General features: G+C 45.7%; 3 protein-coding genes and 1 pseudogene across 3 annotated transcripts; 2 read left to right on the forward strand and 2 right to left on the reverse strand.

Annotated features, from left to right (window-relative positions):
• Positions 1 to 9,316: 9,316 nt before the first annotated feature.
• Positions 9,317 to 13,320, forward strand: LOC121541173 (endothelial differentiation-related factor 1 homolog). The gene is made up of 5 exons (XM_041850153.2): positions 9,317 to 9,622; positions 10,071 to 10,122; positions 10,268 to 10,428; positions 12,506 to 12,599; positions 12,751 to 13,320. Exons 1-5 carry the CDS (start codon positions 9,545 to 9,547, stop codon positions 12,810 to 12,812), a joined length of 447 nt encoding a protein of 148 aa, XP_041706087.1. The 5' UTR covers positions 9,317 to 9,544; the 3' UTR covers positions 12,813 to 13,320.
• A 4,119-nt stretch (positions 13,321 to 17,439) lies between these two features.
• On the reverse strand, positions 17,440 to 31,202 carry LOC121541700 (ATP-dependent RNA helicase DQX1). Its single transcript, XM_041850949.1, has 12 exons — positions 30,861 to 31,202; positions 26,413 to 26,806; positions 25,916 to 26,109; positions 25,182 to 25,623; positions 23,424 to 23,732; positions 23,137 to 23,236; positions 22,829 to 22,987; positions 22,012 to 22,203; positions 19,509 to 19,634; positions 19,196 to 19,386; positions 18,705 to 18,895; positions 17,440 to 18,341 (listed from the first exon to the last, which is right to left on the reverse strand). The coding sequence occupies exons 2-12, from the start codon at positions 26,728 to 26,730 to the stop codon at positions 18,125 to 18,127; spliced, it is 2,439 nt and encodes an 812-aa protein (XP_041706883.1). The 5' UTR covers positions 26,731 to 26,806; positions 30,861 to 31,202; the 3' UTR covers positions 17,440 to 18,124.
• Positions 31,203 to 40,996: 9,794 nt separating this feature from the next.
• On the forward strand, positions 40,997 to 43,102 carry LOC121541175 (isotocin-neurophysin IT 1). Its single transcript, XM_041850154.1, has 4 exons — positions 40,997 to 41,242; positions 41,439 to 41,566; positions 42,187 to 42,391; positions 42,775 to 43,102. The coding sequence occupies exons 1-4, from the start codon at positions 41,140 to 41,142 to the stop codon at positions 42,918 to 42,920; spliced, it is 582 nt and encodes a 193-aa protein (XP_041706088.1). The 5' UTR covers positions 40,997 to 41,139; the 3' UTR covers positions 42,921 to 43,102.
• A 4,004-nt stretch (positions 43,103 to 47,106) lies between these two features.
• LOC121541176 lies at positions 47,107 to 53,641 on the reverse strand (annotated as a pseudogene).
• Between the last annotated feature and the right edge of the window lie 67 nt (positions 53,642 to 53,708).

The following is a 53,708-nucleotide window of genomic DNA, read 5'->3' on the forward strand; positions in this document are numbered from 1 at the left end:
CAGAGCGACTTACAGGAGCAATCAGGGTTAAGTGCCTTGCTCAAGGGCACATTGACAGATTTTTCACCTAGTCGATGCAGGCCATTCAAGAACTAGGACATTTTCAGCTTCCAGGAATTGTGTATATATCCTTGCGACAACGGGCGTGCATTATCATGCTGAAACATGAGGTGATGGCGGCGGATGAATCTCATGACAATGGGCCTCAGGATCTCGTCACGGTATTGCTGTGCATTGAAATTGCCATTGATAAAATGCAATTGTGTTCGTTGTCCGTCGCTTATGCCTGCCCATACCATAACCCCACCACCACCATGGGGCACTGTTCACAACGTTGACATCGGCAAACCGCTCGCCCGCACAACACCATACACCGGGATTCATCCGTGAAGAGCACACTTTTCCAGCGTACCAATGGCCATTGGAGGTGAGCATTTTCCGACTGAAGTCGGTTACGACGCCAAACTGCAGTCAGGTCAAGACCCTGGTGAGGACGACAGTTTGTGCAGAAATTCTTTGGTTGTGCAAACCCACAGTTTCATCAGCTGTCCGGATGGCTGGTCTCAGACAATCCTGCAGGGGAAGAAGCCAGATGTGGAGGTCTTGGGCTGGCGTGGTTACACATAGGCTGAGGACGGTTGGACGTAAAGCCAAAATTCTCTAAAACAATGTTGGAGGCGGCTTATGGTAGAGAAGAGCGTCTGCTAAATGACTAAAATGTAAATGTAAATTAACATTAAATTATCTGCCTACAGCTCTGGTGGACATTCCTACAGTCAGCATGCCAATTGCATGCTCCCTCAAAGCTTGAGACATCTGTGGCATTGTGTTGTGACAAAACTGCACATTTTAGAGTGGCCTTTTATTGCCCCCAGCACAAGGTGCACCTGTGTAATGATCATGCTGTTTAATCAGCTTCTTGATATTTCACACCTGTCAGATGGATGGGTAACCTTAGTAAAGGAGAAAAGCTCACTAACAGGGATGTAAACTAATTTGTGCACAACATTTGAGAGAAATAAGCTTTTGTGCTTATGGACAATTTCTGGGATCTTTCATTTCAGCTCATGAAACATGAGACCAACATGTTACGTTTATATTTTTGTTCAGTGTAAAATAATGTAATTTTGTCCTTGAATCATTTAATTGAAATACTGTAGAATTCCATTCATTCTGCTGCTACTGGGGAGTGGCAATATGGCCGAATGGTGGCTTCAAAGTCTCTCTCTTAAGGGCCAATACATAGCATCAGCAATCCAGGGTTTATATACATCATTGGCTAAACTTACCTAAAAAAGTGTACACCTTGTTATGTAGTTATCTGTGTATCTTTTCTATTAAATAATACAAATACCCTCCACACAATCTGCATATTGAACCATTTTTAAACCTGTTCCACAACAATAAAAGGCAAATACAAAATTAAATCAGGAGTTAAAGGCTACAGAGAAAAAGAACTAAGTTCATTCCAGTGTGTATTTGTAACATTGTTGATTACCTGTTTTATAGTCACTGTTGAACTGGAGCCAGAGCAATCAGAGCCAGGCTCCTGCACATTGGGTCAAAGGGGGAGCTGAGCTCCAGCATTGTATGTGTCCAAAGAGAAAAGTATGATAAACTCTTAGGGTTATTATGGCTCAAGTTTGAACCAAGGTGTGGACATGAAGCTCGGGTTATGGTTAGGGTAAGGGTTAAGCCAGGGTGTGGACAAGAAGTTAGGATTACAATGTATTACAAGTCTAGGGTTGGGGTTGGTGCTACAGCTGTAAGTACAATATTACCAGTCTAGGGTTAAATGTAGTTATGGTTGGCTCTACAGCTGTACATGTATTAGCAGCCTAGGGTTAGGGTTAACCTATAGCGTTAGGGTTATGGTTTGGTTGTTTCTATATCAAATCAAATGTTATTTGCCACATGCACCGAATACAACAGGTGTAGACCTTACAGTGAAATGCTTACTTACAAGCCCTTAACCAACAATGCCGTTTTAAGAAAAAAAGTGTAAAGTAAAACATTTATAAATAAAAAATCATTAAAGAGCAGCAGTAAAATAAAATAACAGTAGGGAGGCTATATACAGGGGGTACCGGTACAGAGTCAATCTGCGGGGGCACCGGTTAGTCGAGGTAATTGAGGTAATACAGTTGAAGTCGGAGGTTTACATACACTTAGGTTGGAGTAATTAAAACTCTTTTTTCAACCACTCCACAAATTTCTTGTTAACAAACTATAGTTTTGGCAAGTCGGCTTTGAGCATGACACAAGTCATTTTTCCAACAATTGTTTACAGACAGATTATTTAACTTATAATTCACTGTATCACAATTCCAGTGGGTCAGAAGTTTACATACACTAAGTTGACTGTACCTTTAAACAGCTTGGAAAATTCCAGAAAATGATGTCATGGCTTTAGAAGCTTCTGATAGGCTAATTGACATCATTTGAGTCAATTGGAGGTGTACCTGTGGATGTATTTCAAGGCCTACCTTCAGTTCCTCTTTGCTTGACATCATGGGAAAATCAAAAGAGATCAGCCAAGACCTCTGAAAAAAAGTCTGGTTCATCCTTGAGAGCAATTTCCAAACACCTGAAGGTACCACATTCATCTGTACAAACAATAGTACGCAAGTATAAACACCATGGGACCACGCAGCCGACCATACCGCTCAGGAAGGAGACGCGTTCTGTCTCCTAGAGATGAACGTACTTTGGTGCGAAAAGTGCAAATCAATCCCAGAACAACAGCAAAGGACCTTGTGATCTATATCCACAGTAAAACGAGTCCTATATCGACATAACCTGAAAGGCTGCTCAGCAAGGAAGAAGCCACTGCTCCAAAACCGCAATAAAAAAGCCAGACTATGGTTTGCAACTGCACATGGGGACAAAGATCGTACTTTTTGGAGAAATGTCCTCTGGTCTGATGAAACAAAAATAGAACTGTTTGGCCATAATGACCATCGTTATGTTTGGAGGAAAAAGGGGGTTGCTTGCAAGCCGAAGAACACCATCCCAACCGTGAAGCACGGGCGTGGCAGCATCATGCTGTGGGGGTGTTTTGCTGCAGGAGGGACTGGTGCACTTCACAAAATAGATGGCATCATGATGAAGGAAAATGATGTGGATATATTGAAGCAACATCTCAAGACATCAGTCAGGAAGTTAAAGCTTGGTCGCAAATGGGTCTTTCAAATGGACAATGACCCCAAGCATACTTCCAAAGTTGTGGCAAAATGGCTTAAGGACAACAAAGTCAAGGTATTGGAGTGGCCATCACAAAGCCCAGACCTCAATCCTATAGAAAATGTGTGAGCAGAACTGAAAAGGCGTGTGCGAGCAAGGAGGCCTACAAACCTGACTCAGTTACACCAGCTCTGTCAGGAGGAATGGGCCAAAAAAACAGCTGATGCTACCCGAAACATTTGACCCAAGTTAAACAATTTAAAGGCAATGCTACCAAATACTAATTGAGTGTATGTAAACTTCTGACCCACTGGGAATGTGATGAAATAAATAAATGCAAATAGTCTGGGTAGCCATGATTAGCTGTTCAGGAATCTTATGGCTTGGGGGTAGAAGCTGTTAAGAAGCCTTTTGGACCTAGACTTGGCGCTCCGGTACCGCTTGCCGTGTGGTAGCAGAGAGAACAGTCTATAATTAGGGTGGCTGGAGTCTTTCACCATTTTTAGGGCCTTCCTCTGACACCGCCTGGTATAGAGGTCCTGGATGGCAGGAAGCTTGGCCCCAGTGATGTACTGAGCCGTATGCACTACCATTTGTAGTGCCTTGCGGTCGGAGGCCGAGCAGTTGCCATACCAGGTGGTGATGCAACCAGTCAGGATGCTCTCGATGGTGCAGCTGTAGAACTTTTTGAGGATCTGAGGACCCATGCCAAATCTTTTCAGTCTCCTGAGGGGGGATAGGCTTTGTCGTGCCCTTTTCATGACTGTCTTGGTGTGTTTGGACCATGATAGTTTGTTGGTGATGTGGACACCAAGGAACTTGAAGCTCTCAACCTGTTCCACTACAGTCCCATAGATGACAATGGGGGCGTGCTCAGTCCTCTTTTTTATCCTGTAGTCCACAATCATCTCCTTTGTTTTGATCACGTTGAGGGAGAGGTTATCATCCTGGCACCACACGGCCAGGTCTCTGACCTCCTACCTATAGGCTGTCTCATCGTTGTCGGTGATCAGGCCTACCACTGTTGTGTCATCTGCAAACTTAATGATGGTGTTGGAGTCGTGCTTGGCCATGCAGTCATGGGTGAACAGGGAGTACAGGAGGGGACTGAGCACGCACCCCTGAGGGGCCCCTGTGTTGAGGATCAGCGTGGCAGATGTGTTGTTGCCTACCCTTACCACCTGGGGGCGGCCTGTCAGGAAGTCCAGGATCAAGTTGCAGAGTGAGGTGTTTAGTCCCAGGGTCCTTAGCTTAGTGATGAGCTTTAAGGGCACTATGGTGAGGAACGCTGAGCTGTAGTCAATGAATAGCATTCTCACGTAGGTGTTCCTCTTGTCCAGCTGGGAAAGGGCAGTGTGGAGTGCAATAGAGATTGCATCATCTGTGGATCTGTTGGGGAGGTATGCAAATTGGAGTGGGTCTAGGGTTTCTGGGATAATGGTGTTGATGTGAGCCATGACCAGCCTTTCAAAGCACTTCATGGCTACAGATGTGAGTGCTACAGGTCGGTAGTCATTTAGGCAGGTTATCTTAGTGTTCTTGGGCACAGGGACTATGGTGGTCTGCTTGAAACATGTTGGTATTACAGACTCAGTCAGGGACATGTTGAAAATGTCAGTGAAGACACTTGCCAGTTAGTCAGCGCATGCTCGGAGTACACTTCCTGGTAATCCGTCTGGCGCTGTGGCCTTGTGAATGTTGACCTGCTTAAAAGTCTTACTCACATCGGCTACGGAGAGCATGATCACATATTCATCCGGAACAGCTGATGCTCTCATGCATGCTTCAGTGTTGCTTGCATCGAAGCGAGCATAGAAGTGATTTAGCTCTTCTGGTAGGCTCATGTCACTGGGCAGCTTGTGGCTGTGCTTCCCTTTGTAGTCTGTAATAGTTTGCAAGCCCTGCCACATCTGACGAGCGTCAGAGCCGGTGTAGTACGATTCAATCTTAGTCCTGTATTGACTCTGCCTGTTTGATGGTTCGTCCGGGTTAGAGTCCCGCTCCTTGAAAGCGGCAGCTCTACCGTTTAGCTCAGTGCGGATGTTGCCTGTAATCCATGGCTTCTGTTTGGGGTACGTATGGTCAATGTGGAGACGACGTCATCGATGTGCTTATTGATGAAGCCAGTGACTGATCTGGTGTACTCCTCAATGCCATCGGAAGAATCCCGGAACATATTCCAGTCTGTGCTAGCAAAACAGTCCTGTAGCTTAGCATCTGCGTCATCTGACCACTTCCTTATTAACTGAGACACTGGTGCTTCCTGCTTTAGTTTTTGCTAATAAGCAGGAATCAGGAGGATATAATTATGGTCAGATTTGCCAAATGGAGGGCGAGGGAGAGCTTTGTACGCGTCTCTGTGTGTGGAGTAAAGGTGATCTAGAGTTTTTTCCCCCTCTGATTGCACATTTATTTAACATGCTAGTAGAAACATGCTGGTAGCTGTAAGTATAATGTATTACTAGGGTTATGGTTTTGGTTTGTGCTACAGCTCTATGTACAATGTATTACCAGTCTACGGTTAGGGTTGAGGCATGGGTTAGGGTTGAACCGGGGTGTGCACATGAAGTTAGGGTTAGGATGGACATTAGCCTGGCTGATGCGATCCATGTGGTACACAGCAGACTTGGAGGAGGACTTTGAGTTTGTGTCAGCCAGACTAGGTGGACATGGGACAAGAGGAAAGTTTGGAGAGATGGCAGATGAGAGGGCATGGCTCAACCCTAATCCTAACTCTACACCTTCAAATAGAGGCTCCTCCACTCCACCTCTGAATTACCAATACAATGGAGGCTGCTGATGGGAGGATGACTCATAATAATGGCTGGAATGGAGTCAATGGAATGGTATCAAACACGTGGTTTACATGTGGTTGATACCATTCCATTGACTCCATTCCAACCATTATTATGAGCCGTCCTCCCCTCAGCAGCCTCTAGCCCTGTTTATATGTCTAGAGTACATTGTATGGATACTTAACATCAACCACTATTCCATTATGAATGCGGGATATTTGTAACATCAACCTATTAATACTGGTTATCACAATTACCAAAGCCACACAGTCAAAATGTGCTATATCTGAAAAATTTATAAAAGCAAAAATGTGCTTTTAGTTCTTAATTTAAAGTTAGGCATAAAGTAAGCAGTGTGGTTAGGGTTATTCGGATATGCTTAACACCCCGGCCATCCTACAATCCAAACTAGATGCCCTCAATCTCACACAAATTATCAACGAACCTACCAGGTACAACCCTAAATCCGTAAACATGGGTACCCTCATAGATATCATCTTGACTAACTTATCCTCTAAATACACCTCCGCTGTCTTCAACCAGGATCTCAGCGATCACTGCCTTATTGCCTGCATCCGTAACGGGTCCGCGGTCAAACGACCACCCCTCATCACTGTCAAACGCTCCCTAAAACACTTCAGCGAGCAGGCCTTCCTAATTGACCTGGCCCAGGTATCCTGGATGGATATCAATCTCATTCCGTCAGTAGAGGATGCCTGGTTGTTCTTTAAAAGTGCTTTCCTCTCAATCTTAAATAAGCATGCCCCATTCAAAAAATACAGAACTAAGAACAGATATAGCCCCTGGTTCTCCTCTGACTTGACTGCCCTTGACCAGCACAAAAACATCCTGTGGCGTACTGCATTAGCATCAAATAGCCCCCGCGATATGCAACTTTTCAGGGAAGTTAGGAACCAACATACACAAGCAGTTAGGAAAGCAAAGGCTAACTTTTTCAAACAGAAATTTGCATCCTGTAGCACTAACTCCAAAACGTTTTGGGACACTGTAAAGTCCATGGAGAATAAGAGCACTTCCTCCCAGCTGCCCACTGCACTGAGGCTAGGAAACACTATCACCACCGATAAATCTACAATAATCGAGAATTTCAACAAGCATTTTGCTACGGCTGGCCATGCTTTCCATCTGGCTACCACTACCCTAGCCACCAGCTCTGCACCCTCCGCTGCAACTTGCCCATGCCCCCCCCGCTTCTCCTTCACACAAATTCAGACAGCTGATGTTCTGAAAGAGCTGCAAAATCTGGACCCCTACAAATCATCTGGGCTAGACAATCTGGACCCTTTCTTTGTAAAACTTGCCGCCGAATTTGTCGCAACCCCTATTACTAGCCTGTTCAACCTCTCTTTCGTAACGTCTGAGATCCCCAGAGATTGGAAAGCTGCCGCGGTCATCCCCCTCTTCAAAGGGGGTGACACTCTAGATCCAAACTGTTACAGACCTATATCCATCCTGCCCTGCCTTTCGAAAGTTTTTGAAAGCCAAGTTAACAAACAGATCATCGACCATTTCGAATCCCACCGTACCTTCTCCGCTATGCAATCCGGTTTCCGAGCTGGTCATGGGTGCACTTCAGCCACGCTCAAGGTCCTAAATGATATTATAACCGCGATCGATAATAGACAGTACTGTGCAGCCGTCTTCATCGACCTGGCCAAGGCTTTCGACTCTGTCAACCACCGCATTCTTATTGGCAGACTAAATAGCCTTGGTTTCTCAAATGACTGCCTCGCCTGGTTCACCAACTACTTCTCAGATAGAGTTCAATGTGTCAAATCGGAGGGCCTGTTGTCTGGACCTATGGCAGTCTCTATGGGGGTGCCACAGGGTTCAATTCTTGAGCTGACTCTTTTCTCTGTGTATATCAATGATGTCGCTCTTGCTGCTGGTGACTCTCAGATCCACCTCTACGCAGACGACACCATTTTGTATACATTTGGCCCTTCATTGGACACTGTGTTAACAAACCTCCAAATGAGCTTCAATGCCATACAACACTCCTTCAGTAGCCTCCAACTGCTCTTAAACACTAGTAAAACTAAATGCATGCTCTTCAATCGAACGCTGCTGGCACCCGCCCACCCGACTAGAATCACTGCTCTCGACGGGTCTGACCTAGAGTATGTGGACAACTACAAATACCTAGGTGTCTGGTAAGTAAGCATTTCACTGTAATGTCTGCACCTGTTGTATTCGGCGCATGTGACCAATAAAATTTGATTTGATTTGAGACTGTAAACTCTCCTTCCAGACTCACATTAAGAATCTCCAATCCAAAATTAAATCTAGAATCGGTTTCCTATTTCGCAACAAAGCCTCCTTCACTCATGCTGCCAAACATGCCCTCGTAGAACTGACTATCCTACCGATCCTTGACTTCGGCGATGTCATTTACAAAATAGCCTCCAACACTCTACTCAGCAAATTGGATGTAGTCTATCACAGTGCCATCCGTTTTGTCTCCAAAGCCCCATATACTACCCACCACTGTGACCTGTACGCTCTTGTTGGCTGGTCCTCACTACATATTCGTCGCCAAACCCACTGGCTCCAGGCCATCTATAAATCACTGCTAGGCAAATCCCCGCCTTATTTTAGCTCATTGGTCACCATAGCAACACCCACCCGTAGTATGCGCTCCAGCAGGTATATCTCACTGGTCATCCCCAAAGCCAACACCTCCTTTGGCCGCCATTCCTTCCAGTTCTCTGCTGCCAATGACTGGAACAAATTGCAAAAATCTCTGAAGCTGGAGACTCTTATCTCCCTCACTAACTTTAAGCATCAGTTGTCAGAGCACCTTACCGATCACTGCACCTGTACACAGCCCATCTGAAATTAGCCCACCCAACTACCTCATCCCTATATTGTTATTTATTTTGCTCATTTGCACCCCAGTATCTCTATTTGCACATCATCTCTTGCACATCTATCATTCCAGTGTTAATACTATTTGTAATTATTTTGCACTATAGCCTATTTATTGCCTTACCTCCATAACTTGCTACATTTGCACACACTGTATATATATTTTCTGTTGTATTTTTGACTTTATGTTTTGTTTTACCCCATATGTAACTCTGTGTTGTTGTTTATATCGCACTGCTTTGCTTTATCTTGGCCAGGTCGCAGTTGTAAATGAGAACTTGTTCTCAACTGGCTTACCTGGTTAAATAAAGGTGAAATATATAAAAATCAAAAATGGCTTTGTTGCTATGGTAACTAGTGACGGTCATGTAACGTCAACCTGTGAATGCTAGAAAACGGACATTTCCTTTGTTCTAAAGCACTTCATTTCTAACAGCAGAGGTCACTGTAGCTCCAGGTTAACATGTATATGTTAATGAGGTTATTTTGAATAAAGCTTTGGATTTGAAAGACGCGTGGGTGTTTGTTATTAGTTCGTCGTTTGTTGTTGTCAGAGCAAGCGTAGAAAAGAAGTAGCCTTACGTCGCCAGATATTGTTTTGATACCCAGGCATCTAACGTTAGCTTAATTTTTGTATAATTATTGTCGTTACGGGTATCGAATAATCCCTGGATACAATGGCAGAAAGCGACTGGGACACCGTTACTGTCTTGAGGAAGAAGGGTCCGACTGCTGCGCAGGCCAAATCTAAGCAGGTAGCTAGCTGCTAGCTAGAGCAGCTAGCATTAGCCACTTAGCATGTGAACCTGAGAAACAACTCGTGATATATTGTAAAGAAATATGCGGTTTAATCCAACCACTGAGCCCATGTAGGCTGCACACTGTCACTGGCAGGGAAGCTTGCTAATAAATCCCGGGGATTTGATTGAGACCTCGCCTCTCCCTGGCGTTTCCTGCTCGGTAAAACGGTCGACGTGGACAGAAATAGCGACTATGTGGGTTGGCGTCTAATCATTTGACTGACGTCGATGAATTTGACTTTTATCAAACATTTTCAGCGTTTTCGTAGCCTGTGTTTGGATTCTGTGTTGGATCAGCCCCCCTGGCCTGGTCTACTCGTCAGCTATACAATTTAGCTAAATATATCCCTGTGTTATGGAACGATGTAGAGTAAATTTGAATAATGTGGCATGTTTTGTCTAGGCTATCACAGCTGCACAGAGACGTGGAGAAGACCTCGAGACTACTAAGAAATGTGAGCCTTATTCTATATAGCAATAAATGCAAGGTGCAATCCACCAACTCCCCTACTGGGACGTCTGGGACATGATGGATTTATTTATATATTAAATTATGTTATGGCATGTTTATACTAACCATGCCAATTAATGTCTCCACAGGGTCTGCAGGGCAGAACAAGCAGCACCTGATGACCAAGAACACAGCCAAGCTGGACCGTGAGACGGAGGAGCTGCAGCACCAGCGGGTCTCCCTGGAGGTGGGCAAGGTCATCCAGCAGGGCCGCCAGAACAAGGGCCTCACCCAGAAAGACCTGGCCACTGTGAGTAATGCTGCCGCAAACCCATATGACTCATTAAGACATTGGTGCATTTCTGTGGCTTCCTCGTCTCCTCTGCACCTGCACTCATCTGAACACAGGGTAGGTGAAAATGATGTCCAATACTTTCACATAAGTACATGAGGATGCGAGGAGAGAAGGACGCTTTCGAGAGGCCTCCAATGTATGCATGTATGTTTGCTCCCGAGTGGCGCAGCGGTCTAAGGCACTGCATCTCAGTGCTAGAGGCGTCATTACAGACCCTGGTTAGATTCCAGGCTGTATCACAATCCGTCCGTGATTGGGAGTCCCATAGGGCGGCGCACAATTTGGCCCAGCGTCGTCCGGGTTTGGCCGGGGTAGGCCGCCATTGTAAATAAGAATTTGTTCTTAACTGACTTGCCTAGTTAAATAAATAAATGTATAGCATAAAAGAGATGGCCTCAGTGATGATTGACATTTTAACAGTTTGACTTTCGCATTCAGAAAGTATTCAGACCCCTTCCCTTTTTCACATTTTGTTACATTACAGCCTTATTCTAAAATGGATTAAATATTTTTTTCCCCTGATCAATCTACACACAATACCCCATACTGACACAGTGAAAGCAGGTTTTGAGAAATGTTTGCAAATTTATTAAAAGTAAAAAACGGGTACCTTATTTACATAAGTATTCAAACCCTTTGCAATGAGACTTGAAATTGAGCTCAGGTGCATCCTGTTTCCGTTGATCATCCTTGAGATGTCTCTACAACTTGATTGGAGTCCACTTGTGGTAAATTCAATTGATTCGATATGATTTGGAAAGGCACACACCTGTCTATAGAAGGTCCCACAGTTGACAGTGCATGTCAGAGCAAAAACCAAGCCATGAGGTCGAAGGAATTGTCTGTAGAGCTCCGAGACAGGATTGTGTCGAGGCACAGGTCTGGGGAAGGGTACCACTTTTTTTTTTGCAGCATTGAAGGTCCCCAAAAACACATTGGCCTTCATCATGCTTAAATGGAAGAAGTAAGGAACCACCAAAACTCTTCCTAGAGCTGGCAAACTGAGTAATCGGGGGAGAGGGGCCTTGGTCAGGGAGGTGACCAAGAACCCGATGGTCACTCTGACAGAGCTCTGGAGTTCCTCTGTGGAGATGGGAGAACCTTCCAGAAGGATGACCATCTCTGTAGCACTCTACCAATCAGGCCTTTATGGTAGAGTGGCCAGACAGAAGCCACTCTTCAGTAAAAGGCACATGACAGCCTGCTTGGAGTTTGCCAAAAGGCACCTAAAGAACTCTCAGACCATGAGAACAAGGTTCTCTGGTCTGATGAAGCCAAGGTTGAACTCTTTGGAAAAGGAAACCTGGCACCATCCCTACGGCGAAGCAAGGTGGTGGTGGCAGCAGCATGCTGTGGGGATATTTTTCAGCGGCAGGGACTGGGAGACTTGTCAGGATCGAGGGAAAGATAAACGAAGCAAAGTACAGAGATCCTGTACGCTCCAGAGCACTCAGGACTTCAGACTGGGGCGAAGGTTCACCTTCCAACAGGACAATGACCCTAAGCACACAGCCGCAGGAGTCTCTGAATGTCCTTGAGTGTCCCAGCCAGAGCCCAGACTTGAACCCGATCGAACGTCTCTGAAGAGACCTGAAAATTGCTGTGCAGCGACGCTCCCCATCCAACCTGACAGAGCTTGAGAGGATCTGCAGAGAAGAATGGGAGAAACTCCCCAAATACAGGTGCGCCAAGCTTGTAGCGTCCTACCGAAGAAGACTTGAGGCTGTAATCGCTGCCAAAGGTGCTTCAACAAAGCACTGAGTAAAGGGTCTGAATACTTATGTAAATGTGATATTTTGTTTTTTATACATTTGCAAAAATGTCTAAACCTGTTTTTGCTTTGTCATTATGGGGTATTGTGTGTAGATTGAGGGGGGGGGCAACAATTTGAATCAATTTGAGAATAAGGCTGTAACAAAATGTGGAAAAAGTCAATTGGTCTGAATACTTTCCGAATGCACTGTAGGTCTAAATAGCATCACATTTTCAGGCCACAGATTTTTACTGACATCTCTTTGGCTTTCACTTTCAGAAAATCAATGAGAAGCCTCAGGTCATTGCAGATTATGAGTGTGGGAAAGCAATTCCCAACAATCAGGTCATGGGCAAGATTGAGAGAGCAATCGGTGAGTGGAATCTGGGACAGACTGTCACACTGACATTTTTCATAATCAACCCCAATGTTTAATCAGGTCTGAGTAGTAGGCCACCTTATTAATCTAGACTTGACCATTGGTCTTTTTTTTTGTGTCTGACATCACAACTTTTTGTTCTCAGGTTTGAAACTGCGCGGGAAAGATATTGGACTGCCCCTGGAGGCAAAACCCAAGAAGAAATGAGGACAAAGCCTCGAAATCAGCCCCCCTTACCCATGTCCCCCATCTCTATCCCCACCTTCCTACTCCCGCAATGACTCTGCCTCCCTCACCCTTCCAACCACCCCTCTCTCTTCTCCACCCCCCTCCTCTACCTGGGCTGATCTCCACCTGTCCTGCTACAGGACCTGGTGATCCACCACGTTACAAGTTGCATATACTGACAAATCATCACAGAAGACTTATAAACAATGCAAACATTTCAAACCAAAAGTGCTGTGAAATGTATACTTTTTTTTTTTTGTTCGCTACTGCTTTGGCATGAACTTATTTTTAGATGGTTGAAACAGACAAGGTGAATTTTACCATGGCAATGTGCATTGATTTGACTTTTTCTCGGAGCATGTTCTTTATCCATTTCGTAAGTGCTTGATTGCGGCCTTTTCACACATTGTATATTGGGTCATTACAATATGAACATGTCCTCCTGCTGTAGCTTGGTTTTGATCTTCAAATAAAGTTTGACAGTTTACTTTTGTGTCATCTGGTGGTTATTTTGAAGAAAACAACACATTCTATCTTTAGTTTTACATTAGAGAAGGCCTTGAAGTAAGATATTCTGGTGTGCTAGATTGTTACTAGCAGTAATAAAACCAGTCTGACACTTTGGCCCTGTACTCTCAGGTTGTACAATTGATGTACAACTCATTTGATACAACAAATATTTTTGAGTTTGTCTGCACAAAAGCGCTATGCCAAGTAAAGGGAAGTGAAACTATTTATGTGGGTGAGTTATGAGTAGGGCCATGAGTTGTTTTGTGGGTTAGAGGCTAAATGTAGCCCGCTCACTTGACCCAGTTCCTGATCAATTATTTTTCTACTTCCAGCCCATTGACAAACAAGCAAAACCATTGTAAAATATGAATGACATTTGTCAAAACTATTAAAGTGCACAGAATTGGAAAGATATGTTAATTCTCATCCAATGTTGAAGGTGCTCAATACTTGTTCAATACTGCTCCTTGAGGGTGCTGTTCCAAGATATGCGTTGACATGTTTTCTTAAGGCATAGCCTACAATTGGTTTTGGCCTAGGGCTCAATTACATCAGATCAGCTTTAGCCAACATGCATAGCGGTTGTTTTGGAGGTGGAACTGCATTAGAGCTGTCACAAGTGGCTCCCCACATTATACCTAAAGCGGACATTGCCATTGGCTGCACAGAGTCGCATTAACAGAAATCGCATGCAGCCTTGTTTACAAGTTTGAACACTGGAACATGATGTAATCTACACCTTGATTAGGATGATCTTTCATGATTTTTCCATTTGAGTGTAATTATTTCTATATAGCCTACACTTTCTCGTTCTGAACTTCTAAGGCGGGTGTGGCTTCATGACAATGATTGCAAGAGCAGCTGCTCACCGATTTGACGGTTTTAACTCAGTTCCACCTAGACACCGCCAAAACATCCACTATGCTGGTGTCTGCTATGGCTGGTTAAACTGAAGCGTTACAGATTCGGTGTAAAGGTAATTTCCAATTAAGCCGACATAAGCAGTTTACCGTGAGCTTACCAGTCTCTGCTAAAGCGGGAACATTGCCTTTAAATTTCAATCACGCTGTAAAGCTGAACTTCCGCGATGCAGATTGAATAGAGCCCTTAAAGTGGCAATCAGCAGAAGAAACAATAACAAAGCGACCTCAACTGTTGGGTACCACAGTTGAATTAAGCTCATGAGGCATTTATAAGTTATATTCTTTAAGAATCAATGGGTACATATCATTAATTTATTAGTCCAAAAATTGATGTAGCAACTGCTGATTGCCCCTTTAATCTAGACCTTAATTAGTTTAATTTCACATTGTTAGATTTTATGTTGTGCCTAAAGAAAGGACAATATCGATATTGTATCGTGCTCTGTGACCTGGTAACTGAGCCTACTTTGGCTTAGGTTGCTTATAATGCCACAGTCCTTGATTTGTTTTTTAGCCAAACGGCAGCCCTGCCAGTGCCACTCTATAATGCAGAGGGATGGGGTCCTAGACAGTAGGCCCCTAAAACTCAACTCTGGACAATTTTTTCATTGTTCCGCTGTAATCAGGGACTGATTTAGACTGGGACATCAGGTGGGTGCAATTAATTATCAGGTAGAACAGAAATCCAGCAGGCTCTGGACCTCGTAGGGTAAGAGTTAGTGGAGGCTGGTGGAGAAGTGCTCAATACTTGTTCAATACTGCTCCTTGAGGGTGCTGTTCCAAGATATGCGTTGACATGTTTTCTTAAGGCATAGCCTACAATTGGTTTTGGCCTAGGGCTCAATTACATCAGATCAGCTTTAGCCAACATCTTCATAGCGGTTGTTTTGGAGGTGGAACTGCATTAGAGCTGTCAAATCCACAAGTGTCTCCCCACATTATATCTGGTGGGTGCAATTAATTATCAGGTAGAACAGAAAACCACTATATATTCGTCGCCAATCCCACTGGCTCCAGGTCATCTATAAATCTCTGCTAGGCAAATCCCTGCCTCATTTTAGCTCATTGGTCACCATAGCAACACCCACCCGTAGTATGCGCTCCAGCAGGTATATCGCACTGGTCATCCCCAAAGCCAACACCTCCTTTGGCCGCCATTCCTTCCAGTTCTCTGCTGCTAATGAGTGGAACGAACTGCAAAAATGTCTGATCTGGAGACTCTTATCTCCCTCACTAACTTTAAGCATCAGTTGTCAGAGCAGCTTACCGATCACTGCACCTGTACACAGCCCACCCAACTACCTCATCCCCATATTATTATTTATTTTGCTCATTTGCACCCCAGTATCTCTATTTGCACATCATCTTCTGCACATCTATCACTCCAGTGTTAATAATACATTGTAATTATTTTTCACTATGGCTTATTTATTTATTGCCTTACCTCCATAACTTACTACATTTGCACACACTGTATATAGATTTTCTATTGTGTTATTGACTGTATGTTTTGTTTATCCCATGTGTAACTCTGTGTTGTTGTTGTTTTTATCACACTGCTTTGCTTTATCTTGGCCAGGTCGCAGTTGTAAATGAGAACTTGTTCTCAAATGGCCTACCTGGTTAAATAAAGGTTAAATAAAAAATAATAATAATAAGGCTCTGGACCTCATAGGGTAAGAGTCAGTGGAGGCTGCTGGGAGGAGCTATAAGAGGACGGGCTCATTGTAATAAATGGAACGGCGTAAACGTGGTTTCCGTATGTTTGATAGCGTTCCGTTGATTCCATTCCAGCCATTACAATGAGCCCGCCCTCCTATAACTCCTCCCACCATTCTCCACTGGTAAGAGTTGAATACCTGTCTAACAGTGTTACTTCGTCCCTCTCCTCGGCCCAACCTGGGTTTGAACCAGGGACCCTCTACACACACCCTCAAAGTATCTTTACCTATCGCTCCACAAAAGCTGCAGTCCTTGCAGAGCAAGGGCAACAACTACTCCAAGGTCTTAGAGCGAGTGACTTCACCGATTGAAATGTTACTACCGCGCACCGCTAACTAGCTAGCAATTTCACACCGTTTACACCTACGTAGGCTATAGATAGCAAAAGTAATGGCGTTTTTCTGTAGGCACCAACTCCGCCATGGTTCGTTGGACAAAGCTTATGTGAAAATTGAGTTTTTGTAGGGTTTTTGGATAAACGCCGAAAATAAGGTCTGTGGTAAACACAGGCTTAGGAGATCTTATATATTTTGTTCTATGAGAACCTTCATCAGCTAGTGTCACTTTTTGTGAATTTATGAGCATTTATGTAATAAAAAAAAGCACATAAAGGCTTCATAATTCATAAAGGTCATCTTAACTGACTGATAGTATCTAATAGAACAAAACGTATAAGATATCCTAAGCCTGTGTTAACCTTAGACCTTATTTTCGGAATTTATCCCCAAACACTATTCTTTCAACATTAATTTTCCCCATAGGAATGGCTGAATGAACCAGAGGTAACTAATTTCCGGTTTTTAGGACTACAAACTGGCAAGCTATTTTCCCATGAGGCATTTATAAGCCGTTGTAAGCGGTATATGCCTATGCCATCGTATGGTAGGCCATTGAACAGCGGTAAATATTGCTCATTGTACTAACCAAAATGTCTACTTTTATTATGCTTGATTTATTATTTACTAAGAAACGTATTTCCCAAATTCCCCAAGCTACTTGAGAGAGAAACCTGGATGAGATGTTTCACTGACCACAAATTGTCACTCAATCAATTGAAGGGCTGAATGTAGAACAAGAAGTAGTTAACCATTTCAAGCTGAAATTCAACAAATAAACCTTTTATTTTGATGTTCAATATATATTTAAAATATTTATTAGATAGAGGGAGGCTGACCTGACACCCTTGATTTACACACAAAATATTTGATTATTTCAACACATTGGAGTGGGGGACGAGGGGTCCATATACAAACACTAAACCCAATAGAATACAACGAACAGCAGTAGCAAAAACTGGATTCTAAAGCTCCGTACAATGGTAGATTGCCCTCTGTAAACCCAACTGAGCCCTGCGAATCACATGTCCAGTCCACATAACATAACATGCCATTTAGCAGACACTTTTATCCAAAGCGACTTAGTCATGTGTGCATACATTTTTACGTATGGGTGGTCCCGGGGATCAAACCCACTACCCTGGCGTTACAAGCGCCATGCTCTACCAATTGAGCTACAGAGGACCACACATCAAGTCAACTTCTACAGAGGGATCATAGGTCAACCAATAGCTTCCACTGAAGAGATGGGTGCTGGTGCCACAACAGACAAAAAACACAAATTCCCTGGAAGTGACAGCATCAATGCGATACCTCACCAGTCATCATTGAAAGGATGCATGTCCACTAGTTGACAGCTGACTGATGATCTCTTCAGTGAAGTATCAGGGAACCTCGTAGAAGTCAACATTTCTGGCCATATATAATTCCCAATATATATTTATTTGCATACCAGTATACAGTTTGTTTTATAGGAACTCTAGGTTCAGTCTGAAATTGCCCTTAACTCACACATTTTCATGTGCCAAAAATGCATTTAATCTCATTTGAGAAAGATTTCACTAACACCTGTAGCTGAGCCCTTATTCACTCAGATGGAAACAACTGCTTCCATACAACGTTGTATGGCTGGATAGTGTACTGTACGTACTCTCCCTCATTAGCTGTCCATGCAATAGTACAGTATAGCTCTACAGTGTGTTCCTGGTAGAACTTGACAGTATCCTGCATAGTGCATCCAAGTCCTCTCTCTCAGGTTCTCCTCCCTTGGTTCTGCTTTCGGTTGCCCACTCCGTTCCCGTCACTGTATGACACACAGCTCAGTACTGTCCTGATTACGTGGATCTCCGGTCCTGTCTAGGTGTTCCTCAATGTGGCGTGTGTCATAGACTCCCTCTGGGCCCCTCTCCTGCACCTCCTCTGGGGGCAGCAGACTCTGTCTCAGCTCCATCAGCAGGTCCCGTCCCTCGCTGGACGGCAGGTTGCCCAGGTAGTACAGAGGGGCCAGCTCCACCAACCTACACAGGAAACAGTAAGAGGCCAAGGTTACCAAAGTAGGTTATCAAAGTAATGCACTTAAATGCCTAGTTTACCTCAATGTAATGACATTGAGATTGCTATATCATATTGACCTGGTTCCAGAGAAGTTTAATGCTTCTTGTTATGCGATCTGATCACTAAAGACAACCTGGTACGCACCACTATCTTCTGACAGATAGTACAGTTTACTGTTTATCAAAGGACTAGTATTCCAAAAGGAAGTAAAGACACCACTGTGGATGGCCCAAAGAAGTTCAGGGTTACTGTGTACATTACACACTTACTATCTACATGGATTTGCTCAACAACAAAAGTTCACGAAACATTTTGGGGTTACTCACATGTGGGGGTGCACCTCGGAGGCAGTGCGGATGCAGTTGTCGTGGGAGATGGTGAATTCGTGGTAGAGCACCCAGGAGGGGGGGTTGAGACGCGGCCGGCGACACAGGTAGGAGGAGAAGGGGTGGAGGTGAGCCACGTGACGGTGAGTCAACAGGAGGTAGTTACCTGAGCCATCCACATCATGAGCCACCTGAGAAAGAGAGGAGGGGGGGAAGGGAGAAGAGGAAATCCAATGAGATAGAGAGAAACAAATACAGAAAGAACAGGAGAGACCGAGAGAAAGAGAGGGGGAAGAGGAAGGGGCAAAAGACAGAGAGAGAGGAGAATGTGAACATTTAGAAAGACAGTAAGGGAAAGACAAAAAGAGGAGGAAGAAATAGGGGGAGGATAGAGAGAAGGGTTAGGGTCTATATATTTCCCAGGCAAATGTTAGACACAAACAAACTAAATTACATCTTAAATGGAGAAGTGGACTGATGAGTCCTTTTACCTTGAGGAAGAACCCTGAGATGAGCGCACGCTTGATATTAGTGCAGTTATCTTGGCAACCAAAGGATGGAGGCGAGACGGGCAACTCTATTCGCTGCATCACCTCCAGCAGCTCCGCCCTGATCACCACAGCCAATCGTAATGCGGCGGGGTTCAGGAAGTTGGTAGTACACCAGGCATCATCCTCATTGTCTAAAATATGAATCAGAGAAACACACATTCAATATTCAAGGAGTAGAGGTTGTGTGAAATGCATGTCTGTTTCATGCCTATATGTGTATATCTATGAGTGTGGGTGTGGTATATAGTCTCACGCTGTATATAGGCATTGTAGATGTTGATGAGGGTGAGGTGGTCTCCCTCGTTGTGCAACACAGGGCGTCTGTGAGTGGCTGCTGCCTCCTCTCTCTGGGGTGTGGGGGTCACAAAGCAGGGGGGAGCTGGGAACACACGCAGGTGGATAATTTCAATGAATGACTGTTCAAAAACTTAAGTCTAAGTTATAGAAACAAAACAAAGCACTATTCTGTAATGCATGTAAAAAAGGGTTATTAAAGGCTCATTTTACAGCCAGTAATACTGGAACATGTTCCGGGATTCTTCAGACAGCATTGAGGAGTACACCACATCAGTCACTGGCTTCATCAATAAGTGCATCGATGATGTCGTCCCCACAGTGACCGTACGTACATACCCCAACCAGAAGCCATGGATTACAGGAAACATCCGCACTGAGCTAAAAGGTAGAGCTGCCGCTTTCAAGGAACGGGACTCTAACCCGGACGCTTATAAGAAATCCCGCTATGCCCTCTGACGAACCATCAAACAGGCAAAGAGTCAATACAGGACTAAGATTGAATCGTACTACACTGGCTCTGACACTCGTCGGATGTGGCAGGGCTTGAAAACTATTACAGACTACAAAGGGAAGCGCAGCCGTGAGCTGCCCAGTGACACAAGCCTACCAGACGAGCTAAACCACTTCTATGCTCGCTTCGAGGCAAGCAACACTGAAGCATGCATGAGAGCACCAGCTGTTCCGGATGACTATGTGATCACGCTCTCCGTAGCCGATGTGAGTAAGACTTTTAAGCAGGTCAACATTCACAAGGCCGCAGGGCCAGACGGATTACCAGGACGTGTACTCCGAGCATGTGCTGACCAACTGGCAAGTGTCTTCACTGACATTTTCAACATGTCCCTGACTGAGTCTGTAATACCAACATGTTTCAAGCAGACCACCATAGTCCCCGTGCCCAAGGACTCTAAGATAACCTGCCTAAATGACTACCGACCCGTAGCACTGACGTCTGTAGCCATGAAGTGCTTTGAAAGGCTGGTCATGGCTCACATCAACAGCATTATCCCAGAAACCCTAGACCCACTCCAATTTGCATACCGCCCCAACAGATCCACAGATGATGCAATCTCTATTGCACTCCACACTGCCCTTTCCCACCTGGACAAGAGGAACACCTACGTGCGAATGCTATTCATTGACTACAGCTCAGCATTCAACACCATAGTGCCCTCTAAGCTCATCACTAAGCTAAGGATCCTGGGACTAAACACCTCCCTCTGCAACTGGATCCTGGACTTCCTGACGGGCCACCCCCAGGTGGTAAGGGTAGGTAACAACACATCTGCCACACTGATCCTCAACACGGGGGCCCCTCAGGGGTGCGTGCTCAGTCCCCTCCTGTACTCTCTGTTCACCCATGACTGCATGGCCAGGCACGACTCCAACACCATCATTAAGTTTGCCGACGACACAACAGTGGTAGGCCTGATCAGAGACCTGGCCGTGTGGTGCCAGGACAACAACCTCTCCCTCAATGTGACCAAGACAAAGGAGATGATTGTGGACTACAGGAAAAAAAAGAGGACTGAGCACGCCCCCATTCTCATCGACGGGGCTGTAGTGGAACAGGTTGAGAGCTTCAAGTTCCTTGGTGTCCACATCACCAACGAACTATCATGGTCCAAACACACCAAGACAGTCGTGAAGAGGGCACGACAAAGCCTATTCCCCCTCAGGAGACTGAAAAGATTTGGCATGGGTCCTCAGATCCTCAAAAAATTCTACAGCTGCACCATCGAGAGCATCCTGACTGGTTGCATCACCGCCTGGTATGGCAACTGCTTGGCCTCCGACCGCAAGGCACTACAGAGGGTAGTGCGTACGGCCCAGTACATCACTGGGGCCAAGCTTCCTGCCATCCAGGACCTCTATACCAGGCGGTGTCAGAGGAAGGCCCTCAAAATTGTCAAAGACTCCAGCCACCCTAGTCATAGACTGTTCTCTCTGCTACCGCACGGCAAGCGGTACCGGAGTGCCAAGTCTAGGTCCAAAAGACTTCTCAACAGCTTCTACCCCCAAGCCATAAGACTCCTGAACAGCTAATCATGGCTACCCGGACTATTTGCACTGCCCCCCCACCCCATCCTTTTTACGCTGCTGCTACTCTGTTAATTATTTATGCATAGTCACTTTAACTCTACCCACATGTACATATTACCTCAACTAGCCGGTGCCCCAGCACATTGACTCTGCAACGGTAACCCCCCTGTATATATAGCCTCCCTACTGTTATTTTATTTTACTTCTGCTCTTTTTTTTCTCAACACTTTTTTTGTTGTTGTTTTATTTTTACTTTTTTTGTTAAAAATAAATGCACTGTTGGTTAAGGGCTGTAAGTAAGAATGTCACTGTACTGTCTGCACCTGTTGTATTCGGCGCATGTGACCAATAAAATTTGATTTGATTTGATTTGATTAATAAGCCCCTTGGCCAGTGTATGTGTGTGCTGTGTGTACCTGTGAGCATGGCAGCGATGGTGAGCAGCTCGTTGACACAGTCGAACTCGCAGGCAGCGATGAGGGCCTTGGCCAGCGGGGGCTCCAGGGGCAGCTCTGACATAATGATGCCCACCTCAGATAGGTTCCCATCATCATCCAGCGCTGCCAGATAGTCCAGGTCCTCTAGAGCCTGCATCAGAGCCTCAGGAGCTGTGGGAGGGCGAGGGAGGGAGAGAGGAGGAGGAGAGAATAAAAAGAGAGAGTGAATAAAACGGAGAGGGATGGATTGAAGAAGGTGAGGGATATGGAAAGATCTTATATTTTGTCTGATATCACAAAATAGAAGGCACCTAGTAAAAACATGAATGCAACATGAATCCCATGAATGCAAGGCAGACCTGAGTTCAAATAGCTTTTTAAAATATCTCAATTACTTTTAAATACATTCAAAGTAAGTATTCAGATATATTTTATTTGAAAAGATAAGCAGTTGAATATTTTAATGTATTTGGAAATACACTTGGAAAGTATTTGAAAATACTAAAATACACTGACTCAAATGCATTTAACCCAGGTATTAGAAAATAGTATTTGAAATAAGCATTTGAAAACAATTTCAAATACAATTTGGTAGACTATTTGGCTTTTACAAATAACCATTCAAATACTGAAATAAAAGTACTTGTTTTTGTGCAGTGTAATTGAAAATAGTCCAAAGTATTTTAAATACCAAATACTCAAATACACATGTATTTGAACCCAGGTCTGGTGCAAGGTGTACTTTATTATTTCAAAGGAAACAACATGGCCGAACTAGCTAGATGGCCCTCCTTACCAGGCCTGTCCAGGAACTTGCACTGGCCCATGTCAGCGATGTCCAGCCTCTTGAGCAGTAGCACCAGGTGGCTGAGGTTCTCCTCCACCACCCCCGGGCTGCGGGTCTCCGCCATGCCCTCCTCATACAGAGCCTGGGGGTACAGACGGAAACACAGACCTGGAGGGACAGGAGAGAGGGTTCAGAAGAATACACAGAGAGAGGAGAGTTGGCCTGTAATAGCTATGTTACACCACAGTGCACTAAGTCTAATAATCACAACAGTCCATGATGATTTCTTACAACAGATTTGATTGACCTTAACCTACCTGGTAAGTCACTGTTTACCCTCTGCGTCCGCATGTCTGCCTGCTGCCGGCTGATTGGACGCAGGACCTGGGAGTCCGCTCTAATTTGAGGGTTGTAAACCTATGAGACGGAGACAGGAAGAGTGGGAGGTTATGCATGGCTCTGGGACTGGGTGCACCTCAATAGTCTATTGAGGTTATGCAGCATTGTGGCTATTGCCACATTTGACAATTGAGATGTGCCCACTGTGTAGGATAGTGCAACACATACTCCTCCTCCCTCCCATCTCTAATAAATGAGTACTCACTGTCTTGAGTTGCATGCCTGTGTCTATGACATAACGGACTCCAGATAGAGAGAAGGAGGCCTCCCCTAGGGTGTCTGTGAGGATGACCCTGCGCCTCGCTCCCGTCCCCACCCCTATCCCTGGCCCTTCCAGTCCTTCAGACCCCTTGGATCCCTCCGTGTCCCCAGAAAGCCCCTCTGGCTCGGCTTCATAGACACGCTGGGTTGCCCCTCCGAGGCCTGCGTGGAGGTGCAGAACTCTGAGGGTCCCCAGCTGAGGGCTCAGGGCCACAGACTCCTTCTCCAGCAGAGAGCCACACTCGTCTATCTCCTGAGAGAGAGGGAGGAGAGAGAAGAAAGGTTTGGGGATACCTATTGTTCTATCCTGGGCACTTTGTCGATCTCTTGAGAAATGTTATGTCCTGGCATTCTAAAAGTCGTCCAGCCATAAAAAAGTGAACAAGTGGACAAGTAGAGAGAGTAATTTCAATTAAATGAGAACATGCTATTTATGCTACCTACATGCAGTGAAATGTAGTGTGTACGGTACACATTGTTCCAAATGCATCCACTCTTTCCTCTCTCCACTCTGCCCCTCTAAGGCTATCAGTTTCTCCCTCCTTCTGGCAGCTGAGAGGAAGTGGCTATGCTAACCAGTTAAAGGGATTGCACATAGGGCACAGAGGGCATTTAAAGGGGAAGAGTGGAAGCAACTCCTTCTCATCTTTGCCCTTACCCCACCCACTGCCTCCTTGCCCTGCTAAAGTCTCCATATTTTGTAATGGCTTCTTCTACTTAAACTAGCTAGACCAATGGGTTTTCATTGTTTTAAAAAGTACAAAATAATCTATTTGAGCGTATTGGGACATAGCCTCTGTCCCTGTGCCCGTTCTCCTTCTCCTTTCTCATGTATCTCCCCCACTCGCTCCCTCCCTCTTTGTTTCCCTCTCCCTAAACGCATAGTTTAGGTTGATCTGAATTGAGACTAGGCATCACCAGACAGTGCTTCTCTATGTCCTTGTTTACTCTGTTTACAGTGGCTCTTCTACTGAGCCTTAACCAGATCCATTCTCCTGGCTAGCTAGCTCTGTGTTTTGCAGCCTTGGCATCAACTACTGTACGGTACTAAAGTCCAGGTCTGCCTCAGGATTTGAAACCATATCCAGGAATTAGGCGAGGAGCTAGGGTGTGGTGATGTTGACATAGTGGGAGTGTGTGTGTAAGAGATGTGGATGTGAAAATGATGGGGCTCTGTGCTCTCTCTCTCTGCGCGCGAGCGTGTGTGTGTTCTGGATGCGTTAAACAGGACACCTGACACACCCTGATGCCATTCAGCAGTCTAAGGTTACAGTGTCCCTGTTTCTCTGTCCCCAGGGTGAGAGGCAACAACAGACAAGGAAGATGGCATTTACAAAACACAGCACAACAAAGCATTAAGAAATAACACAGTTCAATAGGGATTTACATGTAGAAGGAAGTCTAGCAGAAACTGACAAGAAGAGGTGGGATACAAAGGAAGGTCATTTAGCAGACACTTACATTTAACTCGTGGCCCGTGCGGGGAAATCATTCCACAACTCTGCTGTTGCACGCACCCGATTTATCCTAACTAACCCGACCCAACGTAACCCACTGAGCCTTCTGAACCATTTCTCCGTTCCAGCAGTAGGACTACTGGGCATCTACTGTCTAATGATCTGATGCGGCTAAAAACAGCCCCAGTAGTTGATGAGATTAGCTGTATATATTTAGTATACTGTGTGTGTGTGTGTGCATCTACCTGGGCACTGGGGAGAAAGACCATGACATCCCCCTCCTCTCCCCTGCGGTGGAGATCCAACACCATGTAACACGCCGCTGCCGCCGACTCCCTCCCTCCAGGATCCCTGTACACCGTTTCCACGACAACCGGTGGTCTCCTCCTTGTCTCTGTCTCGGGTGTATCTCTGGCGGGCCGGTCCTCATCCGCGACAGGCTCATCCAGCGTTAGAAGCGGAACTCCCTCACCCAGGAAGGTGGCGAGGCTGGGGGCGAGGGAGGGGTCGGTGAGGAGGACCACGCGGAGGTCGTCGGGGCGCTGGCAGCACACATCCAGCAGCAAGCCCAGGAGGACGTCGGAGGGCACAGTGCGCTCCTGCACCTCATCCACCACCAGCACCCCATACTGACGCAGCAGGGGGTCCGACATCATCTCCCCCAGGAGCAGAGAGTCACTGACGAACCTGAGAGAGGGAGAGAGGAGAGAGAGGGTGAGAGAGGGATCAGGGAGAGAAATGCACTGTTATAAACCTCAGGGGGAGAGAAAGAGAGAGAAGGAAACAAGGACTACAATATTATATTCCAGGTCGGGGGGAGCAGAAAGGAGGGTGGATAAACGTGCTAGAAGATGAGTAAGAAACGTGCCGTCAGATTGGGTGATGTGTGTGTACCCAAGCTTGTACCTTTGTGCTATGTGTGTGTACATACACATGCGCCAATGTTCATGCACACCTGTGTGTCTACATCTCTCCTCACCTAAGTAGTGTATCGGGGGTACAGCCATTGTCGTGGGGGACCCAGTAGCCCACCTCCAGGCCCAGACTCAGGTCCATCTCATCAGCCACCCTGAGGGCCAGACTCCCTGCAGCCACAGCGTAGGGCTGGGAACAGCACACCAAGCCCTGAGAGAACTCATGGGACAGGGCATACTCCACACACCACTGGGGCACCTGGGAGAGAGAGGGTGAGGGAGAGAGAAAGAGGGAGACTGATATGCACACAAAGTGAGTGTGTATAGCGTGATAGTGATAGTTGCTTGAGTTTGTACAGTGGTCTGTCTTTCTGTCTGTCTTCAGTGTCTGAATATTGTGTACGTTTGGAGGGTCCCTAGCCATGTGTGTGTACTCTATATCTACCTGTATGTTTGGCATGTTTCCCCACCTTCTTTGCTCTCTCTGGGCACTTCATCACCAGTGCTAATGTGTGTGCCTATACCGGCGTGCATGTTTGTACGTACTTTGCATGCCTCTTACCTGTGTGCTCTTGCCCGTGCCACTGGGGGCACTGACCACCACCATGCTGTGTGTTTCCAGGTGCTCCAGCAGGCGGTACTTGAGGCTCCACATGGGAAGCGTTTTCCTCTCCTCCAGCAGAGAGTAGTAGCGTGACGAGAAGGGCAAGCCATCGTATGGGTTCACCTCCAGGTCCCCCAGGCCCCCCTCCTCCCCCCTCTCATCCTCTAGGTCCCCGGAGAGTAGAGAGGACATGGAGAGAGAGTCCAGGGCGGAGGAGGGGCGGAGGGTGGGGGGAGACGTTGTCAAGGGGGTGACCGCGGAGGGTGACGACATCATCACAGGGTGGGTTGGGAAGAGGTTAGGGGGATGGGGAAAGGGGAAAGGGGATGGTAACAGAGTGACTGTAGATTACCTGGGAAGAGGATCAGAGAAGAGATGCTGTTGTGTTGAAAGTTATCGAGCAGATTTTTGAGTTCACCCAACTTAGTTGACCCCTTTTGCTGCTTGAGGCTAGGGACCTGGTTTTAAACTTGAGTCATCAAAGGAAATGTAATCTATATCATATGTTATTTCAAAAATATGATGTATGATTCTGAGAGAGAAAGTTTGATGTAGTGTAAGAAGCCTCAAACCTTTCACAGGGGTAAGGGCAATGTCAACCTTGACTAGCTACGTATTCTGTAACAGTTGTGCTATACAGAGTGCATAGTTGCTAGTGTAGTCAGTGCCTTCAGGAAGTCAGACAGCTTCAGTGAGACACCACAGAGAAGCTGTAGCTCTGTACAGCAGCTGTGGGCCTGTGCTATTCCATTCACTCCTGGAATGTCTGCATTTGCCCAGTAGGCATGAAGCAATACACACAAGAGCATTCTCACACACACACACAACACAGACAGACAGACAGACAGACAGACAGACAGACAGACAGACAGACAGACAGACAGACAGACACAGACTTGCACTTACTGACACAGACACATGTAATCACTCATGGTTAACACCCACTTCTCTTTGTTAAAACGATCAGTGACACTGATATGCAAACATTACAAACCGAGTCAATGCATAAAATTAGTCAGCTTGGGTAGATTTTGTAATGGGTACACCTCAATTGATAGGTCAACAAACAGAAGTGGCAAATGAGTTGGCCTAGATACACTATATATATACAAAAGTATGTGGACACCCCTTCAAATTAGTGGATTCGGCTATTTCAGCCACACCCGTTGTTGACACACACACCCATGCAATCTCCATAGACAAACATTGCTCAGTGACTTTCAATGTGGCACCATCATAACCTTTACAACAAGTCAGTTTGTCAAATTTCTGCCCTGCTAAAGCTGCCCCAGTCAACTGTAAGTGCTGTTATTGTGAAGTGGAAACGTCTAGGAGCAGTGTTGTGTTCGAGACCATCTAAAGCGAGACTGATTCAAGACCAACACTGGAGGGGGGGTGAGACCGAGTCAAGACCAAGACCTAGAGGGAGACGGGGGTCCGAGACAGAGTCACATTAGCGCACGTTAGCTCAACCGTCCCATATATACGGGACACCGATCCCGTAGAGGTTAATAAGTTGTATACCTCCACTACACTACTTTGATACGCAACAGTAGGGATTAAGAAGTGAGTATACGCAATGCCCACTGAAAAACAAAGTGGGTATATGGCGTATACCTGCGTATAGCCTCCACTACACCACTGGCCCTTTGTGTTTTACAAAAAGTGCACTTTCCGCTGGTATTACAGTTGCTGTCCTTTCAGCATCACGAGCCTGTCACACACTGAAGGTCCAATAGGCTCGACACTGCACAAACATGTCTATAACAGATATAAATACTATTACAATTCCCCCCTGTCTCCCCTTACCAATAGTGAGTGCGCAGGTTTCCAACAATTTCCCCCACTCTTCCCTACCAGCGAGCGAGTCAAGTAAATACGGACAAAGTTTGCGGATATTTTTCAACGAAAGTAAAGGACAGTAATATTACGAGTAAAGTAGGAATCCCAGGTTTCAATAGGCGATAAAATATTAATGTTTCAAGAAAGGAGTGTATATATTTGGCCTGATGAAGCGGTTTTATGAGCTGACTGAATTCAAGCTGATAATTATACGTTTTTTACGCCGCTGGTCTCGGCGTAAAAGAGTCCTCACTGTCCGAGACCGAGACAAGACCGAGTAAAAGACACAGAGACAAGACAGACACACTCAATATGTGGTCTCGAGACCGGACTCGAGACCAAGACCGGTCTCAAGTACTACAACACTGTCTAGGAGCAACAACGGCTCAGCCGCGACGTGGTAGGCCACACAAGCTCGCAGAACGGGACCGCTGAATGATGAAATCGTCTGTCCTCGGTTACAACACTCCCCAGCTACAATAAATGCGGCGTCAGGATATGTGGTTTCCAGTTTGCACAAAGTCCAGTGTAGTTCCTTGAGGGCCGTCGTAGTATCGGCTTGAGGGGGAATATACACGGCTGTGACTAACTGAAGAGAATTCTCTTTGGAGGTAATACGGTCGGCATTTGATTTTGAGGTATTCTAGGTCGCGTGAACAAAAGGACTTGAGTTCCTGTACATTATCACAATCACACCATGAGTAGTTAATCATGAAAGATAAACCTACTCCTTTCTTCTTCCCGGAGATGTCTTTATTCCTGTATGCGCAATGTACTAAGAACCCAGCTGGCTGTATGGATGGGGACAGTATATCCGGAGAGAGCCATGATTCCGTGAAACAGAGTATGTCCTCGCCCTGAGCTTGTCTACTTTATTGTCCAGGGACTGAACATTAGCGAGTAATATACTCGGAAGCAGTGGATGGTGTGCAAGCCTCCTGAGTCGGACTAGAAGTCCACTCCGAATACCTCTTCTCCCCCGGCGGCATTTTGGAGAAGCCTCTGGGATAAGTTAAATTGCATTGGGGGCTACGAACAAAGGATCCAAATCGGGAAAGTCGTATTTCTGGTCAGAATGCTGGTGAGTTACCGCCCCTCTGATATCCAAAAGTTATTTCCGGCTGTATGTAATAACACAAAAAAAGATTCTGGGCTAATAATGTAAGAAATAACAAACAAAAAAAGATATAATACAGCTAAGTTGCTTAGGAGCTAGAAGCAGAGCTGCCATGTCTATCGGCGCCAGCTTCACCATCTGGCAGTCCAACGGACTAATCTGGGTTTGGCAGATGCCAGGAGAATGCTACCTGCCCCAATGCATAGTGCCAACTGTAAAGTTTGGTGGAGGGGGAATAATGGTCTGGGGCTGTTATTCATGGTTCGGGCTAGGCCCCTTAGTTCCAGTGAAGGGAAATCTTAATGCTACAGCATACAATGACATTCTAGGCGATTCTGTGCTTCCAACTTTGTGGCAATAATTTGGGGAAGGCCCTTTCCTGTTTCAGCATGACAATGTCCCTGTGCACAAAGCGAGGTCCATACAGAAATGGTTTGTCGAGATCGGTGTGGAAGAACTTGACTGGCCTGCACAGAGCCCTGACCTCAACCACATCGAACACCTTTGGGATGAACTGGAATGCCGACTGCGAGCCAGGCCTAATAGCCCAACATCAGTTCCCAACCTCACTAATCCTCTGGTGGCTGAATGGAAGCAAGTCCCCGCAGCAATGTTCCAACATCTAGTGGAAAGCCTTCCCAGAAGAGTGGAGGCTATTATAGCAGCGAAGGGGGGGGATCAACTCCATATTAATGCCCATGATTTTGGAATGAGATGCTGGACGAGCAGGTGTCCACATACACTACATGACCAAAGGTATCTTCTGATCCATGGTGACCTGCAACTCGCCTGCTTGACACTTGCCTATGTTTAATGAGCACACTGACATAGGCCTGCATACAAAAACAAAGCATACACAGGGCTAATATGGGCTATGGGGAAAACATTAAAGCTCATCTCATGGGGGGATTGGTGATGTTCAACATCATGTGTGAATCACGTGGGAGGGGTCTAACGTCAGCTTGGGGCTTACAGTAGACAATAAGAAAGCGCATTGGATGCATGACATCACATGTTGTAACCATGTTATAACGTTAGCAAACAATGACTAGTCCTATTTTTTTTAAATCTATTATTTACTATCATGTAAACAAAATCATTGTAATATTGGTATGTAGCCGATTTGGCATTATGTTAAAATGCATCACAACTGTATGGCCATGACAATAGATAAGACTGTTCTTTATACTGCTTTTGGTAATGAGAAACTACGGATGACGACACCAGTACAAGTCATCCCACAATAACTCCCCCTGCCTTCGCTCTCTTCTTTCCTTATATGCATCCTTTCCTGCCCACCTCGACTCCAGTAGGCCTATATCGACCAGCCAGGAACTACTTGTCAGCTGACAGTCACACACGCACGATAGGAGGGAAATATAATGAAGACAACTGGGAGACGAAAACAACCACAGAACCCCGTAGACAAATATCATTGACATCTTACCTCCGACACATTTCTCTGTAGTCTCCTAAAATCCCAACCAAGGCTCGGGATATCCAGCAAAACAATATAACCCGCTGCGCTGTCAGTGAAGCGTTCTACTGCTCACTGTTGTTGCACACAAACTCGTTTGACATTTCTTGGAAGAGACAATATGCGGATACAATGTTTCATTTTTTGCCACTATTCACAGATTCTCTCTTCGGTTCTTCTCGGCCTCTAGTTTCTCCGTAACTGTTGACATTAATTAATAAAATAGAGCTCTATCGATTCGCTTGCCTGGCTACGCAAACTCCTTGCTCCGGCCAAACGCTTCGCCACGCCCACGGACGTTAGTTTCTGAGGTATGTAGTGAACATAGAGCCACATAGTTTCTAAACCCAGAGGCGCAATATCGCAAGACTTCCGGGAACGCTTGAGAAACAGACCAAACAGGCCGGGGTTTGAGAAGTCAATGAGAGAAGTGAAAAGGTATTCCTTAGTTGTGAATTTTCTCATAATCTAAAAGGCACAACCTAAATTCGAGTAAATGTCTTAAGTATTTGAGCTTGTTATTACTCCAACCTCGTGAGAGTGACAAACTGAGACGTTTTCATTTCCGACAAAAACAACTTTATATCGAAGGAATGCCTTTGATTTGACGGCTTGCACATGCGTAGTTTGGCGCGAGACGACCGTTAGACCCGATGACGTGTTTATAAGCAAGAGCTTAGCTAGCCAACGTCGCCATGACATCGCCTACAAGTGTGATCGGGGATTTCTATTGGAGAAGCAGTTTTAGCCTATCTTCATACTGTACTGTCTTTGATCGAGCAGTGGAAAAATTCAGTGGTAGTTTCTTTTGCGTTGGGAACAACAGTTGTTGACAACTGTAGCATTGTAGCTAAACGTAACCTTAACCTCAGTCTGTCTCCTAACATTTTAGTCATTTTAGCAGACGCTCTTATCCAGAGCGACTTACAGTTAGTGAGTGCATACATTTTCATACATAACATGACACGTTAATTCACCTAGCGGTTAAGAGCGTTGGGCCAGTAACTGAAAGCTTGCTGGTTCGAATCCCCAAGCCGAAGGTGGAAAATTCTACCGTTCTGCCCTTGAGCAAGGCAGTTAACCCCGAACAACTGCTCCCGGGCGCCGATGACATGGACGTCGATTAAGGCAGCCCCCGCACCTCTATGATTGAGGGTTTGGGTTAAATGCGGAAGACACATTTTGGTTGAATGCATTCAGTTGTGCAACTGCCACGTTAGTTATCCTAACCTATGTAAACAAACCATCAGTCTCATAACACCGGAACTGACCAATGCCAGGTATCAATGGGCGTTTTCTGATATCAGGGAACACCCACGTCAAGAAACACGAATTGCGGTCTGCAATTACACCATTAGGTGCAACCACGGCCGTGACTCGAACCCTGGTCCAGCTACTGTCGAGCCAACACCTTTATGCCAAGAGGACCAAACCTATTGAGGAGGTCACTAGTTGTCGAGTTAATGTCGTTACAATATTTTTTGCACAAATACGAGATATCAGCTATTATTATTAGATGCATTAAAATATGGCCACTATAGTCCTTTCAAAATGTGCCTCTCCACACAAATAAATGTTTTTCGCAATGTTATTTTTTTTTGCATTATCATGTAGGGCTTTGACGTCAACTTATGTTTTTGAATTATATGGACTGAGTAATAATTGGTGTAGGCCTAATTAGACAAATTAAGTTGAGGTGGAAATAGGCCTAATAGTGTCCAGATAATGACTTGAGTTAAATTCATAGGATCTGTCCAGGTTAAAACAATGAGAAATACATGATTAACACATGGTGAGGTCAAGGTCAACCGTGCTCTTATTATTAATAAGGACAATGAGAACCTTTTAATCATCCCTTGAGCCATTTCTCAATTTATCTGAAGTTCTCTTTTCCTCTTATTACATTAGTTGTTACATAGCCCATACAGGCTGAGTAAAGTCATACACACACACACACACAAATCAGCTCTGAAGTCATAGCTCCCTCCTGTTTTACCCTTTCCATTCCCCCTTCCCTCCTACCCTTGTTGTTCATCCCATAACATGTATAAACATAACCTACTGTAGAACCATTGTTGTAGTACTCAAGACCGGTCTCGAGACCACATTATGAGTGTCTCGGTCTTGTCTCGGTGTCGGATACATTTTGTACTCGGTCTTCACTCGGTCTCGGACAGCGAGGACTCGTAATTTCTTCCGGAGACCAGCCGAGACCAGAGGAGTAAGAAACTCATCATATTATCAGCTTCCATTCAGTAAGCGCATAAAACCGCTTCACCAGGCAAAATATTGTAGCGACCCGCACAGACAGCTGTGTGTTATGTGTTAGGCTAGTAGATGGTTGTGTTGTACCTACCAGTACCTAGTGTTCGCGGGGTCCGACATGTCAATCAACCTGCTATCTGCCAATCACGGGAATGCCTGGAATGTTCTGATGCCGGGCATCCTGGCGGTTGGCGGAGTGGCGTGGAGGGGGGTTGGGCAGGGGGATGGAGCATTGGAAGTTAAGACCAGGTTTAGCCTTTGTTCTCTCTCTTTACGTCTGGGCTTCACAAGAGAAGGTCACGATTGGCTTGTGGGTTATCTTTCATTTATTTGGCGTGGGCTACGGCCAAACAGTAGCCTGTGTAAAGTTGGTTTAATAAACCGTCCATTCGTAAACTCAATCCTCTGTCTGGACAGTTGTTCTTTTATGATCTAGTCAGGTCATTACATTGGTGTCAGAAGTAAAAACGTTGATAAAAGTTAGCCAGCTAGCTAGCTGACTTCTGTGGCTAGCTACCGTAGGTGAGAACGGGGTTGAAGATGCTTCGAGGGAATCCGAAAGTGAAGGTGGAGGTAGGGGACGATTATGGCCAAGGAGGTGCGTGTGCATGGACGTCGGGGGTTCTGGCTGAGGAGATCGCCAGGGCATCGGAGCCCAGAGGCCGCTTGAGGGAGGACGTTAGAGTGATGGCGGCTGAAGCGGGCATGAGTGCTTCGTCGACTGTGTTTCGCGCGGATTCTGGTGGGCGGACCGAAGGGGGTGACGTCGACGCTGGCGGGACGAAGAATCTGGGGCTCAGGATGTAAACAAACATGGCGGCGCCCAGTTCCCGGCTGCGTCCGTATCCGTTAAGACCCCGAAGTATTCCGGTAAGGCGGATTGGGAAGCTTTTCATGCTCAGTTTGAACTGTTAGCTCATTTTAGGGGGTGGTCGGATGAAGATAGGGCACTGCAGTTGGCTTTATGCCTCACGGATGAAGCTCTGGCCTGTTTGATATTGATTAGCCCCGAGGACAGACGTGATTATGGTGCTTTAGTGGGAGCACTGAGGAGGCGCTATGGACAGTGTGTACAGCCCGGGCTACTGCGCTCCGAACTGAGTAATAGACGCAGGCAGCCTGGAGAGCCTCTACGGGTGCTAGCTAATGACATTGAGAGCCTCTCTCGGCGGGCATATGCTCACATGCCCCCTCCGTGCAGAGCGAGCTAGCACGGGACCAGTTCATACAGGCGCTCTCTCCTACGGAGCTGCGCATACAGACCCAGCTGGCTCATCCTGAGTCATTGCAGGTAGCCTTGGAGATGGCTTTGGAGAGGGAGCTGGTGTGGGCTGGGGCTTCAGCTGGGGGCTTTGGTGGGGGTGCAGGGAGACAGACCCTCTGTGCGAGCTGGGGGCAGAGCAGCCCGGAGCCGGAAAAGCCTGCATGGGTGGCTGAAATGACAGAACTCATTCGTGCTGTGTCGCTACAGGCGGCACGAAACACACGCCCTGGTCCCAGGGTCTGCTGGGGTTGTGGCCAGCCAGGCCATCTGCGCCGAGATTGCCCCATGTCCCCAGAGCTCAGGGAAACGGCTCGGGGTCCGCATAGACCGGGTAGTGCGGACCCCTGGCTTTCTATCCCAACCACCATCTTCTTCAGGAGGAGCCCACCGGCACAGACGGGGAAGCAAGGCTCCACTTCCCCCAGAAGCAGACGAGGGCAAGCGGATGGAGCCTGTTGTTGTGGTGGGCCGGACCTGTGTTGGGGACTTTTGTCATGTCCCTGTCACTGTGGAGGGGGTGCCCTGCTCCGCCCTGGTGGACACTGGGTCCACAGTAACCCTGGTGAGGCCAGATATTGTGCCAGGTTGGACTCAGTGTGAGCCTACAACTGTGCAGCTCCGCACAGTCACAGGTGAGCTGGCACCCATGAAAGGGAAGGGAATAATGACTCTGACAGTAGGGGGCAGGACTGTGCGTCATCCTGTGTGGGTGGCGGCTGTGCAGGACCCTTGTATCCTGGGGTTGGACTTTCTTAGGAGCACAGGCTGCCAGTTAGACCTAAATAGGGGCACACTGAGCTTCCAGGGAGGGCCGGAGGTCACCATGGCCCCTAATGTCACATTCACTCAACCCAACAAACCCTTTACTCCAACAGTTAAAGCAGCAGAGACTCATGGCTGCCCCCCTCCCCCACATCTGGGTGTGACTTTTCCCCAGCTCCCCTGTCACCTACGGGCGTTGTGTTACATTCCCCCAGCTACCTCCACGACACAGCCCTCTGTGAGCCCGGGCCGCGCCCCCCAGCCCAGCTACCCCAGATGGGAGGGGAGAGGACACTGTCTTCAGTGAGGGAGATATGGGGGAGGAACTGTGTTGGTCTTGACCCCGAGCAGCAGGAACGGTTGAGGCAGTTGCTGTTTGAATTCAGAGACAGCTTTGCGCTGAGTGAGGAAGAGGTGGGTCAGACTCATCTGGTGCAGCATGAGATCGACACAGGTGATGCTCGACCTATCAAGATGCGTCCCCGCCGTATCCCGCTGGCACGCCAGGAGGCGGCAGACAAGGCTGTGTTGGAGATGCAGCGGGCAGACTTCATTGAGCCCTCAGACAGCCCCTGGGCGGCGCCAGTCGTCATGGTTCCGAAGAAGGGGGGCAAGCTGAGGTTCTGTGCGGACTACAGGCGGCTGAATGAGGTAACCAGGAAGGACTCATACCCCATACCACGTATCGATGAGTCGCTGGACCTGGTTAGGGGGTCCTCCTGGTTCTCCTCACTAGACCTCCGCAGTGGCTACTGGCAGGTGCCCCTCTCCCCAGAGGCCAGAGCCAAAACTGCGTTCTCCACTAACAGAGGACACTGGCAGTTCAAGGTCCTGTGCTTTGGCCTGTGCAACGCTCCAGCTACTTTTGAGCGTTTGATGGACAGGGTGCTGGATGGCATCCCCCGACAGCAGTGTCTGGTATACCTCGATGACATCCTGGCCCATGGCAGCTCCTTCCAGTCAGCCCTGGGGGCGCTACGGTGTGTGCTGGAGAGGGTGGCTGCCGCAGGTCTGAAGCTCCACCCCGAGAAGTGCCACTTCATGAGGAGAGAGGTGTCCTTCTTGGGCCACCGAGTGGGGAAGGAGGGGATCAGCACCATGGAGGACAAGGTAGCGGCTGTCAGAGACTGGCCCACCCCCACCGACCAGTGTCAGCTGAAGAGCTTCCTGGGCCTGGCCTCGTACTACAGGAGGTTTGTACGGGGCTTCTCAAGCGTTGCTGCTCCACTGAACCGCCTGCTGCCGAAGGACAAGGCTTTCACTTGGACAGTGGAGTGTGAGGAGGCGTTCAACACCCTCAAACGTGCACTGATCGAGGCCCCCGTGCTCGCTCCCCTGACCTCACATTGCCCTTTATCCTGGACACAGACGCGAGCAATGTGGGCATGGGTGGGGTGCTGGCCCAGGTGGGGCCAGAGGGGGAGAGAGCGGTGGCGTACTTCAGCAAAACATTTGACAAACATGAGCGCCGCTTACTGTGTCACCCGGCGGGAGCTCTTGGCTGTTGTGGCTTCCGTCAAACACTTCAAGTACTACCTGGGTGGTCTGCCCTTTACTGTAAGGACTGACCACTCTGCTCTCCAGTGGCTCATGTCTTTCAGAGAGCCAGAGGGGCAGGTGGCACGCTGGTTGGAGGAGCTTCAGCCGTATGACTTCACGGTGGTGCACAGGGCAGGGGCACGCCACTCCAACGCCGACGCCATGTCCCGTCGGCCCTGTACTGCAGACGGCTGCCGCCACTGTGAACGGAGAGAGGGACGGGAGAGAGAGCTGTGTGCAGAGGAGGGGTCTGTGCCACAGTGTGTCGGGCGAGCGGGCCTGTCTGCTGTGAGCTGCAGACTGTCGACGTGGCTGAATGGGGGCAGCAGCAGGGACGGGACACAGACCTACAGCCAGTGCTACAGTGGGTAGAGGCGCAGGTGAGGCCACCATGGGAAGAGGTGACAGCGCTCTCACTCGCGACCAAAGGGTTGTGGTCAAAGTTTGAGCGACTGCGGCTGGCTGATGGCGTGTTACAGCGGGCATGGAAGGAGTCGGCTACGGGGGAGGAAAGGTGGCAGGTGGTGGTCCCAAAAGCATTGCGGGAGGCTGTGCTCCAGAGTACTCATGGGGGGGTGGGGACTGGACACTTTGGGGTCACAAAAACACTGCGCCGCCTCCGTCAGGGCTTTTACTGGGGGCAGCACAAGAGGGATGTGGAAGACTTTTGCCGCCGCTGTGACAACTGCACAGCGAGAAAGGGCCCCCCAGGCCGCTCTCATGCTCAGCTCCAACAGTTCCCAGTGGGGGCTCCCATGGAGAGGGTGGGAGTGGATGTAGTTGGGCCGTTCCCCACCACAGACAGTGGAAACCGCTGGGTGCTCACGGCCATGGACTATTTCACAAAATGGCCCGAGGCCTATGCTCTGCCTGACCAGGAGGCAGAGACCATCGTCGACGCCCTGACAGCGGGGATGTTCAGCAGGTTTGGAGCTGCAGAGTCCATCCACAGCGACCAAGGCAGAAACTTTGAGTCCCGTGTGTTCGCCACCATGTGTGAGAGGCTGGGTATGCACAAGACCCGCACTACTCCTCTCCATCCTCAAAGTGATGGCCTTGTGGAGCGCTTCAACAAAACGCTTGGACAGCAGCTGGCCATCGTCTCTTCCAAACACTAGCGGGACTGGGACAAGCACCTGCCTATGGTCCTCATGGCATGCCGCTCCGCTGTCCAAGACTCCACCTCCTGCACGCCTGCCCTCCTCATGCTGGGGAGAGAGATCCGTACCCCTGCGGAGATGGCGTTTGGTCGGCCCCTGGATAGCCCTCATGTTTCCCCGGGGCCGGAGTATGCCCGGAGACTCCAGGACCGCCTGGAGACAGCCCACACCTTCGCCAGAGAGCAGCTGCTGAATGCAGGTGTGAGGCAGAAGAGGAACTATGACGTGCACACCCGGGGAAGGCACTTTGTGGCTGGGGAGCTGGTCTGGGTCTACAGCCCGCTAAGGAAAAAGGGCAGATGCCCCAAGTTGGACAGTCACTGGGTGGGACCCTGCAGTGTCCTGGAGAGGGTAGGGGAGGTTGTTTACCGGGTGCAGCTTCCTCCCAGGGGGAGAAAGGTGACACTGCACCGGGACAGGTTAGCCCCATATAGAGGGGCCTCTTCTCCCCAAACCCCAGGAACCCCCACAATTCCCCTCTCTGGCAATGACATTCTCCAGGCACCCACCCCCAGGTGCCGCAGACAAGGCTCCAGACAGCCCACTCCCCCTGTGTCACCGCGTGGTTCCCCAGAGCCACGGACTGTATTACCCGTTCCCGCTTCCTTGTCCCCCATGTCCTTGCCTTCATCCCCTGGTTCTCAGAGGGGCACTCTGCGGCCATCACAGCCACGCAGGCAAAGGAGACCTCCGGGTCGCTTCAGAGACTTTGTTTGTTCCCTCGGGGACGAGGGACTTTGTGGTGGGGGGGGCTGTGTAGCGACCCGCACAGACAGCTGTGTGTTATGTGTTAGGCTAGTAGATGGTTGTGTTGTACCTACCAGTACCTAGTGTTCGCGGGGTCCGACATGTCAATCAACCTGCTATCTGCCAATCACGGGAATGCCTGGAATGTTCTGATGCCGGGCATCCTGGCGGTTGGCGGAGTGGCGTGGAGGGGGGTTGGGCAGGGGGATGGAGCATTGGAAGTTAAGACCAGGTTTAGCCTTTGTTCTCTCTCTTTAAGTCTGGGCTTCACAAGAGAAGGTCACGATTGGCTTGTGGGTTATCTTTCATTTATTTGGCGTGGGCTACGGCCAAACAGTAGCCTGTGTAAAGTTGGTTTAATAAACCGTCCATTCGTAAACTCAATCCTCTGTCTGGACAGTTGTTCTTTTATGATCTAGTCAGGTCATTACAATATATACATTCCTTTCTTGAAACATGAATACCTGAATAGTCTGTATATCTATTATAGACGTTTGCGCAGTGGCGAACCTATTGGACCTCTAGGCCTTCAGTGTGTGACAAGTTCGTGAGGACAGCAACGGTAATACAAGCACACTCATGTAGGAAAGTGCACTTTTTGTAAAACACAAAGGGGCCAGTGGTGTAGTGTAGGCTATATGCAGGTATACACCGTATAGCAACTTTTTTTTCAGTGTGCATTGCGTATACTCACTTTTTAATCCCCACTGATGCGTATCAAAGTAGTGTAGTGGAGGTATACGATTTATCAATTATGTAGTACAATAGTGAACTCATGCACAAAGTAAACTACACAATCGCAAGACACGTGAAATATATTCACACATAGCCTACTTTCAGCGGAATATCATCTGCAGGCAGCAAGAGCGCGAAGCTCTCAACTGGTTTTGGCATGGAGCAGCGCACAGAAGAATGTCATCCGTAGCCAGTAGGTAGGAAAGACGTTTCAATTTATATCTACCAGTAAATGCTAACTAAGGCAACAATGGGTATGCAAACCAGGTATTGAAAAAGTTTGGTCCGTAGTCTTGGTTAGTAGACTTATTTGTGACGTGCATTTCAGTCATCATGGGCAGTTGAGTGGGCCTGGGAGGACATTGTCATCATAGGCAGTTGAGTGGGCCTGGTTGGACATAGGCCCACCCACTGGGGAGCCAGGCCCTGCCAGGCCCACCTAATCAGATTGAGGAAAAACAAAAAAAATAAAACATTATTATTACAAAAAACACAGTTCCACTCACAACCCTTTCCTGCATTCAATGATCAAAAGCGCCCTCTTTGGTCTCATGGGTGGAATGTTATTAATATTTTTCAGAATTTCATAAAGATTCTTTTTTTTTTTTTAAACAGACGAAAATCCAGTGTTTCTATGTCAAACAGTTTTGTTATATTTCAGTCTTCTCTGATGTATATAAAGTGTAAAATTACGATGCAAACTAAAAATTGAATACATTTCAACTCTATATCTGACATGGTACAGGTGTCCTTTTTTAAGCCCATAACCATGTGTGTGAGGTGTATACTTTTGTTTCAAAGTAGATTTGTTTAAGACTACCAATAATCACTCTGTGTGACCCTAATTTAGCCCACTGCAGTAAAAATGGTCCCACCCATTAAGAGCCAAAATGTGATTGGTTGATTCCACTGTCACTCCAACATTTTGCCCTAATACAGTTCAATGGCAGATGCCTTCTATCTTGTTTCTGATGGCCTAGCCAATGGCTGATTTAGCTAGCTAAATGTATCTCCCCAGAAATGACCAAAGAAAAATCCTGATTGGATCTTTTTTTCTCTTCAGTGTTAACCCTTTCCGTTTCAACAAAAATATTAAATTAGAACATAATTGAAAATAATAATTTGAATTGTTATAGTTATTATTTCTTAGCCCTTCTCTGAAGGTGTAGAAGGCCCTCATTGTTCCCCACTGTTTTTGGGTTAGTAATAATTTGTAGAGTGGCTCTATTTGCCCTCAGCATGCATTTTCTCACCATTCTGAATGTCTAAAGAATCCATATGTTCTACTGAAATATAAACACAGAAATACTGAACTCTTATTATGGTGACGATTTGACAAAATTACAATCATGGTCTTGAATTGGACTCGCATTTTTCTGGTCTCAGTCTTGACTCGGTCTCGGACCCCTTGTCCCCCGCCCGGTCTCAGTCTTGACTCGTCTCACCCCCCTTCCGGTTTTGGTCTTGACTCCGACTCGATTTGCTCCGGTCTTGAATCCGTCTCGCTTTAGGTGGTCTCAAACACAACACTGCATAGAACTATGGAAAGCTGAACTCAGATCAGTGTAAAGTAAGACTAACCAGACCCCCCATACCTCTTATGCATGGTCACACCTGATATGCCCTTTTCTTGTCCATCTCAATGTCAATTCCCTTTACTAATCAGGTCACATAATTAATACCAGTGGAATAACAGTTTGATTGGACTTAATTGGTGGTTTTGAGGCCATGTCACATCCTAAGAGACAGAGCAATAGGTATAAAAGGGTACCTTTTCATGGCAAGGACCATGAACAAAGACATTCAACCTCTACCAAGATCAACCATCAATCATCGACAAATTCGCAGATCATCCTCACCAAAGCCTCAACCTCAACACAGTGAGTGTGTCTTCTATATCTCATACAGTGTCTGTATTTTCTCTGACAATCTTAAAAATACTTAATCTAAAAAATAAATTAAAAAATTTGCAGGACATGTTTTTGTAACAGACTTTGCAGGAACTATCATCTTATCTCTATCCTGAGACAAGTAGCGTCAACTTTAGTCAAACTTAAATGTTTCCTTCTTTCTCAGTGGCTATGATTGGCGCCCCAGTGTCCGCCCTCTGTCTGCTGTTCCTGCTATCTGTATGCACTGCCTGCTACATCTCCAACTGCCCCATAGGAGGCAAGAGATCAGCACTAGACTTCCCATCCAGAAAGGTACCAAGTAAATCTCATCAGTTCCACTTTGTTATTGTCTATTGTTACTGTATGTCTGTTATAGACTTAGATTCCTGGCTGCCATATAGGCTTGCATCTTAGCTTTTTTTTACACTCCAAAAACACACTTATACAAACAACAAATTACAGACACACAATGACTAATCTGCCCAGACCCGCATGCTCAGTAGTGCCTGCATTATTGTTTGTCACTTGGCCTTAAATTGTACCAATTTGTTTTTCCTCAGTCGCCCATGCTATTTCAATAAAATTGATTGATTTTCAAGTTTTTAGTATACGTTTTGTCAAGATGAGTGATGAGAAGAGAATCGTCCAGCCCATTGGGTATCTCACTACACCCCAATAACTTACTACATTTGCACACACTGTATATATATTTTCTGTTGTATTTTTGACTTTATGTTTTGTTTACCCCATATGTAACTCTGTGTTGTTGTTTTTATCGCACTGCTTTGCTTTATCTTGGCCAGGTCGCAGTTGTAAATGAGAACTTGTTCTCAACTGGCTTACCTGGTTAAATAATGGTTAAATAAATAAATAAATATATCACTTTTATCTATAACAACAATGTAACTTTCTGCTTCCTATTATCTTTCCAGTGCATGTCATGTGGCCCCGGGGACAGGGGCCGCTGCTTTGGCCCTAATATCTGCTGTGGGGAGGGGATGGGCTGCTACGTGGGCTCCCCAGAGGCAGCTGGCTGCGTGGAGGAGAACTACCTGCCCTCCCCCTGTGAGGCCGGAGGAAGAGTGTGTGGCTCTGAGGAGGGACGGTGTGCTGCACCGGGGATCTGCTGTGACGTGGGTAAGACAAAGACTATACTCCTGTTTTCCTGTATAGCAAATGTTTCTGTTCATACTGACTGATTCTGCAAAGGAGCAAAACGCCTTGCATGCAGTAGGGTTTGTTTTTCTCTGGATTGCTGGTTGTGGCAATTTCAGAAGACTATTTAATTGTTAATAGCATGTGCCAAGCTCTTGTGGTATTGAATACTTTGTCATTGTCAGCTACCAAACTATTTGTTCCAAGATCACTTAAGAGTTTAAGAATACATGTGGTGATGTGTAGCCATTAGCCAATGGTAATAATGTAATAATTAAATGTATTACTTGTTGTGAGTTCATATGGATTCAGTTTTATATTACAGTTGTGTGACAGATTGTCTATTTTTGTATTTTCTCTTTTAGATGGTTGTAGTATTGACCAATCCTGTTTCGAGAAGGATGAAGCCGAATACATAAGCCAATCAGTGAGCAGTAGCCATGGCCACGATCTGCTGATGAAGCTTCTACACATGATTAGCCACACCCCTCCCCACAGAGTCCACCAATAAAACAGCCTCTACAGGTATTCAGGGGCAGTCCTGAGTTGAAAAACAGTGTAAAAAATCTGTAACGTCTCAATGTCAGAGGCATAGCTATGTACATACATTTTGTACAGAAGACAGATATAGACGTAAAGGATTCGTTTTTGCTTGTAACTGCTTGTGTAATCGCTTGTGCTTCAAGAGTCAAATAAAAATTACTGTACAAAAACAACTGGCAGGTTTGTCGAGAGCTAGGTTCCATCCAATTTGTGACCGATTTTTATGCGAATATTCTCAAATCTGCATAAAACAATACGCACATTTTCCCACCAGAGATTTTTCCATCAAGTAGACTTTTTGTTGATAACAGGCTGTGCGTAATGACGTGGTGCACACAAAAATAACTTTTGCCGTTACATTCCTATTTACCGAATGAAAAATACAGGTTTAATGGGTTGCCATCGCATTTTCAAGTACTGATGGTTTTGTCACAGAAACTGTTGCGTTATATTGCAAAAGTGCCCCATCTGGTCTTGGCACATGCACTCTAGCCAATAGCTCACAGATACGGTGCAGGTAGGCTACCTACATTATGAGATTATTATGGATAAGAGCGATATTATTTGAATTTGTCAAACGGCAGCCAAGCATCGATCATCATGTCACCAGAATAAGACCCTCGATATTTATTGGAAAGGTGCATCAAGCTCATCACATTGCACATTCACCACCCTGTGAAGTTCATCATAATTTTTTTCGTCACCAAAATAACACCCTCGATATTTATTGGAAAGGTGCATCAAGCTCATCACATTGCATATTCACCACCCTGTGAAGTTCATCATCATTTATTTCATCTGTAGCCTAATAAACTGCATGGTTTCCCGTGTCGTAGTGGGAGGACCACACAACATATAATAGTCTTGACTCCAAGTTTACTTCGATATGATGGTTATTATATCAATATTTGCGCATAAAGGCGTTTCCACCGTCATTTCTCGCATTATTAATTTTACTGACTTTACAAAAAGATCCCACCATGTCGAACAAACGAATTTATGAAATTGTACCGGCATTTCATGTTTCCATTAGCCTGTTAGTGACTTTTTTTTATGCGTAAGGTAATTCATCTACATGAAATGGTTGGATGGAAACGTGGTTACTGTTGCAAGTCAATTCGGATTACAAGTCTTTCCAATACCAAAACACAAACACTAAAATTTACCACGAGATGTTGCTGAAATATGTAAGCATTATGGAGGAGTTTGTGTTTACAGTATGTGTGTACTTTGTTTGTGTTACCTTACCATGCATGACCCAGTGTTGCCAACTTATTTAGCGAGTTTTCGAACCCTCTAGCGACACATTTTCAAAAAAGCCGGCCCAGTCCTCGCGCAGCAGTCCCTCCCAAATGCAGTCAGAGCAGATGTTCACCCCTCCGCGTCCTGACTGCAAATGAATCGCGCATGCGGGAAGCCGCCGCTGGCTGTAGGGTGTTTTTTTACTCACTTTTTGTCTCTCCCACGACGTTATTCCTCTCTTACAGCGTCCATCACAATTACATGCACATGGCCAATTATGCAAGTTATGGGATGGCGTCATTTAGCGACTTCTAGCGACTTTTAGGACAGCCAATAGCTACTTTCCTTACTGAGGAGTTGGCAACACTGGCATGACCAGATCGGAGTCATTCAACCTCTGACATCATCTTTACCAGACCCAAGTCCCTCTCAGCCGCCTGAGAGCACAATAGGTCAGCAGCGTTGGCTGTAAAAGGTTTTATCCATAGCCATACAATACAGAGCCAGCCCTGATAAGAAAGTACACACTCGGGCACATTACAAGACAAAAAAGGCAAACAGACAGCTTTCTAATCAAGTGTGAGAGAAACCCATGCGACCCATATAAACCTACGGACAGGCAATTTCATGCACACTATCATCACAGGCAATTTCATGCACACCAACCACCACACTGTCTCCTACATGTAGTGATGGGAATAAAAACCTAAATCATAGCTCAGTTCTAATCATATACTGTGTCGTAGTAAATATATAATGTTATAGCTTGGTCTGACTAAAATCTTGTGCATGACCCATTTTGTGTTGGGCCTTTGTATTCAATACAATGCACAGAAGAGTCCTATCTTGTCAGCCTTATCAGCAGGTGGCTAAGGACAACACCCACGCCATAGGTCTCTCAGTTCTTCCAACTCACGAGTTCTTGCTCTGAGGACACACACACACACACACACCCCCACACACACACACACATACACACACACACACACACACATACACACACACACACACACACATACACACACACACACACAAAAATCCCCTTCTCTTAGGCTGAACATCTGAAGACAGAGAACCCGACTCAGAGCCAATGCAACAGTGATACTAACCTGGAGGGGACCTCGCCCAACTCATCAGGACCAATCAGAAGATCAGAACTACTAGATTCAACCTACTTCATTTTATTGTATAAAATGTCAGCACACAATGTTTCGGGGCTCTCTCAGATATCTCCCTACGAGATTGACGAACGGGTCCGTGCACGCGATTCCAGATATCTTTACCTCTGAATAAACTGCCTTTATTATACCATATCCACCCTGTCCAAAGTCTCTACTTGGTCTCAGTTCTCCAGTAAACTTGTTTTATCAACAACTGTAATTACTGCTGCACACATTATTGCCTCCAAACCTTTTGATTTTTAAGCCTTGAGACCATAGAGACATGGATTGTGTGTGTGCCATTCAGAGGGTGAATGGGCAAAACAAAATATTCAAGTGCCTTCGAACGGGGTATGGTAGTAGGTGCCCGGCGCACTGGTTTGTGTCAAGAACTGCAACGCCATAGCCACGGAAAGTAGTTTGGGGGTGGGGGTGCTGCGATTTTGTTGCCGAGGATGGGGGGGATGCAAAACATTTTTTGCCCGCACTGAAGACGTCTATATCGGTCTGCTAATACAGAACTAGTAAAGGCCCAGTGCACTACTTTTGTAAAAAGATGTAAACAAAATGTATTGGAGTGTTTACCAGAATTTATAACTGGGGTCTGATAAATATATGTACAAAACAGTTAATTTGATAATAGTTGTGGAATATAAAAATACTTTCTTGAAATATTTTGTAAATGCAACTTATTTCTATGTGAAAACTGAAATGGTCTATTCATTCCTTTTCCATTTTAGTAGACACACTTACCCAGAGCAACGTACAGTTGTGAGTACATACATTTTCATACTTTTTTGTACTGGTCCTCCGTGGGAATCGAACCCACAACCCTAGCATTGCAAGTGCCATGCTCTACAAACTGAGCCACATCATCACAAACCACTTGATGTGTCAATATACTCAACTACCGTATTGTGCATTGTTTTTCTTTATGGTGATGGAAAGTCTACAGGTACGAACCTAGATGACCAGCCTATGTACAATACAGTAATATACATTTACATTGTGGTTTGTAAGGATGGTAAATTAATACTGCACAAAAAGTGGTTGTTTTCCATGTTATTTGATCAAGATAAATATTTAATTTCATGTGGATGTTTTGTGTCTTTGCCCATAACTTCGTACCTTTTGAGGTAAATGTTTAAGGACAGGGTGTTGTTCTTTCTGGATTCCATTAGAATGACAATCACTGAGAAAGAGACAGGGCAACAACTCCTACAATTCCAACTATTTAATCCTGCAAGATACTGTTCTTAATTATACAACTACCTTTTTGCCAAAGCGGGAGATGCTGAACTATTTGGGGGGCCCAGGCTACAGAAGTCTATATCGGTCCGCTAATATTAGTAAAGGCCCAGTGCCTTACTTTTGTGAATTATACACTACTGGTCAAAAGTTTTACAACAGCTACTCATTCAAGGGTTTTTCTTTATTTGTACTATTTTCTACATTGTAGATTAATAGTGAAGACATCAAAACTATGAAATAACACATCTGGAATCATGTGCAAAGCTGTCATCAAGGCAAAGGGTGGTTATTTGAAGAATCTCAAATATAAAGTATATTTTGATTTGTTTAACTTAGTTGGTTACTACATGATTCCATATGTGTTATTTCATAGTTTTGATGTCTTTACTATTATTCTACAATGTAGAAAATAGTACAAATAAAGAAACACCCTTGAATGAGTAGGTGTGTCCAAACATTTGACTGGTAGCTGTTCTGAGGGCAAAAGGGTGGAGAGGTGGGGGGGAAACTCAATATAAAACTGATCTCTTCAAGACAGTAAATCAAAAATCTAACTGTGGGTATAGTATTGCTGGTATTAGCAGTAAGTGGTATATTTTCCACTTTATGAAACAATTAGTACCAACCGAGCAAACTGATAGGTCAATAAGTGTTAGTGATTCCTGATAATCAATGGCAAATGCCTGTTAACAGTGTCATCTGAATTATCACTGCACATCCATAAGCCTAATTTCTTCATGTCTGACCCCTGCAGTGGGAGGACACAGTAGATACTGGTTCTCCTTCCAGCATGTCTGCATGGTCTCCACTATCCCCTCATCTCTTACTGCACCTGCTGTGAGGATTTGGGAAAACTGGAGACAGAGAGAGGAGGGAAGGGGGGGTGAGAGAGAGAGCATAAGTATGGGTGGTGATTTGAGAGAGAACATTAAACAACCAATGGTACTAGGCACCTATCTACGTGTTTGTGTAGAGCGTCAGGCAGTGTGTCTGTGAGAGTGCAGAAACTCCTCCCACATGCCCTTTAACAGGGCTCCATCGCTACCAGATAGCAGCCAGAACACACACTCCATGTTATAGGGGTGCTGGGGAGAGAGTACAGTGTTAGCCACAGTATACACACACTTCTTAAACCTTAAATAAAGTGGCGAGCCATCATGCACAGCACCTGAATGTCTATAGCCTGGGCCAAGGTCTGCATGACATTGGTTGCCATGGAAAAGTTGCCACTCTGCACCATCCTTGTGCACCATGTCATTAGCGTTCATCATGGCAACGAGGCGCAGCGGTATCCCCATCTATTTCACAATGCAGCCGGCTGAGAGAGAGGACAGAGAGACGGACAAAGAATGAAGAGAGGAGAGATTAAGGAAAATCTGAGAAAAACATGAGCTATCTTCCAATACTCTCAAATGGCTTAGGTTCCTTTAGGAATGTTCTTCCCAAAGGCCTAAATAAGTAATGCGAGCTAAGGAATATGGTAAAATATAAATATATCTTTAATCATCAAACAAATCAAATAAAAAACTGTTGCATGGTCACACTTCTCACCGGCCCTTCCTGTGTGCACTATCATCTCCAAGACGAGTAGAGGTGCCCTTGTCTCTGCCTGCTTCAGCCCGCTCAAATGCAGTTAGGCATAGAGGAAGTGTGCCAACTGCATCATTACAGGAGACCTGTTGACTGAGTTGAGACTCATCAGGCTGTGTTGTTTCACCAGCTTCTGGTCTGAAAACAGACGACGGATGGGCATGTCGATGTCATCAGAACTGCCATCCGCTATGGTTGCAGGGGAGAAAAACAAGGGTTGTGTTATCATAAGGTGAGGTAATTATTATTGGAGGGCTTAAACGACTACATTTTCCCATGATATGGCTTGGACATTTCCATAATCTCTCACTCTATCAAAGAAAGGGCAAGGAGAGGAAGCCACTTTACACTATTAAGATGCCCCCTCATACTGGCCCTCTCTAACCTGCAAACATATGGATGTTGTTCTCCAGGCAGGTGATCATCTGTTTCTCCTGCACAGGGGTTATGCCGCCCCGCGGGTACAGCACGTCTACCCCACCGAGGCCTCGCGAACTCTGGATGGCTGAACCACCTGTGTCCCCGGACATGCCTGGGAAGGTAGGAATATGGGAAAAGGATAGAAGGACACTATTAAGACAGACATAAGACTAAATATACATACAGTGCCTTCAGAAAGTATTTACACCTCTGGACATTTTCCACATTTTGGGTCACTGGCCTACACACAATACCCCATAATATCAAAGTGGAATTATGTTTTTAGACATTTTTACAAATTAATTAAAAATGAAAAGCTGAAATGTCTTGAGTCAATAAGAATTCAACCCCTTTGTTATGGCAAGCCTAAATAAGTCCAGGAGTAAACAAGTCACATAATAAGTTGCATGTACTCATTCTGTGTACAATAAGTGTTTAACATGATTTTTTAAATGACTACCTCACACATACAATTATCTGTAAGGTCCCTCAGTCGAGCAGTGAATTTCAATCACAGATTCAACCACAAAGACCAGGGAGATTTTCCAATGCCTCGCATAGAAGGGCTCCTATTGGTAGATGGGTAAAACAAAAAGCTGACATTGAATATCCCTTTGAGCATGGTGAAGTTATTAATTACACTTTGGATGGTGTATCAATACACTCAGTCACTACAAAGATGCAGGCGTCCTTCCTAACTCAGTTGCCGGAGAGAGAAAACGCTCAGAGATTTCACTATGAGGCCAATGGTCACTTTAAAACTGTTACAGAGTTTAATGGTTGTGATTGGAGAAAACTGAGGATGGATCAACAACATTGTAGTTACTCCACAATACTAACCTAAATTACAGAGTGAAAAGAAGGAAGACTGCACAGAATAAAAATATTCCAAAACATCAAATAAAATAAATTCTTATTGGTCACATACACATATTTAGCAGATGTTATTGCGGGTGTAGTGAAATGCTTGTGTTCCTAGCTCCAACAGTGCAGTAGTATCTAATAATTAACAACAATACACACAAACCTAAAAGTAAAATAATGGAATTAAGAAATATATAAATATTAGGACGAGCAATGTCGGAGTGGCATTGACTAAAATACAGTAGAATAGAATACAGTATATACATATGAAATGAGTAAAGCAGTATGTAAACATTATTAAGTGACTAGTGTTCCATTATTAAAGTGACAAGTGATTCCATGTCTATGTATATGGAGCAGCAGCCTCATATTAATACATAGCATGATATAAAAAATGACAGTAAGCTTTCTGTAAACTTACAAAAAGCTACTGTGGCAAAAAACAAATGTAAAGCCTATTTGTTTAATAGAAATTAAGGTAAATTCAATGCTACTGACTATCGCATTTAGTCTATACATTTTCGAATTAACATAATTCGAATTAACGTATTCTGACTCCGAATTGGCGTAGCTACAAGACAGCCTGTGGAACTATCCGTGCAACACCAGAGTTCGAAGTGAAGGGGTATTTTTACAGTCTTTCGAAGTGGTGTGAAAGAGTGGTTCTCCTATGGTCAATGGGGTGCCCAAAGAGGAAGAGGCGAAGCGAGATGTTTTACTCCGGCCAAAATCTCACTAAAAATCATTTTTGTTTGGAGGTCAATGAGAAAGTGTTGAATTTGGTCAACAAAAAATTGAATTGCTACGTGATGCTGATTTGATTGAATAGAAGTTTCGTAATAGTTAGGTTGTTACGAATGCACTGATATACGTGGATGCATGTGGCATTTCGGCAATTTACGCAAAAATGACTTTTTTTGGAGTTGTGCCTGTTGTTACATAGATAGATAGAAGACTCATCATGGATATAACCTGCTTAATTTGTTCACATTTTTTTCACCTTTATTTAACCAGGTAAGCCAGTTGAGAACAAGTTCTCATTTACAACTGCGACCTGGCCAAGATAAAGCAAAACAGTGCGGTAAAAACAACAACAACACATAGTTACATATGGAATAAACAAAACTTACAGTCAATAACACAATAGAAAATCTATATACAGTGTGTGCAAATGTACAAGTTATGGAGGTAAGGCAATAAATAGGTCATAGTGCAAAATAATTACAATTATAATTTAGTATTAACACTGGAGTGATAGATGTGCAGAAGATGATGTGCAAATAGAGATACTGGGGATGCAAATGAGCAAAATAAATAACAATGTAAATAACAATATGGGGATGAGGTAGTTGGGTGGGCTAATTACAAATGGGCTGTGTACAGGTGCAGTGATCGGTAAGCTGCTCTGACAACTGATGCTTAAAGATAGTGAGGGAGATAAGTGTCTCCAGCTTCAGAGATTTTTGCAGTTCGTTCCAGTCATTTGCAGCAGAGAACTGGAAGGAATGGCGACCAAAGGAGGTGTTAGCTTTGGGGATGACCAGTGAGATATACCTGCTGGAACGCATACTACGGGTGGGTGTTACTATGGTGACCAATGAGCTAAGATAAGGCGGGGATTTGCCTAGAAGGGATTTATAGATGACCTGGAGCCAGTGGGTTTGGCGACGAATATGTGGTGAGGGCCAGCCAACGAGAGCGTACAGGTCACAATGGTGGGTAGTATATGGGGCTTTGGTGACAAAACGGATGGCACTGTGATAGACTACATCCAATTTGCTGAGTAGAGTGTTGGAAGCTATTTTGTAAATGACATCGCCGAAGTCAAGGATCGGTAGGATAGTCAGTTTTTCGAGGGCATGTTTAGCAGCATGAGTGAAGGAGGCTTTGTTGTGAAATAGGAAGCTGATTCTAGATTTAACTTTGGATTGGAGATGCTAAACGATATAATGCTTATTATATCGTTTAGGAACTTGAGCGTGGCTGAGCCAGCTCGGAAACCAGATTGCATAGCCGAGAAGGTACGGTGGGATTCGAAATGGTCGGTGATCTGTTTGTTAACTTGGCTTTCAAAAACTTTCGAAAGGCAGGGCAGGATGGATATAGGTCTGTAACAGTTTGGATCTAGAGTGTCACCCCCTTTGAAGAGGGGGATGACCACGGCAGCTTTCCAATCTCTGGGGATCTCAGACGATACGAAAGAGAGGTTGAACAGGCTGGTAATAGGGGTTGCGACAATTTCGGCCGCTAATTTTAGAAAGAAAGGGTCCAGATTGTCTAGCCCAGCTGATTTGTAGGGGTCCAGATTTTGCAGCTCTTTCAGAACATCAGCTATCTGAATTTGGGTGAAGGAGAAGCGGGGGGAGGGGGGGGGGGGGGCATAGGCAAGTTGCAGCGGAGGGTGCAGAGCTGATGGCCGGGGTAGGGGTAGCCAGGTGTAAAGCATGGCCAGCCGTAGCAAAATGCTTGTTGAAATTTTCGATTATCGTAGATGTATCGGTAGTGACAGTGTTTCCTAGCCTCAGTGCAGTGGGCAGCAGTGAAGAGGTGCTCTTATTCTCCATGGACTTTACAGTGTCCCAAACCTTTTTGTAGTTAGTGCTACAGGATGCAAATTTCTGTTTGAAAAAGTTAGCCTTTGCTTTCCTAACTGATTGTGTATATTGGTTCCTGACTTCCCTGAAAAGTTGCATATCGTGGGGGCTGTTCGATGCTAATGCAGTACGCCACAGGATGTTTTTGTGCTGGTCAAGGGCAGTCAAGTCTGGGGTGAACCAGGGGCTATATCTGTTCTTAGTTCTGATTTTTTTGAATGGGGTATGCTTATTTAAGATGGAGAGGAAAGCACTTTTAAAGAACAACCAGGCATCCCCTGATGGAATGAGGTCAATATCCACCCAGGATACCCAGGCCAGGTCAATTAGAAAGGCCTGCTCACTGAAGTGTTTTAGGGAGCGTTTGACAGTGATGAGGGGTGGTCGTTTGACCACGCTGTAGCAAGCGGCAACAGTGAGAGACTTATTTCTGGAAAAGTGGATTTTTAGAAGTAGAAGCTCAAACTGTTTGGGCACAGACCTGGATAGTATGATAGAGCTCTGCAGGCTCTCTCTACAGTAGATTGCAACTCCGCCCCCTTTGGCAGTTCTATCTAGACGGAAAATGTTGTAGTTGGGAATGGAAATTTCAGAATCTTTGGTGGCCTTCCTAAGCCAGGATTCAGACACTGCTAGAACATCAGGGTTGGCGGAGTGTGCTAACGCAGTGAATAACTCAAACTTAGGGAGGAGGCTTCTGATTTTAACATGCAAGAAACCAAGGCTTTTGCGGTTACAGAAGTCAACAAATGATAGCATGGCCATTGAGGCTTCCACCATTTTAAAGTATTCAACTGGGCGGGGATTCCTTTGAGTTTGGAGCAATCAGCCAACAAAAATAAGAAAATTGACTACTTGGAGATGCTGTTACAGACCCTATAATCGCACAGATACAAAGATGAGTCCTCTATCTATCTCTATGGCCAGTTGTTCACACGCATATCTGCCCTCTTATTGGCTAGAATGGTCCCACCTGATGTTGCCTCCTCCCGCCTGCCTTCCATGATCCTTGAAGACATGCATTTCCATTGTTAGAGCTGTCACTCGAATATCTTGTCAATATAATAGACACTCTTTGGGGTGCCTAACATTTCCAAATATCTACTCGAGAGCGTCACCTACTGGTCAATGCAAAAACTGTATAGTATAAAGGTGAGGGACAAGTTGACAACGACATTAGGCAAAAGGTAATCTAGGCTTTTTTATATATATATCAACTCTATAAACATGAAGCAAAGTGGTTTAACAAAAAATACCTTGATAAAATGTTGCTCCCTGTAGGCTATGTGCCATGAATAAATTCTAGCCTACTAAGTTATTGCATGTGCAATAATTATATTTTTCCTTAGCTACACTTTGAAAAGCCGGTGATATGTGAATGCTTCCACACAGCCGTTACACAGCAGGTAGTGTAAAGCATAGCACAGAGGACTTACGACCAACCTTTACTTGGCGATACTTTCTCAATTCCCGACATGGAAGACAACGTCTTCTAAACGTCCGTGCCGTTTGAATTTATAAAATATAAAATAAAATAATTGTTTTGCTCCAAAAATGTGTACGCCACCATGTTCTTCTTCTTCTTCGATTAGGTTTAACGGCGGTTGGCATCCAATTTGTTGCTTACCGCCACCT

This window comes from Coregonus clupeaformis, chromosome 27 (genome assembly GCF_020615455.1).
Source record: "Coregonus clupeaformis isolate EN_2021a chromosome 27, ASM2061545v1, whole genome shotgun sequence".
Lineage (NCBI taxonomy): Eukaryota > Metazoa > Chordata > Actinopteri > Salmoniformes > Salmonidae > Coregonus > Coregonus clupeaformis.

Bases quoted from the DNA above. Each gene is read 5' to 3' on its own strand.
- LOC121541173 (XM_041850153.2), top strand. From the start codon at position 9,545: ATGGCAGAAAGCGACTGGGACACCGTTACTGTCTTGAGGAAGAAGGGT. The intron at 10,429-12,505 runs GTGAGTAATGCT...TTTCACTTTCAG, and splicing joins CCCAGAAAGACCTGGCCACT to AAAATCAATGAGAAGCCTCA. The intron at 12,600-12,750 runs GTGAGTGGAATC...TTTTGTTCTCAG, and splicing joins CAAGATTGAGAGAGCAATCG to GTTTGAAACTGCGCGGGAAA.
- LOC121541700 (XM_041850949.1), bottom strand. From the start codon at position 26,730: ATGATGTCGTCACCCTCCGCGGTCACCCCCTTGACAACGTCTCCCCCC. The intron at 22,988-23,136 runs GTAGGTTAAGGT...CTGTCCCTCCAG, and splicing joins GGTAAACAGTGACTTACCAG to GTCTGTGTTTCCGTCTGTAC. The intron at 19,387-19,508 runs GTGAGACTATAT...TTCATATTTTAG, and splicing joins CTACAATGCCTATATACAGC to ACAATGAGGATGATGCCTGG.
- LOC121541175 (XM_041850154.1), top strand. From the start codon at position 41,140: ATGGCAAGGACCATGAACAAAGACATTCAACCTCTACCAAGATCAACC. The intron at 41,243-41,438 runs GTGAGTGTGTCT...CTTCTTTCTCAG, and splicing joins AAAGCCTCAACCTCAACACA to TGGCTATGATTGGCGCCCCA. The intron at 41,567-42,186 runs GTACCAAGTAAA...TTATCTTTCCAG, and splicing joins TAGACTTCCCATCCAGAAAG to TGCATGTCATGTGGCCCCGG.